This window comes from Capra hircus, chromosome 29 (assembly GCF_001704415.2).
Source record: "Capra hircus breed San Clemente chromosome 29, ASM170441v1, whole genome shotgun sequence".
NCBI classification, from domain to species: domain Eukaryota; kingdom Metazoa; phylum Chordata; class Mammalia; order Artiodactyla; family Bovidae; genus Capra; species Capra hircus.
Window position 1 is genome coordinate 41,047,105 of NC_030836.1, and position 65,057 is coordinate 41,112,161.

At 46.7% G+C, this 65,057-nt stretch overlaps 1 protein-coding gene and 1 long non-coding RNA gene across 2 annotated transcripts; one reads left to right on the forward strand and one right to left on the reverse strand.

Annotated features, from left to right (window-relative positions):
- Positions 6,257 to 23,389, reverse strand: LOC106503745. Its single transcript, XR_001297458.2, has 3 exons — positions 23,187 to 23,389; positions 8,031 to 8,172; positions 6,257 to 6,629 (listed from the first exon to the last, which is right to left on the reverse strand). It is a non-coding gene; the product is annotated as an uncharacterized LOC106503745 (long non-coding RNA).
- Positions 33,216 to 56,008, forward strand: ASRGL1 (asparaginase like 1). Its single transcript, XM_018043481.1, has 7 exons — positions 33,216 to 33,466; positions 34,045 to 34,248; positions 42,938 to 43,080; positions 43,755 to 43,912; positions 53,199 to 53,317; positions 54,246 to 54,356; positions 54,705 to 56,008. The coding sequence occupies exons 2-7, from the start codon at positions 34,056 to 34,058 to the stop codon at positions 54,908 to 54,910; spliced, it is 930 nt and encodes a 309-aa protein (XP_017898970.1). The 5' UTR covers positions 33,216 to 33,466; positions 34,045 to 34,055; the 3' UTR covers positions 54,911 to 56,008.

Sequence of the window (65,057 nt, forward strand, 5' to 3'; positions counted from 1 at the left end):
GTGCAGGGCTGGGAACAGAGCCACAGAGAGAGATGATTCAGGCAAAGCCAGGGTGAATCCTGTCCTGATTTTAAAATCTGATATATGGCACTAATCTTAACTTTTAACATTAGTTCACAAAAATATTATTTACTCTAATTCCTGAGATGTTTGAGTGAGTGTAAGCCTCTCAGTCCTGACCGACTCTTTGCAATCCAGTGGACTGTAGCCCGCCAGGCTCCTCTGTCCATGGAATCCTCCAGGCAAGAATACTAGAGTGGGTAGCCACTCCGTTCAGAGAAGGCAACGGCACCCCACTCCAGTACTCTTGCCTGGAAAATCCCATGGACGGAGGAGCCTGGTAGGCTGCAGTCCATGGGGTTGTTAGGAGTCGGACACGACTGAGCGACTTCACTTTCACTTTTCACTTTCATGCATTGGCGAAGGAAATGGCAACCCACTCCAGTGTTCTTGCCTGGAGAATCCCAGGGACGAGGGAGCCTGGTGAGCTGCCGTCTCTGGGTTCGCACAAGAGTCGCACACGACTGAAGCGACTTAGCAGCAGCAGCAGCAGCCACTCCATTCTCCAGGGGAATCTTCCCAACCCACGGGTCCACCCCGGGTCTCCTGCATTACAAGGAGATTCTTCACTGTCTGAGCCACCGGATGTTTGATGCTGCCTAATAGAACTGTAGGACTCTCCCCAAATGTGTCCCTCGAGTGGCAGCGTAACTCATCCCCTCATTCACACAACGACCTACGCAGTCAGGAAGATCAGGGGGAAATGTGCACTACATTGGAACAAAGCAAAACAAGAAATTTTAAAATCGAACCCTAGCTCCCCTTACTTCTACCAGTCCCCACAATCCTCTCACCAAAGATAAGTTACTGCCCCTCTGCTCACACCTCCCAGAGTCCTGTTTCCTTCTGGGACCATCCTTTCTACCAGGAAGACCTCTGGCCCTTTCTTGGGACAATTCAGCTCCCCGAAGTTTTGACTCTTCCCTCCTGTATAATGTGTACAGGAAAGAGGCACAAGACGGGGGTCCTGCGATGGGGAGCCATTCTCTGGTCAGACCGGTCTCAGCCTCGAAGGGAGGAGGTCTCAGGATTGCAAGTAAGGGCAGCTCCTAGCTGCAAGCAATTCTCTCCTCAGCCCCAGTCTCAGCACTCAGACAGCTTTGGCCTCCATCTGCCCCAGGACATCATAGAGCTGTCCCAGCGGAGTGAAGGTTCCCTTTCAACACAGTCACGCGTTTGCCAGGCACACCACCCAGCCGAGGATATAACCAAAGAATGTCTGCTGGAGGGGCTAATGCCTGCAAAGCCATGCAGAGCCCAAGAGGATTACGGAGGACCTTGCTGGCAACACCAGCAACTGCCAGACATCCAGCAGATGGGAGTGTTGGAAGAAACACCGAAGTTTGGAACAAACGGAAGCAGCTTTCTGGAATGTCCATGTCAGCACGTCACTCAACTGACTTTGGCCACAGCAAAAGACACAGTATGCTTTCTGACCACCGTGGAATCAAAATGAAAACCGAGAACAGAATGATCATAGGAAAACCTCTAACCACTTGGCTAAAAGAAACACACAAACACACACACTCCTTTAAAAATCAAGAAATCATCAAATACTTCCTAAATATTTTTTTAAAGTGTCTGTCCCCAGCACTGGCCTGTCACTCTCTGGTGGAAAAGGGTGGTCTTGTGCAAACCGCAGTCTTCATTACCTAACATGTAGCATCAGCACTAAGGGGATAAGGAACGGGGAGCAGATGGTAGGTACACAAGAGCTAAATTCCTGCGGAAAATGCACTGCTAACAAACTCTGGTGGAAACAGGAATCCTGGAGACCAGTGAGGAGGCTGGAATCATGAGTGTCATGGTCAAGATTTATGGCAAGGTAAACATACAGAAGGCAATGGGATCCACTCCAGTACTCTTGCCTGGAGAATCCCATGGATGGAGGAGCCTGGTAGGCTGCAGTCCATGGGGTCGCTAAGAGTCGGACATGACTAAGCAACCTCACTTTGACTTTTCACTTTCATGCACTGGAGAAGGAAATGGCAACCCACTCCAGTATTCTTGCCTAGAGAATCCCAGGGATGGGGGAGCCTGGTGGGCTGCCGTCTATGGGGTCGCACAGAGTCGGACACAACTGAAGCGACTTAGCAGCAGCAGCAGCAGCAAACATACAGAAAACACCTTGTAGAACTGTTTCTCCTATTTTTCCTTCTAGCTACACTCTGTAGGACTCTTACTACCTAGAGTTGGAGACAGGACAGTGACATCTATCCAGGCAGAAATGCATCATTCTTGCTATACTTCTAACACATGTCTTGGACTTAAGCAAATATTACATCTCTTGGAAGTTAACACTCGAGTTAAACCACTTCTCACAAAATGCATGAACAGCATCAAAAATCATCTGAGATAGATAGATACAGATCTGAGTCACTTTTCTGTACACCTGAAACAAACACAACATTATAAATCAACTATATTTCAGTAAAAAAAAAAAATACACAAACCAGATGGCAATTGCCTGGGAATGGTAATAAAAATAAATGTGCTTTATGAGTTTCTGCCTAAAAGGGCTCAGTGAAGTCTAAGATCGATGGAAAAGACTCACAGCTGAATAAATCCTAGTTTCCATGAATAAAATTCAGGGTTGAAAAGAGAAACCTACATGTTTCCCACAAAATAAGTAAAACTCACACCAGGCTTTTCAACAGCAGCGTGAAAAGAGAATGGAAACAGAAAGCTGAGTGTGTGCGTGTGTGCTCTGGTGCTCATTCGTGCCTGACTCTTTGAGACCCCATGACTGTAGCCTGCCAGGCTCCCCTGTCCATGGGATTTTCCAAGCAAGAATACTGGAGCAGGTTGCCATTTCCTTTTCCAGGGGATCTTCCCGACCCAAGGACTGAACCCACATCTCCTGTGTCTCCTGCATTGGTAGGCAGATTCCTTACCACTGAGTCACCTGGGAAGCCCAAAAAGTTGATTACTTACTGCCTAAGGCTGAAGGGGTCATGGGAATGTGGAATGACTGCTGTCTGGAAGGTTCTTTTTGGGGGGTGATGAAAATGTTCTACAATGGACTGTGGGGATGATTGCACAACTCTGAATATATTTTAAAACCACTGAAGGGTACCCTTTAAGTGCACGCATTCTGTGATGTGTGAGTTACATCTCAATAAAGCCGTTGAAAAAAAAATGTGCTTTTGGTAACAGGTCTTCCTGAGGGTGATGGGATTAGAAATGAAACATAGGGATTTTCATGGTGGTCCCGTCATTAAGACTCATCTTCTGGAGGGGATGTGCGTTCCATCCCTGATCAGGGAACTAGGATCTCTCATGCGGCGGGGCATGGTCAACAAATTTTAAACATAATAATAATTTTTAAAGTTATTTTTCTAAAAAGGAATAAAGAAATTAAATACAGTGTTTGCCTACCAGGATCAACGACTTACAAAATAGTTTATGGTCTTCTGTTGTTGCTCAGCCACTCAGTCTTGTCCAACTCTTTGCGACCCCATGGACTGCAATGCATCAGGCTTCCCCGTCCATCACTATCTCCCAGAGCTTGCTCAAATTCATGTCCATTGAGTCGGTGATGCTGTCTCATCCTCTGTCGCCCCCTTCTCCTCCTGCCCTCAGTCTTGCCCAGCATCAGGGTCTTTTTCCAACGAGTCAGCTCTTCACATCAGGTGGCCAAAGTATTGGAGCTTCAGCCTCAGCATCAGTACCTCCAATGAATATTTAGGACTGATTTCCCTTAGGATGGACTGGTTGGATCTCCTTGCAGTCCAAGCGACTCTCAAGAGTCTTATCCAACACCACAGTTCAAAAGCATCAATTCTTTGCTGCTCAGACTTCTTTACGGTCCAGCTCTCACATCCATACATGACCACTGAAAAAACCATAGCTTTGACTATCAACAATTTACAAACTAGTTTATGCTCTAAATAGTAAGGATATTAAAAACAGATATTGGAGAGCTATTTACCAAGCCATTCTCCTCTGGAGCAAGGACACATGGCTGATCTTCTTTTCCCAAGATGGCGCTATGTCACTGAGTTCAGGCCAGTGGAACGTGGGGCTCATGAGAAACATCTCCTGCAGGCCTGTCCCAGGAAGCTCCCCTCCTTATTCCCTCATCTGCCACCAAGATCCAGGAGAGTCCTAAGGCTCTATCAGATGCTCCAGTGGTAAAACCTGGGTGCCTGAATGACTGCATGAAGTTGGGAGAGTTTCAAGGACAGGGTGCTAGGAGTGATCTGCTCCAGGGCAAAGGAACATTGAACAAGTATTGAACCTACACCTATAGCTCTTCAGGGAGGTGTACTGTATGTGATTTAGAAAAGTAGGTTCCAGGGTGGTTCACTTCTACCCATCACTTTCAAATGCTCCACAGGCACAGCATCTCTGTATGCCCACACACCCAGGGCAAATACATCCACTGCCCAACCTCAGCACCCACTGGGTTCTGAGGAGCATCCATTTGTCTGTTAGTGTCCAATCAAGAAACAGAAAACCTTCTAGGTATATTGAGCAGAGCAAATTTCATACAGGAGTTGATAATGAAGGTGAAAGGCTGGAATACGGATACGGGAGCATAAAGGATCCATAAGGATTGATAATTACAGAAGATAATACTGCCTCTCAAACTGGAGTTGAAAACTAAAAGGTCTTGCCCCTCCCATGGGTGCAGGTGAAGATGAAGTTGCTGTTGTCGAAACAGAGCTACCTGAGCAAGAACCAAAGGACCAAGGACCAAGACATGAAGCCACCACTGGAAACACTGCCACAGCTGGGCTGCTGGCCTACTGTACCCACTGCTGCCACAACCGCTGCAAGAGGCGACGTCAGAAGCTCAGAACACACGACTGCTGTCCCCCACCCCCTTCCGATCTTCATCAGTGCCCTTCCCTGGAGAGCCTATTGAGAAGGCATCTGGCAAGAGAGCCTGGGATGTGTCGCACACGAGTCTTCAGTTCCGGTAGATGAGAGATGGGTAGGAAAAAGGAACTAACTCAGCAACTAAATAAACAGAGACCCTACCAGGCACACAGTGATTGCAATCTACAGTCTTGGCCTTATCTTTGATACAGTGAAGGCGAACATCTGACCTATAACAAAATTAACAGCTTGTAAGTTTTTGCCCATGACATGACAAAAAGGCTTAATTAGCATAGTAAGTGTATCAACTAACCAACATATATGCTCAAAATTCCTGTAAGATCTTTTTTAAATTTTTAATTCTTTATTCACTTAGTTTCCTTTGCACTGGTCTTCACTGCTGCACACAGGCTTGCTCTGGTTTGGTGAGCGGGGCTACTCTTCATCGTGGTGCGTGGTTCTCATTGCAGTGGCTCCTGTTTTGCAGAGCGCAGGCTCTAGGGCACTCGGGTTTCGGTAGTCGCAGCACTTGGGCTCAGTGGTTGTGGCACACGAGCTCAGTTGCTCCACAGCGTGCGGAATCTTCCTGGACCAGGCCCTTAACTTGTGTCCCCTGCGTTCACAGGTGGATTCTTATCCATTGAGCCACCAGGGAAGACCCTGTAAGATCTTATGTCTTTTGTCTTACACCCAAAGAGTAGCCCTGGAGAAGGCAATGGCACCCCACTCCAGTACTCTTGCCTGGAAAATCCCATGGACGGAGGAGCCTGGTGGGCTGCAGTCCATGGGGTCACGAAGAGTCAGACACGACTGCTCGACTCCACTTTCACTTTTCTCTTTCATGCATTGGAGAAGGAAATGGCAACCCACTCCAGCATTCTTGCCTGGAGAATCCCAGGGACAGAGGAGCCTGGTGGGCTGCCGTCTATGGGGTTGCACAGAGTTGGCCACGACTGAAGCAACTAGGCAGCAGCAGCAGCAAAAAGTAGCAAATCTACAACGAGAAGGATTTGGGGAAGGACGCGAAGGCTACACGTATGTAATTGTTAGATGATAATGGAGATGAATGAGGGCCAAGAAACAAGAAACAAAAAACTTTCAATACCCCCTCTACTACAAAAGACTGCTGGGAACAGAAAGTCCTGCCAGCGATCAAAGCCAACAGCCTTGGGGCTCCTACGGTGACTGTGGGCTCAACAGTTCCCTGGTCCTGAGGTTGTTTGGCTTCCTTCTCCACACTGTTCTTTCAGAATTCATTAAAAAAAAAAAACTTTCAACATGTCATGAATGCCGTAGCATTATTCTTTTTTTTCCTCAAGGGGCAAGATGGGAAAAAAATGCTAATTTCATCATCATAAATGGCGCCTGTGTTTACAGAGGACTCAGACTCCCCTATTTGGAAGGGACCTGTGATGGGATTGGGATTTGCTGTCCCCAGAGGCCTCCTGCACCTGTAGGGCTGACCTACAATGACGAGCATGCACCTCGAGGACCCGGCAGCTCACCTTATCAACTGTGGAAGGGGCAGGAAGAGTCTTTAGCACCTGGCGCCACTCCTGCAAGGAAGCTTGCCCTCTGGAATTGCTTCAGGTGACATCCGATCCCCAGGAAGAACAGACATATTTGAACAGTGCCTCACCTTGGTCTGGTAATCCTGACTTCTGCAGAAAACAGCTTAGAATGGAGGGAGAGTCCTTGACATTCAAGTGTCCTCTACTTGGTAGAGGAAACTTCTGGAACTCTGCCTGGAAATGAAGAGCCCTTGATAGTTTCAATATGCACCACTCCTCAGATCTTTCTAAATGCAGCCTACATATTCTTGATAGCTGGGAGGGTTCACAGCTACACAAGATCTGCTTATTGTAGTTTCTTTAGCCCTTACTTTGTCCCTGGTTTTATGTATGTACAGCCCTGCTACAGCTCTGGGGTAGATGGAATATATGGTTATAATTTCATATTTGAAGCTGGGCATGTCTGTTGGCATTTTCAGCCCATGTATTGAAAGCTTAGGACTGTGTCTTTGTGAGAAGTCTCCAAAAGAATAAAGTAAATCAAGTCGTACATCAACAGTAAGTGCATCTGGTATATATCTATATAGTGGAATTATACTCAGCCATAGAAAAGAAGGAACTTTTGCCATCTGCAGCTCCATGTATGGACTTGGAGGGCATTATGCTAAGTGAAAGGTCAGACAGAGAAATTCAAATACTGTATGATACCACTTATATGTGGAATCTAAAAAATACAAAGAAACAAATTAGTGAATATAACAAAAAAGAAATATTCACAGGTATAGAAAACAGGCTAGTGTTTACCAGTGAGGAGGGGGAGAGCAGGAGGGGCAATGTAGGGGTAGGGGATTAAAAGGCACAAAGGTATAAAATAAGCTACAAGGGATATATTGTACAACACAGTGAATATAGCCAAAGTATTATAATAACTATAAATGGGATAAAACCTTTAAAAATTGCAAATCACTATATCATATACTTGCAACTTAAAAAATAGTGCACATCAACCATATTTCATTTTTTTAAAAAATGCGTCTGGGTAATGGTATGCCAGTATTCTACTATACATATCATTACAATGTTTGTGCATGTTTGAAGCTAATTCCAAATACAAAATGTACTGTGATAAACACAGCCTCTGCCTTCTCAGGAAAGGAGGTCTTACGGCATCCGAAGAGTGTACCTGATATCCCTGGGTCATGGGGGTACCCCACTGATGCTTCACGGTGTATGATGTCAATTCACAAGTGGACAAATGTTCCCCAAAGTCTAGGCAGTGTCTCAACTGACACCTGGCTGGATACCCAGCACTGTGAACAGCACAGTAGCTCGGGGCACACGATGAGTAGGTGTTCCAGGGAATTCAGGAGCAAATCAAGCATTTCTAATATTTTCCCATCTCCTTCTGCCAAGGGTATGACACAGACGAGAGATTTAGACATCACAGGACCATCACTTTCATGGCAGGAGTTGATGAACAAGGAGACGGCAACAACCTCTGATGCTCCACTGCCCTTCCCACGTCACATACCTCTGCAGCTCACAGCCGTGGCCCTAACTCTGAGCTGCTTTAGGCGTAGGAGAGCGGTCGACAGGTGGTCTGCGGGAGTAGTAAGGAGTGACTACATCACTCACCTGTTTCCCTGGGGAACCTCAGGATATACATCTCATAATTTCCACAGTGCAGAAGCGCAAGGGAAGCAGGAATCAAATGGCTTCGAGGAGTTTGTAAGACAAGGTGCACTGGTGATTTGGGGACCAGCCAAGATGTTTGCAGCTTTGGACAAAGACCAGATATTTATTTCAATTGTTGATACTTTTTAAATGTATGAAGTGAAATGTTATTGATAAATATATCTCTTCATGAGCTGAATGAGGACTCTTTTTGATTTTATATATGCATAGATATTGTGAAAAAAGAAAGCAAAATGGAGTCGCTCAGTCACGTGCGACTCTTTGCGACCCCAAGGACTGTAGCCCTGACAGGTTCCTCTGTCCATGGAATTTTCCAGGCAAGAATACTGGAGTAGGTTGCCATTTCCTTCCCCAAGGGGATCTTCCCATCCCAGGAATTGAACCTGGGTCTCTGACATTGCAGGCAGACTCTTTGCTGTCTAAGCCACCAGGGAATTATTGCTAAAGTGAGGCACTTTCTTTCATGTATTTCATCTTCATGGATATAAACTCTGAAAACACTTGTCGCATGATTTGCAGTTATAGAATAAATGATTTTTGTGATAGCAATGCTGTTTACATCTTTCAGTCATTCTGAGCTACAGTCTAAAAATGGTGTGGTAATTTATCACTCAAAATGATTTTTAATAATTTTATCAGTCACAGCTAAATTAAGTCCTCTTTGGATTTTATTAAGGCAAAGAAGTAGAAATCACTTGATAGAGACAATTTTTCCTTGGAGAAGGAAATAGCAACCCACTCCAGTATTTTTGCCTGGGAAATCCCATGGATGGAGGAGCCTGGCAGGCTACAGCCCAAAGGGTTACAAAGAGTCCAACACTACTTAGCCAGTAAATTACAACAGCAGCACTTTGTTATGTTGTAATGTATTTCATTTTTGTTTCCCTACTGTAGTATAGCGTCAGGAATATTAAATGTTATTATTGTTATTTTGGCAAGTGATATTTGAGTTGGAGATCTAGAGATCTGGACTTCTAGAATCCTGACTTATGTTATCAGCACTTTTACTAGCAAAAGGTCCAGTGAATAGTTTTGAAGTTTCTCTCTCTCCTCTCTCTATAGCATTTATTCAGCCAAATTCCAACACAATTATTCAAATCATCCAATAAAAATATATATTGGCATTTAAAAAAATTTTTTGTTCTATATCACCAAATAAGACTTTATACTGTTTATTTGAGGTCTAGGAATTTCTAAAGGCAGGGTCAAGGCTCCGTGTTAAGATTCTGGTGGATGATGCAGAGACCTACTGTCTTTGGTAAGTTGGAACAAGAGGGATTGTGAAAGGGGAGATGGGAGGTATATTCATCAGTTTCAAAATGTGGAATTAAAAAAAAGCACAATGTGAGAGTTGTGAGTTAAGTTTTATTTGGGGCAAAATGAGCACTGTAACCCGGGAGACAGCACCTCAGAGAGCTCTGAGACATTGCTCCAAAAAGGCAGGTGGGGGAAGGTCAGCATACATGTAATTTTGGTGAAGGAGGAATACATGCGATCAAGCACATACTTTTTCAGAAGGTTTCTACTAGTCATAAGGAGCAGTCGTCACCATGAAGGATTTTGGTGCCTTTCTAGATATGCAAAGATACAAGAATTGGGCTCACAAAATCCTGAAAGCATCTAACTATCTGAAGATTGCCAGGTCCCCCCTCCCCCCAACCCCAAGCACAGAATGCCTCGTTTCTGCTCTCCACCCTAAACTCTTTTTGGGGGGTGTTGAAAATCATAAGCTGCGCAGCATGCCACTCAATCCTTATAGAGGCAGATGGCAAGTGCCAATTTGTAGCTGACACCTACAGAATCCCTGGGATTTCAACCTCAGCCAAAAGGATGTGAGTGCCCAGAACATTCTGTTGAGGACTTGAGTCCCAGAGTCCCTGTGTGTCTTGGGATAAGTAATCTTTCTCCACCTACCACTTCCTATAACCTTCCTTCCCATAGTCAGTATTAAGGATATTAAAACCACAGTGACAGATACTTAGAACTGGCCATAAAACAGTAAATAAAAGTGATTGAAAAGTAATGGCCTTTTCTTTACTGAGAGAAATCCCAGTGGAACCAGAGACAAATTCTGAAGCACACTTTGTTAGCAATTAGGATAAATAAACATTTTTCATTGGCAGAGTCAGGTAAACTCGCCTTGACACTGGACTTTGGAAATGCAGTGATTTGTTTTGTTTGACTTAGTAGTTAGATTCTTTTCCCCCTTTGTTATGGAAATGTCATAGCTGACATTTACCACCAGATACTGTGCTGGACATTTCACCCCTATTAATTTATTTATCTTAAAATAAATCCCATGAGGCAGGCAATATTTTATTGCCTTATTTTACAGATGGGGAAACTGAGGCTGGGAGGGTGAGCACCTTTGCTGGCGTCCCCACAAGTAGAAAGTGCCAGAGCTGGACTTGAACCCAGGGAGTCTGGGACCAAAATCAGGCCCTCCTCTCAACTTAGCAAGTGAGTCCATGCTAATTTTGAGACATTCAAACAGCACTTTAGAACTCAAAACCTACCCACAGCTATCCTATGAAGATTCTAATGGGGGCTACATTGAATTTGTGGAGCAATTGGAAAGCAGTTGACATCATTAGATGTTTTCTCATTTCCTTGAAAACAAGGTGGGTATTTATTAGGTCCTTTTTGGGCCACAACTAGAAACAAAATTATGAAATGGAAAAGCTCACCAGTAAAGACAAACATACATTAGAAGTGGGAAACCATCCACATACAAAGCTAGGAGAGAGGGTAAAAGACAAAAGTAGTCAACTCATCTGTATCCACAGTAAGTAGGTAGGGGATACACAAACAGTTAGATGCAAAATATGATGTCAAAAACAGTAATTACAGGGAATTCCCTGGTGGTCCAGGGTTCAGGACTCCGTTCTTTTCACTGCTGTGGGCCCAGGTTCAATTCCAGGTCAGGGAACTAAGATCCCACATGCTGTGTGCAACCAAAAAAAACCAAAAACAAAACAGTCATTGCAATGGGAGGGGAATACAAATGCAGGGCTTTTAAAAGAACAGCTACTTAAAATAGCCATATATAAATATGTATAATACACACACATATATAAAAATATCTGTTTAGACTACTGCACAAAACCTCAAGGCAGACCCCTTTTTAATCCAGAAGTAGAGTTTCATGACGTTATCTTTAAAGGTCTGCTCATTTCCGATTAAATGTATTTCAGCACATTTTTGCTGTTGCTATCGTTACCTTTGTCCATTTATCATTATTTCCACTGTGTTATTTGCCCATAGCAGTTGGTTTATCAATTGTGCTTGATGTTTGTATGCTGATCTTGATCTTGTATTCAGCTAATCTGATGAATTCTCATGAGTTCTAATAGTGTTTTCAATAGGAAGTCTTTAATTCCCTGGTAGTTTTGATCAGCTGTCTGTAAGGGGCAACAGATTCCTTGATTTTTCTTTTCTCATGGATTTTTTCTACCCCCCCTTGTTTGAAGAGAGTATTTTAACAACACATGTCCCTCTTTTTCTTTTTTAAAAGTAGGCGTTATTTATTGGAGCAATTTTAGGTCCACAGCAAAACTGAGTAGCAAGTTTCAATATAGTCCCTGCCCCCACACAGGCACAGCCTCTCCCACTATCAACAGATCTCATCAGACGGTTCAACTGTTCCAATGATGAATCTACATTTGTAACTTGTGTGTGTGTGTGTGTGTGCACGCGTGTGCGGCGCTCAGTCACATCTGACTCTGTGCAACCCCTTGGACTGTAGCCCACCAGGCTCCTCTGTCCATGGAATTTTCCAGACAAGAATACTGCAGTGGGTTGCCATTTGCTATAGGAAAGATTAAATCTGACTCCACATTGGACCTGCTTCTTTTACTTTAAACTTTGTATTCTGTTGCTTTTGTTCCAGGTTGTCACAAAGGGATATTGCCTACAAGCTTGAATTATACATAACGGTCCATCTCTGGGAACACAGCCTCCCATGTCATGAGAATTAAGCTAAAATACCTTTCATTGTTAGAGGAGGACTGACGTATATACACTGTCAAGTGTAAAATAGAGAGTTAGTGGGAAGCGGCTATGTAGCATAGAGAGCTCACCTCCATGCTCTGTGATGACCTAGAGGGCTGGGATGGCACCCCACTCCAGTACTCTTGCCTGGAAGATCCCATGGACGGAGGGTCCTGGTAGGCTACCGTCCATGGAGTCACAAAGAGCTGGACACAACTGAGAGACTCCACTTTCCCTTTTCACTTTCAGAGGGCGGGGATGGGGGTAGGTGGGAGGGAGGCTTTAGAGGGAGGGGATGTATGCATACATACAGCTGATTCACCTGGTTGTACAGCAAAAACTAACGCAACACGGTGAAGCAATTATCCTTCAGTAAAGAAAAATAAAAGCTAAAATACCTTTGTTTAGCTCCCAAGAAACCTCCTGAGAAAGCCCACCCGTGAACGGCTACAGGAAGGAAGAAATTAACCCGTCCCCTTCGGAGTCTGACTGGAGCCGGGGAATGCTTGCCTTTTCCACCCCTCTCTCCGCCTTAGCGTAAAGGAAGCCTGTATTCTAACTCAGGGAAGATGGTTCTTTGAGACAGGAGCTCACCATCTTCTCAATCTGCTGGTTTGCCAAGTAAAGTCACTATGCTTTGTCCCAACAACTCCTCTCTCAATGTATTGGCCTGTCGTACAGCGAGCAGTATTGGTAGTCAATTCCAAAAGGATGGGAAAACTGATAAAGGAAAACAACCGCGAATATTCACTGGAAGTACTGATGCTGAAGCTCCGATACTTTGGCTACCTAATGCAAAGAGCCGACTCATTGGAAAAGACCCTGATGCTGGGAAAAATTGAAAGCAAAAAGAGAAGAGGGTGGCAGAGGATGAGATGGTTAGATAGCATCACCAACTCAGTGGACATGAATCTGAGCAAACTCCAGGAGACACTGGAGGACAGAGAAGCCTGGCGTGAGGCAGTCCATGGGCTCTCAAGTCAGCTAAGCAGAGAGGAAGACAGACATGAAAAATACATAAACTATGCACTTTAAAAATAAAAAGTCCTTAGCAAGTGGCAGGAGCTTGTGGAGTAATAAAGCGTATGTGTCAACAATCTTCTCTGAGAGCTACCCACCCTCGTGATGGAATACACCTGTGCCTGCACTAGCCCTGTTCTTGGATACAGAGATTTCCTCACAGCTCCACGGGCTATAAGAGAGCTGCCTAGATGTCCATTGGCAGATGAATGATAAGAAAGCGGTGGTACATACACACAATGGAATATTATTCAGCTATTTAAAAGAATGCGTTTGAATCAGTTCTAATGAGGTGGATGAAACTGGAGCCTATTATGCAGAGTGAAGTAAGCCAGAAAGAAAAACACCAATACAGTATACTAATGCATATATATGGACTTTAGAAAGATGGTAACGATAACCCTGTATGCGAGACAGCAAGAGACACAGATGTAAAGAATAGTCTTTTGGACTCTGTGGGAGAGGGCGAGGGTGGGATGATTTGCGAGAATAGCATTGAAACATGTATATTACCATATGTGAAACAGATCGCCAGTGCAGGTTTGATGCATGAGACAGGGTGCTCAGGGCTGGTGCACTGGGATGACCCTGAGGGATGGGATGGGCAGGGAGGTGGGAGGGGGGTTCAGGATGGGGAACACAGGTACACCCATGGCTGGTTCATGTCAGTGTATGGCAAAAACCACTACAATATTGTAAAGTAATTAGCCTTCGATTAAAATAAATAAATAAATTTTTAAAAAAGAGGACAGGAAACAAGAATATGCTTTTTGAACAAAACACAAAAAAGGAATAAAAAATTTTGCTTGATTAGCACATGTTAATGAAAAAATTCAGTGTTATCTCACAGAAGATATCTCAAATGAGATTGCATATATATCTCCAAAATAAAACATTAAAAATTTGCAACTTATATTTTTTATCAAAACAACGTATGACACATAATGATAGCCTCCTTCTATTTTGGAAATGAAGAATGGGATCTGTAACTCCATTTATATCCATATACTTCTTGTTTTCCTTAATAGCTTTAAAAAGTCCAAACAATTTGTTCTTTGCTATGTTTCCATAATAAAGGGAAACAGTTCTTGGAAAAAAAAAAGAGAGAGAGAGCTCTGACTACCTACCTGGGACCCTGGATCTACAGACTCAGAGACCATGAGGTGGGTTTCCTTCTCCATCTATTTTAGACACAGGAAGTGAATCTAGGCTTCCTTTCTAGTTCTAAAAATTGGTGATTATATGGTTTTCACTGGTGCTCTAAACCAGGAACTGTTGACAACCTATGACTCATTTGACAGAGAGGACAGGAAAATAGTGGTCAGTGTTTATTGAGAGTTTAGTTTGTGTCAGACCCTGGTAAATGTTACACACACACACGTGTATACACCCATACATTTATTCATCATATAAAACCTATGATGTGGCAGTTTTATTAGCCGCCTTTTACAAATGAGAAAATTGCATTAAATTATATGAACAGAGTAATCATCCTAAGATCTGAGACCCTAAGATCTGAGAGTGCAAACTATCTGAACCCCAGACTCCGTGATCCTCACCACGGTGCCCCCGGCTCCTTGGGGACGGAAGCAGAGCTAGTTAAAGGATCACCTCAACCATCCTGCGGGAGTAAGGGAGTACCACGGTTGCCTCCAATTGGGATTTATCCAAACCCTGCTAATGTGCTCACTGATAACACAGCTCATAAATGTGCCCCTCATTAGTTAAGGATTTTTGTGTTGGTTCTCAGCCCTGCTGCCCCCATAGAGTCACTGGTGGGGTTTAAATATTAATAAATGGAATTTATCTGGAATTTATCTCAAATTTACTGAGCCAAAATCTCCAGAGAGGGGAGCATGGGGAATTTTTTAAAAGCTCCCACCTGATTTGATTGCACGAGCAAGTGGGCAAACCTCTGGCCAGAACTCTCAAATAGACGTTCATTTCAGGGGATCAATTGTGATTCTAAAAAAGTGTCTCACTCACACAGAGCAGTGTTAACAAAGACAGACAAAGAGTGTTGCTCACCACCCAGTCTCACAAGGATTAAGTTGTAACCCGGTTCATTGCGGCGTTATTCACAGTAGCCAAGATATGCAAACAACCTAACTTTCCACCAGTGGACGACTGGATAAAGAAGATGAGGTGTGTGTGTGTGTGTGTGTGTGTGTGTGTGTGTGTGTGTGTATGTATATATATATGAAGTGAAGTGAAAGTCGCTCAGTCGTGTCCGACTCTGCAACCCCACAGACTGTACAGTCCATGGGATTCTCCAGGCCAGAATACTGGAGTGGGGAGCCTATTTCTCCAGGGGATCTTCCTGACCCAGGACTCGAACCGGTGTCTCCTGCATTGCAGGCGGATTCTTTACCATCTGAGCTATCAGGGAAGTCCTATATATATAAAACACAGAATATTACCCTCCCATGAGAAAGGACATCCTGTCATTGTGACAATATAGATGACGACCTTGGGGACACTACGCTAAGTGAGGTAAGTCAGACAGAGAAAGACAAATGCTGTATGATATCCTCATATGTTAAATCTAAAAAAGCCAAACTTGTAGAATCAGAAAGTAAATGGTGGCTAGCAGGGGATGGTGCTGAACGGTATAACACGATGTTGTTTACAGATACAAACCTGCGGCAAATAGTAAATAAGTCCTGGTGAACTGAGGCACCGTGTAGGGAAGATAGACCACAGTGTTCTGTGATAATATTGCTAAGAGGCTGGAGACGAGAACGCACCCATTCCAGCCACTAAGAAGAAATGATAAGGGCTTCCCTGGTGGCTCAGTGGGAAAGAACCTGCCAGCCAATGCAGGAGACACAGATTCATCCTTGATTCAGGAAGATCCCACACGCCTGCCGGGCAGTTAAGCCCGGGCACCACAACTACTGCGCCTGCGCTCCAGAGCCCAGGAGCCGCACCTGCCGAGCCCGTGCTTTCTGGAACCCGCGCTCCACGAGAGGGACCACAGCAACGAGCAGCTTGCGCCCTGCAGCTAGACCGTGGCCCTGCTGGCTGCAACTAGAGAAAAGCCCATGCAAGACAAAGACCCCACACAGCCACAGCTATATCAATAAATAAAAATAAATATTAAAAAATGATAATTATGTGATGTGACGGACGTGCTAATTCTTACTATCCTGGCCATCATACTACAACCTATAAATGGATCAAATCAGCCTGTTGTACACCTTAACTTTACATAAGGTCAGGAAGATCCCCTGGAGGAGGGCATGGCAAACCACTCCAGTATTCCCTCTGAGGAAATTTCATGGACAGAGGAGGCTGGGGGGCTGTGGTACACAGGGGCGCAAAGAGTCCAACGTGACTGAAGCAGCTGAGCATGCACACACAAACATATGTCAACGTGCTACATTTTTTTCAATAAAAACAATGTTTCTAAGATAAAAATAAATAATAATATTCTTCCTTTGATCTTGTTCAATAATATAAAAGCATAAAATCCATTCTTAGCTTTCAAGCCATGCAAAAACAGGTAGAGGGCCAGATTTGACCCATGGGCCATAGTTTCCTGACCCCTGACCTAACTCACAAAAAGCCCCCAGCCCAAATGGATTTACTAAATGATTTTCACTAACCTGCAAGAATCAGATAATGTCTATGACATTTAAACTGTTTTTGAGCATAGGTCAAACTAATGAACATTTACAGAGCATTCAATGTGTCAAGAAATGTATCAAGCTCACTATACCCACTATTTAAACAGCTCCAATTAGTATGCTTCCCATGATCTAGATGAGTAAACTGAGGTTCAGAGAGGGTAACTTGCCAAAGATCACAAAGCTAGGGAATGAAAGGATTGGTTTTTGAGCCTGGATCTCCTGTCTCCGGACTCCATACTGTTGTTTGTGAGAGTGTTGAATAATTACATCCCTTTGTGATTCATTCCGAGCTCTGAATCAAATGAAAAATATCCACAGGCGTAAAATATCAATAGCCGTCAAAAGATCAGCTCCAGAAAGCTGAATTCTAGGGCAGAATGAACTTTCCCAAGCATAACTGAGTAGCTACTGTCTTCTGGCTCCATCGCCTGGCCTGCCCCAGTGAGCTTAAACACAAGGTGGGAGCAGAAAGAAAAAAGAAAACAATCGAAAAAAGAGAAAAGAAAGAAAAAATAAAACAAACGAACAAAAAAGATGGCAGAAGCAGAGCAGCAATGAACGAACAAGGAGAATGATTAACACCTACATTCCAGAGCGTTGTAAGAACTGCAGACAATTATACCCCAGAATAATACCCCACCTTCCCTGGTGGTTCAGACGGTAAAGAATCTGCCTGCAATGTGGGAGACCCAGGTTCCGTCCCTGTATGGAGAAGGTCCCCTGGAGAAGGAAATGGCAACCCACTTCGATATTCTTGTCTGGAGAATTCCATGGACGCGAGAGCCTGGTGGTTTATATTCCGACTCTCGCAAAGAGTTGGACAAGACTGAGCAGCTAACACACACACACACACACACACACACACACACACACACACACACACACACAGCCCAGAATAACCTCCAAGCGAAGGAACGAGTAGAGGTGAGAAAAGAGCCTGCAGCCAGGCTGGATCCTAAAGGAGCCAAGGAGGGGTGTGGCTCACAAACTCAACAATCCATTGCCCAATTTCACAGCCAGTTCTTGCAGGGACTTCCCTGGTGGCTCAGACGGTAAAGCGTCTGCCTACAATGAGAGAGACCCGGGTTCGATCCCTAAGATGTGGAGAAGGAAATGGCAACCCACTCCAGTACTCTGGCCTGGAAAATCCCATGGACGGAGGAGTGTGGTAGGCTACAGTCCATGGGGTCCCAAAGAGACGGACACGACTGAGCGACTTCACTTTCACTTTCTCCTTGCGGGAGGATGAAGACCTCCCTCCTACAGGTAGACAAAGAGTGGGGTTATAAGCAGCTCTACTCCAAACAATGTATGGACCATAAGGATCATGGAAATTATGTTTACAGTTGCCAAGAGCTATAAACAATGTAAATAACCACCGACTGCTATCCAAACGCTGATACAGAATAGGGTCCAAGATGCAGTACTGAGTGAGAAGAGGAAGCTAGGAAACTCTACGCAGGGCATGATTTTATCCGCTAGCAGAGTGGCTGCAGATGGAGGAGGCGCCCTCCAGTTGCCAGCATTATAATCACAAGTCTTCCACCAGCCGACTCTTAAGGGAATACTGCCGCCTTGTGGTCCGCGCGCTGTAACTGCGTCCCGTGCCTCTGGTCTGAAGCGGATGACTGAGGCGGGGCCTGGAGGACACCGGCTTAATTTCATCCACGCCTGGGAAGGGCAGTAAGAAATGACGCCGTTCTGAAAGAAGTCCCTTTAGCCTAGTTTAAATTTCCAAAAGACTGTCTCGTTTATCCCTTTAGAAAAAGGCTGAGATTCAAACCCTGCTATCACCAGGCTTCTCATCCTCATCTATCAGTCACAGCAAAAAAATTATTAATAACTTGCTTGGCAAAAAGCTCTTGCCAAAGAGACCAGGGAGTGCCAGACACAACCTCTGCCCCAGGAGACCTACAGTCTAGGATGAGAAGATGATAGATGGAAAGATATTGATATTGGCAAATGCAAAGCAGGGGGTTAGTAATACATTAATAGAACAAACAGGATTTTACTTATTTATGATTTACAGATCAGTTCTTTCCAAAAACTATTTAAGTGAGTTACAGTATTAGAAGGGAAGGAGGTGCTGAATCATTTAAGACAGAGAGATCCCAAGACTTGAAGATGGAAGAACAGTCATTAATGCAAACATGAGTTATTGATCTTCAACTTTCAGAGTCAATCTGTAGTCAAAGCACTTAATTTATGACAAAGGAGGCAAGACTATACAATAGAGGGAAGACAGTCTCTCCAATAAATGGTGCTGGGGAAACTGGACAACTGCATGTAAAAAATGAAATTAGCACAAACTTTAACACCATGCTGTTGTTCAGTAGCTAAGTCATTTCTGAGTCTTCGTGACCCCGCGGACTACAGCGTGCCAGACTCCTCTTTTCTCCACTATCTCCTGGAGTTTGCTCCAATTTATGTCCACTGAATCAGTGATGCTATCTAACCATCTCATTCTCTGATACCCCCTTCTCCTTTTGCCCCAGTCTTTTCCAACTTCAAGGTCTCTTCCAAAGAGGATGCTCTTCGCATCAGGTGGCCAAAGTATTGGAACTTCAGGATCAGTCCTTCCAATGAATATTTAGGGTTGATTTCCTTTAGGATTGACTGGTTTGATCTCCTTGCTGTCCAAGAGAATCTCAAGAGTCTTCTCCAGCACCACAATTCAAAAATTATCTAAGACATACACAAAAATAAACTCAAAATGGATTAAAGACCTAAATGTAAGATTGGACACTATAAAACTCTTAGAGGAAAACAAAGAACATGCTCTGACATAAATCGCAGCAGTATCTTTTTTGAGTCTTCTCCCAGAGTAATGGAAATAAAAACAAAAATAAACAAATGGGACCTAGTTAACTCAAAAGGTTTTGCACAGCAAAGCAAGTGGTAAACAAACCAAAAAGACAACCCAAAGAATGGGAGAAAATATTTGCAAATGATGCAACTGACAAGGGATTAATCTCCAAATTTACAGTTCATGCAGCTTAATATTATAGGAGCAAGCAATCCAATCAGTGGATGGGCAGAAGATCTAAATAGACATTTCTCAAAAGACATTCAGATGGCCAAGAGGCACATGAAAAGATGTTCAGCATCGCTGGTTGTTAGAGAAATGCAAGTCAAACTATAATGAGCCATTCAGTCAGAATGGCTATCATCAAAAAAAATCTACAAACAATAAATGCTAGAGTGTGGAGAGAAGGGAGCTCTCCTCCACTGTTCGTGGGACTGTAAATTGGTACAACCACTGTGGAGAAGAGTATGGAGGTTCCTTCAAAGACTGAAACTAGAGTTACCATATGATCCTGCAACCCCACTCCTGGGCATATGTCTGGGTAAAAACACTGCAGCACTGTTTATAATAGTCAAAGCTTGGAAGCAACCGAAATGTCCATCAGCAGAGGAGTGATTCAAGGGGATGTGGTGTATTTACATTTACAATGAAGTATTACTCAGTCACAAAAAAGCATGAAACTGTGCCATTTGCAACAATGTAGATGGACCTAGAGATTATCTTGTTAAGTCAGAGAAAGACAAATATCAGATGATATCACTAATATGTGATATCTACAGCATGATACAAGTGAGTGAAAGCCACTCAGTTGTGTCCAACTCTTTGTGACCCCATGGACTATACAGTCCATGGAATTCTCCAGGCCAGAATATTGGAGTGGGTAGCCACTCCCTTCTCCAGAGGATCTTCCCAACTCAGGTATCAAACCCTGGTCTCCTGCATTGCAGGCAGATTCTTTACCAGCTGAACCTCCAGGGAAGCCCTGATACAAGTGAACTTATTTACAAAATGGAAACAGACTCACAGACATGGAAAACAATTCATGGTTCAAATTTATGGTTACCAAAGGTGGAAGGGAGGAGAAGGATAAATTAGGAGTAAGGGGTTAACAACCCTAATGGCAGAAAGTGAAGAGGAACTAAAGGTGAAAGAGGAGAGTGAAAAAGGTGGCTTAAAACTCAGCATTCAGAAAACTAAGATCATGGCATCTCGTCCCATCACTTCATGGCAAATAGATGGGGAATCAGTGGAAACAGTAACAGACTTTATTTTCTTGGGTTCCAAAATCACTGTGGATGGTGACTGCAGCCATGAAATTAAAAGATGTTTGCTACTTGTAAGAAAAGTTATGACAAACCTAGACAACATATTAAAAAGCAGAGACATCACTTTGCTGACAAAGGTCCAATTAGTCAAAGCTATGGTTTTTCCAGTAGTCAGGTACGGATGTGAGAGTTGGACCCTAAAGAAGGCTGAACGCTGAAGAACTGATTGTTTCAAATATGTGCTGCTGGATAAGACCCTTGAGAGTCCTTTGGACAGCAAGGAAATCAAACCAGTCAATCCTAAAGGAAATCAATGCTGAATGTTCATTGGAAGGACTGGTGCTGAAGCTGAAGCTCCAATACTTTGGTCACCCATAGAGAAAAGCCAATTCATTGGAAAAGACCCTGATGCTGGGAAAGATTGAGGGCAGGAGGAGAAGGGAGTGACAGAGGATGAGATGGTTGAATGACATCAGCAACTCAATGCACATGAGTTTGAACAAACTCCAGGAGATAGTGAAGGACAGAGAAGTTTGGCATGCTGCAGTCCATGGGGTTGCAAAGAGTTGGACACAACCAAGAGACTGAACAGCAACAAATGGGATTAACAGATACAAAACAGATGTCAAATAAACAACAGGGAACTATATTCAATATCTTGTAATAATGGAAAAGAATCTGGAAAAGAGTTTATATATATGGGCTTCCCTGGTGGCTAAGCCAGTAAAGAATCTGCCTGCAATGCAGGAGACCCAAGTTTGATCCCTGGGTCAGGAAGATCCCCTGGAGAAGTGAATGGCTACCCACTTCAGTATTCTTGCCTGAAGAATCCCATGGACAGAGGAGCCTAGCAGGCTGCAGTCCATGGGGTCGCAAGGAGTTGGACATGACTGAGCAACTAAGCACACACGTATGTGTAAATATATGAATCAGTTTACTATACGCCTGAAACTAGCACAATATTTTAAATCAACTATAGTGCAATAAAATAATAAAGAAATTTTAAGAGTGGCCTCTAGGCAGTAATGCCAGGGACTGGGGAAGTGGGGCGGAGTAGGGAGGCTTAGACAGAAGACTGTTACTTTTCACTTTGAATTCTTTCATATCATTTGGGTTTTTTAAAACTGTACAGTAGGCAATAAAATTATGCACTTTCTTTTCCCTTCCCGTATTTCTCTATATATCATGATTCCACCACCAATGAGATTTCCAAACCTCAACCACAGTCCAGATATAAATAAAGACTATTTCTAGGAATTGGACCACAAGCAGAATCTATTTGTACTCACACATTTCCTACCCTGATTAAAAATTCTCTGGTCAGTAGGAAGGAGGAGAAAGCTGGACCTCTCCAAGATCTTCTAAGAACAGTCATGGGAAATGCTTACATGGGCGTCCTAAAAAACACCTTGAGACTTGTTTCTCAACAAATTCTTCTCCTGGAGGCAGGGCTACTAGAACTCTTAAATGAACTTGGAGATCTCAGAATAGAGGGGTCTGGGTTCCAGTTCTTGTCCTGGGGAGGGATGGGTAGCAAGCTCCAAGACTTTTGCACACCCTAGAAGGGCTGGAAGGAACTCGCAGATCCCCACTGTGGCCCTGGTGGCAGCTGCTGAACACCTGTTCTCCCTATGGCTGAGAGGGACGGGGTTGGGAGGTTGCTAGGCTGTGGCCCTGGGAGCCCCTAAAGACTTAGACAAGATGATGAAGCAGACGCACTCTGGCCACTGTGGTCAAAGGGCAGGGGCCTTGGGTTGTCCACAGGGTGGTTGAGGTTAAAAGAGATGAAGGTTATGCTGCGTCGCTGGCAGCTCCTCCTCGAGAGCCTCCTTTCCATCTCTTGCTCCTTCCCTCCCGCCCCCTCGCTCTCTTGCTCTGTCCCTGGCCCCCGTCTGCCCCTCCCACTCTCTCCTGCTCTGGTCCCCCTCCTCACTCTGCCCTGGCAACCCTCCCACGTCTTCCCCTAGACAGCCCAGGGCCACTGTATTTAAAATCACCTCTTTGGAGCTTTAACCAACCTCTGATTTTAAATGGTGTATCAATCCTTCGAAATCTCACTGAAATGATGTTGTTGAAAGTGAAAGTCACTCAGTCATGATCCGGGTCTGATCCTGATCCCTGATCCCTGATCCGAGTCTCCTGCGTTGCAGGCAGATTCTTTACCATCTGAGCCACCAGGGTAGCCCATGCGAAGGGCTACAGGGTGTCCTGCTGAAAATAAAAAGGTAAAGAATCTGCTTGCAATGCCGGGTTCAATCCCTAGGTCAGGAAGATCCTCTGGAGGAGGAAATGGCACCCCACTCCCGTATTCTTGCCTGGACAGAGGAGCCTGGCGGGCTACAGTCCAGGGGATTGCACAGTCGTTCACGACTCACTTACTTACCTCCCAGACTCTCTTGCCACGAGAGGTAGCCATGGAACCCTGTTTTGGCCAATGTAAAGTCCACTTGGGGACTTCCAAGGACACTTTCTTGAATTAAGGAGGCAAAGTAAGCAGGCATGAGCTTCCCGCTTTGCCCTTCCCCATTCCTCCTGCCCAGCAGTGATCTAAGGGCCCAGAAGGACGCCAGAACACGAAAGCCACGGGGTGAGCATGCAGGAAAGACAGGGAAACGGGGCGTCAGCGTCTACCATAGACCATTCCCACTGGATTTCTTGTTACACTTTAAAGAAAAATCAATACCTCCCCGGTTAAACCACTTGATCAGGTTTTGTCAGGGGCCTTTGAACCCAATCTGTAATCCATGCAGTTGCTGTTGGTTGAATATTATATACGGAGTTAAACAGCTACATCCCTTCCCCCATCCCACAGTCAGACACAGAGACCTTTCCCCTTCAGAGGCCAGAGTTTTATCTTTACAAGAAAAGAAATGAGCATAAGACTTTGGACTGGAGCTGGGGATGTGAGGCCCATCAGAAAGCTAAGTAAATGCAGGGGTGGGGGCTAAGATGAGACGAGCAAATAGAAACCACACACCAACCCCTGGGACCATCAGCCGCCTTCCCCAGTTCTCCGCCAGACTGCTAAGTCAGGGAGAGCGGTGCTTGGTTGGGTTTGAGTTAGGGTCAGGGACAGAGTGGAACTCAGCTCACTACCTCTAGCCGAACCCAAACAATCGTAAGCTGCGTTCTGATGGAAACAGGCACACGGCCAACGTGAGTACAAAACAGTCATATATTCAAAGCGTGCGTTTGAGAGACAGAGATATGGACTTTAAGAAGGAGAGATTACCCTGGATTGTCCAAGAGGGGCCAGTTTAATCACAAGGGACTTCACAAGAAGGAGACAGGAGGGTCAGAGTCTAGCAGGCAATGAGATGATGGCAGGAAAGAGAAAAGGTGAAGTAACAACAGAAGCAGAAGTGAGAGAGGGGGAGAGAGATTCAAAGATGCGAGGCTGTCAGCTTTGAAAATGGAGGGATGGGGCTTCCCAGGTGGTCTCCAGCGCCGAAAACTTCACACTCCCAGTGCAGGGGGCACGAGTTCGATCCCTGATCAGGAAACTAAGATCCCACATGTAGCAAAGACTTCACATGCCGCAACTAAGATCCAGCCCAGCCAAAATAAATAAATGTTTTTAAAAAGGAAAAATATGGAGGGAGAGGCCATGAGTCAGGAATAAAGTGTTAAGTGTTAGTTGCTCAGTCATGTCTGACTCTCTGCAACCCCGTTGGACTGTAGCCTGCCAGGTTCCTCTGTCTGTGGAATTCCCCAGGCAAGAATACTGGAGTGGGTTGCCATTCCCTTCTCCAGGGGATCCTCCCGACCCAGGGGTCAGCCTCCTCCTGCATTGCAGACAGATTCTTTACCATCTGAGCCACCTGGCCTCTAGACACTAGATAAGACAAGAAAATGGATTTTTTTCTAGACCCTCCATATAGGACACAATCCTCCAGCCCATTTTGGACTTCTGACCTCGAGAATTATAAGATAATAAATTTGTCTTGTTTTAAGCCACCAAATTTGTGATAATTTGTTACGGCAGCAATATGAAACTCATACAGTTGGGGAGTGATTTATGCTGTGCAGTGGGGTGGGGGATCAGAGGGGAAGTCTTCACAGAGGGTTTTATTTAAACTGGGTTTTAAAGTAAAGAAAGGAGGGGACTTCCCTGGGGATCCCGTGGTTAAGTCTCTGAGTTCCCCATGCAGGGGGCACAGGTTCGATCCCTGGTCGGGGAACTAAGATCCCACATGCCACATGGTATGGCAAAATAATAATAATAATTTGAATTGGGAGAGGAGAAGGAAACAGAGAAGGACATTTTGGGCAGGAGACCCAGCCTGGAGGAGGAGAGGGTTGGATAATATGCTGTCCAGACCAGCCCGCTTGAGGGCGGAAATGTAACCAGGCAGAACCCTGTGGAGCCTTCCCAGGACAGATCCCCACGTGTTCTGTGCTGGCTCTTGTCCTGCAATTTAACTCCGTTCCATCTGCCTGGAGATAGTGTCAGATCCCAGAGGTTAAGGGTTCAGTCCCACAACGGCTCCCAATCCACTTTCAATACCAATTGTAGCTATAGGTCCCGGATTACTCACAACTGTCCAGCTTGAGGGCAAATCAGCGGCTCCCATGATCTCTGCCTCAGGGTCTATTAATTTGTTAGAGCAGCTCCCAGAACTCAGGGAAACGCTTATGTTCACCAGTTTATTACAGGATATGATAAAAGATACGGATGAAGAACCAGATGAAGGGTTCATGGGGTGAGGTTTGGGGGGCCCTGAGTGCAGGAGCTTCAGTCCTCATGGAGTTGGGGTGAGCCACCGTCCTGGAATGTGGATGTACGCACCAACCTGAAAGCTTAACCTGAACCGCATCCTATTGGGGTTTTACGGAGGCTTCCTATCGTGTTTGACTCTTTTGCAGCCCCATGGGCTGTAGCCCAGCAGGCTCCTCTGTCCGTGGGATTTCCCCAGGCAAGAATACTGGAGTGAGTTGCCACTTCCTACTCCAGGGGATCTTCCCAACCCAGGGATCAAAACCTGCAACCCCTGCATCGGCAGGCGGGTTCTTTACCACTAAGCCAACCAGGGAAGCCCTTCCTCTCCCAGGCACGATCAATTATTATCTCCATTTCCAGCCCCTCTCCCCTCTCTGAAGGAATAGATGGGGCTGAAAAGTCTACACTTCAACTCAGAGCCTGGTCTTCCTGGTGACACCCAGGAGCCCACTCAGAGTCACTTGACTAGAACAAAACATTCTCCTAGTGTTCTTATCACTTAGGGATCTACACCTCTTTTAGAAGCTTTGAGTCAGGAATCAGGGACAGAGACCAATATTTATATAGACTACCTTTTATATCACAACTTGCATCTAGGCAGATGGGTACCATTGTTTGCAACCAGAAACTGTGACTAACACAAGTGGTCTGGTCTCTACAGCTAGTTACTAATTTCCCTACAGTCAGTGTGGATCTTTGAGAGCTTTGATATCCCGCTAAGCACAGACCATGAAGACCACGCTGTATCAGGTTTGTGCCCAGCGGAATTAGGGAAACACAGTCAGGGGAGGGTCCTGAAGCCTAAAGTGTGGTGTTGTAGCTCCTTGCCAAGCCCAGCGACAAACAGTGAACAAACAGCCCAAAGACAGAAGCCCAACAGACCCCAGCTGAATTCCAACGAGGCACCAAAGCTTTTGGCTGCTTGCCGCCTATGTGCTTTCTCCACTTCTCCCCAAATGGGGGCCAAGCAGGGTCCCTTACTGTCCCTAGGAAAACAATTTAGCAGCTTGTCATCTTGAGAATTTACCCAGCCTGCCTTGCAGAGTTGCCTAATGCCAGCAAGTAGTGTGAGGTGTGCTTGGTTCCTTAAAGGGTTTTACATTTCAGAAGCATATTTATTTGCTGTGTCCTTCCTGGACTTGGCAATTTGGATGCTATGTGCATTTGACACAGGGAAACATTCCAAAGAGACCAATGACTGGATTCTTATCCAAGGCAGTAACACAGCTATAAAGTCCATTTAAAATCTATGGCTCCCCAAAACTATTTAGAAACAATTCTCATAAATTTTTGTGAACTCTTGGTGGAAAGAAAGTCATAATTCATGGATACTCCTGCAACATAACTTATTTCCTGCTTCACCTCCCATATGTATCATAACCTTTGACCCCAAAAACCTACTTTATGGATTTTTCTTAGAGGATTAATCAAAATGCACCTGAGGATTTAGGAATAAAAATGTTCACTGAGTATTATTGCTAATAGCACAACATAGAAAACATTTAATAGCATGGAAATGCTCACAAATAATGCTACCTGGGTGAAAAAAAGTGTGAAATATAGCATTCTAATAGAGAGAGAATACACCAAAAAATTTAACTGTGAGTAGCTCCAGGGGTCGGAGAAGGCAATGACACCCCACTCCAGCACTCTTGCCTGGAAAATCCCATGGATGGAGGAGCCTGGTGGGCCGCAGTCCATGGGGTCGCTGAGAGTTGGACACGACTGAGTGACTGCACTTTCACTTTTCACTTTCATGCATTGGAGAAAGAAATGGCAGCCCACTGCAGTGTTCTTGCCTGGAGAATCCCAGGGATGGGGGAGCCTGGTGGGCTGCCATCTATGGGGTTGCACAGAGTCGGACACGACTGAAGTGACTTAGCAGCAGCAGCAGCAGCAGCAGCTCCAGGGGTCAGAATTATAGCCATTTTCATTTGGTTCTTTTTACTTTATCATTCTCTGTCTATAATAAATACACCCCTTACCTGAAAATGTATTTTTGCATCCAATGTAGTATTCCCATGGTTGATTAGTCTAAAGAAGAATCTTCCGTTATGCAAGTAAAATAAGTATGTTTTTTTATTCAAATGTTGAGTTTAAATTATAATTACCATCTATCAGAATCCTCAGGACTCCAAATCTCAGCCCAACCGCTGTCCAATGCTGAAGAACCCCTCATCTGAATGAAGTTGGCCCATTTTTTATTCAATAAACATTTGAGCAGTTACCGTGTGCCAGGCTCTGTGCCAGGCCCACGGAGGTGCTGGGAATTGCTCCAAGGAATATAAAAGTTCTCAAAGATCCACACTGACTGTAGGGAAATTATGACCTAGCTGTAGAGACCAGATCGATTACATTATTCAAAGTTTCTGGTTGTGTACGATGATATCCATCTGCCTAGAGGAAGGCTATGATATGAAAATTTATATCTATATATATATATAAAGCACTGAATACAGCAACCCAGATGTTGCCCGTTATGGAGCTGTCACTACCTCTAGGACACAGCCCCCAAGTAGGCACCGATGTGACTCTGCCCAGAAAGTGGATTCCGGCCACCTCCATCTGAAGCCCAGTGTTTTTCTCCCATGGCAATAAGTCATGCTCACTGACCAGTTCACAAATACCCAGACCATGCCAGTTTCATTCTCCCCAAGACCTGTTGTCTCAGACTTCTGGGAATTTGCTCTTTTGAGTTTCTGAACCAGTTGTTTTTTTATCCAACAAATGTTCTTGAAGACCTTCAGAGAGCAAGGCACTCTTCTGGCCTCATTTAACAAATGTAACTATTCATAAGATGTCCATAGCTTAGTCTGTGGCAGAAAAGTCCACCAAGGACTATACTCAGTGCTGGGAACTTCCGTGGAAAAGTGGCAATGCCACGGCAGGAAGCTTAACAGATAGACCCCTCTTCAGATAGCTGCCTGTTCACTGGGAACTGCTATGAGAGCTGCAGATTTATTTGGGGGGCCTGATTTTAATCATTCCCAACCGATTTCAATTCCCCCCAGCCTACCCACCCGGATGAACTGAACTGAGCACTCTGACTCTGGGCTCTTAAGAAACAAAGGCTCATTCATCATTCATGGAACGCTTGAAGAAAAAGGAAAACCAAAAATGGCACAAATTTCCCAGGCTCCTAATTCCCCACTCTAGATCCCATGAAGAAGACTGTCACCAATCCCAGTCTGGATGAGTTTACAAAGGACAAGATCTCAATGGCTCCTTCCAGACAGTGGTAATGCCCAGGTCAGCAACAGCAGCATCACCTAAGAACTCATTAGAAATGCAAATTACTGTCTTCCACCCACCCACCCCCCTCCCCCATCTCCCTACCTTACCCCTCACCCCCCACTCCACACTCCACTCCCCGAAAGACCTACTGAGTCAGAAGCATTGGAGTGGGGGCCAGCAATCTATATTTCACCTCCAAGTGACTGTGATGGTCAGTAAGATGAGGCCATGGCTCAGCCATATGACTCGCACCCTTTCCATCATGGGGAGCGGCCCAGGGTCAGGGTCTGGGATTAGGGGCACCATCCTCCAAGATAGATCTAACATTGACTTTCACGAAATTCCTCCCACCCTGTTTATCAGAGCAGAAGCGATTGCTTATTGCTTTCAAGGCTGACACAGCAGAAAACAAGGGACCTGTATTCAGTGCCCTGTTTCTTTCTCAGACCTCTTGAGACTATCGTTGACACAGCCAGCTTGTCTTCTTGGAGAGGCCAGTATAAAAAATCATTACATGGGGACTTCCCTGGTGGTCTGGTGGCTAAGACTCTGAGCTCCCAATGCTGGGTGCCCAAGTTCAATCCCTGGTCAGGGAACTAGATCCCACAAGCCACAACTAAGAGTTTGAATGTTGTCACTAAAGATTCCACATGCCACAATGAAGATGGAAGATCCCACGTGCTACAACTGAGACCCAGCACAGCCGAATGAATAATCTTTAGGTTGGTAAAAAAGTAATTGTGGATTCAGATCATGAATGTTAAATCATTATAACTAGGCTCAAACACATCTTTATTAATCAAATTAGGAACCATTACAATCAACACATTTTTGCCAATGAGAAACGTTTGTTTATTCCTGTAACGTAAAAATCCATGCTTCATACTTACAGGGCAGCAATGGAGAAACAGACATAGAGAATAGACTTACGGACACGGAGAGAGAGGAGGAGAGGGTGAGATGTATGAAAGAGTAATGTGGAAACTTACATTCCCATATGTAAAATAGATAGCCAAGGGGAATTTGCTGTGTGGCTCAGGAAACTCAAACAGGGGCTCTGTATCAACCTGGAGGGGTGGGATGGGGAGGGAGATGGGAGGGAGTTGCAAGAGGGAGGAGATATATGTATACCTATGGCTGGTTCATATTGAGGTTTGACAGAAAACAAAATTCAGTAAAGAAATTATCCTTCAATAGAAAAATTAATTCAAAAAATAAAAATCCATGCTTCAGGATTTGACGAGCTCTTGGAAAGCATTTTTTTTTTTTTTTTTTGCCTCCTGCTGCTTGTGGAAGCATTTTCCCTGCAAAAAGTCTCGAGGCGCTTGAAGAAGTGGTAATCAGTTGGCAAGAGGTCGGGTGAATATGGCGGTTGAGGCAAAACTTCATGGCCCAATTCATCCAACTTTTGAAGCACTGGTTGTGCAACACGCAGTTGGAAACTGTCGTGAAGAAGAACTGGGTCATTCTGTCCATCAGTGCTGGCTGCAGGCCTTGAGGTTTGCGGTGCATCTCATCGATCTGCTGAACATACTTCTCAGATGTAATGGTTTCCCCGGCATTCAGAAAGCTGTAGTGGATCGGACAGGCAGCAAACCACCAAATAGTGATCACGACCTTTTTCTGATGCAACTTTGGTTTTGGAAAGTGCTTTGGAGCTTCTTCTCAGTTCAACCACTGAGCTAGTCATCACCGGTTGCATAAAATCCACTTTTCAGCACATATCACAATTCGATTGAGAAATAGTTCGCTGTTGTTGCATACAATAAGAGAAGATGATACTTCAAAACGATGATTTATTTGATTTTCAGTCAGCTCATGAGGCACCCACTTATCAAGCTTTTTCACCTTTCCAATTTTCTTCAAATGCTGAGCAACAGTAGAATGGTTGACACTGAGTTCTTTAGCAAGTTCTTGGGCAGCTGTAAGAAAATCAGCTTTGACGATCCTGTCGATTGGTCATTGGCAGCTTCTGACAGCCGGCCCGTGCACTCCGCATCTTCAAGGCTCTCGTCTCCTTTACAAAACTTCTTGAACCACCACTGTACTGTATGCTTGTTAGCAGTTCCTGGGCCAAATGCCTTGTTGATGTTGCAAGTTATCTCTGCTGCTTTATAACCCATTTTGAATTTGAATAAGAAAATTGCCCAAATTTGCTTTTTGTCTAACATCATTTCCCTAGTCTAAAACAAATAGATATAAACAGCAAGTGATATCATTAGCAAAAAACTAAGTGAGAAATCACATTAAAATGGTGTATAATACAACCATATTTATTTAAGACTGTAGTCCAATATCAAACAACAAAGTTCAACAATGCAAAACTGTGATGACTTTTGCACCAACCTTTTCAATAAATACATAGTTTTTTAAAAAGAAAGAAATTATTATATGTATGACTGGGTCTTGCTGACCCACATGCTTTGATTCACACTGCATTTTCAGCCAAAATGCATTCACTATTTGAACAATCTATCCTCCATGGATGAAGAAGGCGATGGCACCCCACTCCAGAACTCTTGCCTGGAAAATCCCATGGACGGAGGAGCCTTGTAGGCTGCAGTCCATGGGGTCGAGAAGAGTCGGACAGGACTGAGCGATTTCACTTTCGTGCATTGGAGAAGGAAATGGCAACCCACTCCAGTGTTCTTGCCTGGAGAATCCCAAGGACGGTGGAGGCTGGTGGGCTGCCGTCTATGGGATCGCACAGAGTCAGACACGACTGAAGCGACTTAGCAGCAGTAGCATCCTCCATGGAAGGGGAAAAAAAGCAACTATAGAGTTAGGTTGTTCTATCATACTGAAGCCTTAACTTCTTTTCTCAAGAAGTGAAGTTAGGCAAATTACAATTGCAGCAGGAAGAACTTAAGGTTTCCTGGTCAAGGTTATAGCATAGCACATTTATGGCTGAAACAGGCTTCCTTTCCACATCCTTGGCCTTTATCTGATATTGAATTCATCCCCTGGCTTGTGCTGGCAAACTGGATCCCCAAGAGGTACCCCAGTGATAGAGCGACGTAGGCTGGGATTCAACATAGCTGTAGATAAGACACAGTTGAGTATGACACAGATTCTACTACCCGGAGACGAGACGGGAAGATGCTTCTAGAGTGCCTAGTGTGTAAAACAGCAGGGTAGTGAGAGAACTCTCAGCTTAATAGCTGCCTAGGGGGAACTACATAAATAACAATTGCCAGATGTGGGGATGAGTTAGCCACAGTGGTCAGAAAGTCAATAACATAACTTTGGTTGTTGACACCTTCTGGCCTGGATCTCTGCAGACTCCCGAGAAAAACCAGGACTTAGACAAGAACTGAGTTCTCTCTGCACAATGTCCCCCACCCCGTCATAGTTCTTCTTCTAATTCAAAGCTTCAGGCCCTGTGAGCTTTTGCCACTATTTTAAACAATAACATAGTGGTTCATGGCACTAATCTATCAGTATCTTGCAGTTGTTTTGCTGGATAGAAACCTAAACTTTTTTTTTTGAAGGTCACTATTGTTGTTCATTGTTCAGTCCAGTCCGCTCTTTGCACCAGATGGCCAAAGTATTGGAGCTTCAGCATCAGTCCTTCCAATGAATATTCGGGGTTGATTTCCTTTAGGACTGACTGGTTTGATCTCCTTGCTTTCCAAGGAACTCTCAAGAGTCTTCTTCAGCACCACAACTCAAAAGCATCTAATTTTCAGAGCTCAGCCTTCTTTATTGCTCCACTTTCACATTCATACTCGACTATTGGGAAAACCATAGCTTTGACTATACAGATCTTTGTAGGCAAAGTAGGTTTGTCATAGCTTTTCTTCCCAGGAGCAAGCATCTCTTAATTTCATGGCTGCAGTCACCTTCCGCAGTGATTTTGGAGCCCAAGAAAATAAAATCTGTTACTGTTTCCACTTTTTCCCCTTTTATTGCCGTAAAGTGATGGGACCGGATGCCATGATCTCAATTTCTATTTGGATAAAATGTAAACTTCTATTTGAATGTGGCTATGCTAACAGTAATCTAGGGAGGCTGGGTAGTGGGGAATACAGGTGATTGGTTCAATCATCTGGATGGAGGTGGGGGTGTCAGAAACTTTAAGGCTCTGGGACAAAGAGGAGTATAAATGTGAAACACACACACAAATTTGTACTTAGGGTTGAAGGAATTTAAGAGCTGGGATCCTAAGGCTCATAGGAAGGGTTTCAGACTAGTGAACCGCAGGCAGAGAACCAGACCAATTACAGAGATTATCTTTCTGATCTCTATCAAATGTTAAAGGGTCAGACAATTAAAGGGAAGAAAATAACTAGCAAGTCTGCGAAACATCCCAGGCAGAGGAAGGACTTCAGTACGTGCACTGGGGCTTTTCAATTTTCAGTTACAAAATCTCGGCACATCACTTCTCGCCACCCACTCCACCAGCGGGCCTCACACCGAGGAGAAGGAATTCCCCGCATCCCAAGAGGAAGCTCGGGCGGCGGGAGCCGAGCGCGCGGTGGCAACGAGGGCAGGAGTGCTTGCTCCCCCGCCGCGCGTTGAGGCTTTACGGTAATTCCGCGGGGCTCGCTGCCCCGCCCTCGTGCGCAGGCGCAGAGCCGTTGCCCGCCGAGCGGTTGCCGGCGGAGCGGTTTCCAGAGCGGCTTTGCAGTGAAACCGCTTGTGCAGGACCCGCCAGGGCGGCTCGGCCGAGCCTGAATCCCCGGCGTCCGCCTCCTGCGGCGTCCTCGGTAAGTCGACGGGCCCTGCGGGAAGCCGCCTCCCCAGACCCGAGAAGGCACCCTCGCGGGAGCCGCGGCCGATAGCGGGAGAGCGCTGGCGAGTTCTAGCCCCCAGGCCTCCCCCTGGCCCCGCGGCGCGGGTGGGAGCGCGGACAGGCCCCCGGGAAACCGAGGCTCGACGTGGGGCCCGGGAGGAAGGCTGGAGCTGCGGCCCCGGGGCGGGGTAGGTCGGGGTGGGTGGAAGGGGCGCCATCTCCGCCCCTTCCCGACTCGGGCCTTGAGCCGGGGTTCCTCGGGGAAACTGAGGCCGGATGTCAGCGGGCAAGGAGGGGGCGCGGAGCATCGCATCGCTGCTGCGAGGCGGGCAGGTGCCCCGGCCGGGCAGGGAAGGGCACCCTGGGCTTTTCGTGCAAAGTTCGCTCCCAGCTGTCACACCCAGTTCACAGCTCTGCTCGCCGGACTCCCTGGGTCTCGGGAATTCGCCTGAGGCTGTAAAAACTGCCCCGGTTCAGCAATGGAAACTGGACTTGTCCCCAGCGGTTCTCTTGGACCCGCCTGAAAGGACGTTTTCGTCTTCTAACCCCTAGGATCCTTCGCCATGAACCCCATAGTCGTCGTGGTCCACGGTGGCGGAGCCAGCAGTATCTCCAAGGACCGGAAAGAGCGGGTGCGCCAGGGCATCCTTAGAGCCGCCACCGTGGGTTACAACATCCTCAAGCAGGGAGGGAGCGCCGTTGACGCGGTGGAAGGAGCCGTGACAGTGCTGGAAGACGATCCCGACTTCAACGCAGGTAAATGTGCGCTGCGGCTAGTGACCAGCGCCACACCAGGTTCAGCTTCCCCCGCCAGATAAACAGAACCTTTCTAAAGTGTCGCTGGGTCTCTTACCTAATATGCTGAAAAGGCTTAGTTTTTCTACCTGTTGACCCAGGTTGCTTTGGGGCTTGCCTGGCACAGGGGTAAGGAATCCACCTGCCAATGCAAAAGTCGCCGGTTCCATCCCTGGGTGGGGAAGATCCCCTGAAGAAGGAAATGGCAACCCTCTCCAGTACTCTCCCCTCGAAAGTCCCACGGACAGAGGAGCCTGCTGGGCTCCTCTGGGAAGTCCATGGGGTCACAAGAGAGTCAGACAAGACTTAGTGACTGAACAAGTTGCTTTAAAAGAATTTTAAAATTCGTTATTCACCCTTTCTTCTTTAATCTGCTTTCTGGAATTCACATACCAAGAGGCTGTTTTATTACATCATTTTATGGGGTAAGGGAATAGACTGCTTACCCCACAAAACATGGCAACCTTGGAGCTTCAGGGGGTCATTTGAATGGAGGGAGTGAGGGCACAGAGAGACTGCAGGAAAAGGCAGATCACTCCAGATTGGTAGGTGGCAGATGTAATAAGCATGGGAACGTACACTAGAGGCTTGCCTTGCTGGATAAGTAGCCCTCTGTTCGTGCCCATCAGAATCTGAAAAGTTTATTTAGAGGCCTTATCTAGGTTCAGCCATGCATACCACCCAGATGATCTCAATACCACATCTCAAGGCTATGTCTTTGGGCAGCTGCTGATGCAGGAAGGCAATGGAGGGCGCCTTCCAAGGAAAGAGGAAGGGGTAAGGGCCTCTGGTTGCCTCATCACTCCACCCGTCGTGACCAGCTCTTACAGTCCCACACACTGTCTCTTCTGCAATGTCCCCTGAGCAATTGTTTGGGTGGCTTTTTTGGCGGCTGTCTGCCTGCGTTGGAGGCAGATGCCACAGCAACAGGCACATACAAAAGAAAACACAGGTTAAGACAGTTTATCAGATCCCGGATACCTTTCTCCACCAAGAGTCTCATGCTTCAAACCATTGTTCCTAAGTCTTATAGGCTGGGAGCCAAACCACTCAGAGCATTCACCTGTGTCCTGTGATTTAATAAAAGTGACGTGTTAACAGACTTATCAGGTATGAGCACACAGCATTCTGTCTGGATAACGGCAGAGCTGCCTCCTTGCAAGGCAGTAATAATGGCCAAGGCTATTCTGTTTTGGAGGAGAGCTTGTCTCACTGGAGACTTTTCAATGTGCAGGAAGGACAGGCTTTGTTGACCATCATTCCGGGCTTGATGAGGGAAGCCCTGCGTGTGCCGTCGTGTCTTCCAGCCCAGGGCACAGAGATGGCAGCTGAATGATCTTTCCAGTGGGAAACAGAACATGCCCACCTGGCCTTGAGGAGAGGGAGGTCGGCAGCCTTAGAAACTTGATCTGGTTGTAAATACCATATGCATTAGCCAGGGGACGGGGTGCTGTCAGGCTTGAGGAGACGGCCTGGGGGCAGGATGCCCCAGACCAGAGCCCTCCCCTTCTTTTTCAGTTCGGCACCTTGCGTTGCAGGTTTGATGCATCTCAACAAGCCCAGCTTGCAGCAGGACAGCAGGAGTGGAGATTGAGTGGTCCCTCCTCCCCCATCCGGGTAGAATGTTCAGTTGCAAATCCCAGCAGCTGATCCCCTCACCCAGGTGTGACGGGGCTTGGTATCCTCAGAACCATAGCATGTTGATCCATGGTGAGAGGGCAGTGGCTGTTTCCCGAAGCCCCGTTTTGGTATCAGGCGCTTCCTTGGGGGTCCCCAGTCTGGCATATGAGACAGCAGTTCTCCTGGTTGGTCATTCAGATGTATTAAAACCTTGGACAGTACTTGTGTCGACCCAGCTACGGTGGTTTTATCTGTTAGTAATTTAAGGCACTGCCTTACTGTTCCGTTTTTCCTTTCTCTCATCCCTGCTGCTTGTGGGGGTTATAGAGGAGATAGAACCTCCATTCGGAGCCACATTCTTTTGTCCAGTTTTGCATATCACAATCCACAGCCTTTGAAATGTGACCCCAGTCATTGTCTGTTTGATGAAGGTACTCCTGCTTGGTACTCAACTTCTCTGATCTCCTAACAGTGGTACCTGGTTTGCATGGGGACAAGGGAGAGTTTGAGTTACGCCAGATGCGGAGTCCACACAAACCAGGATATGTTAGAACCCTCTCTCAGAGGACAGAGGCCAGTGTAATCCGTTTGCCTGTCCCTCATCAGTTAGGAGCTCTTGTGGGTGGCCTCAGACCCCTTTGGCAGTTGCCATGGGCATTGTTGAGAACACACAGGACATGCCATTACTGCATTAACCAAGTCACTGTGTTTGGAGGACAATCCGGCATCCGCAATATAGTGGCCATTCTTTCCATCCCTCACATTCTTGCAGGCAAGCCCAGATGACCCCTCCACACATCCTGACCCCACAGAGGCCCGCTTCTGTTGTTTCACATAAATGCATTCACAAAGAGTGATTCTTTTGTGTTTGGCTTCTTTCAGATCAATCCTTTTTTAGAGTAATAATCATCATAACTACTATGAGTGTCTACTGTGTACCAAACTATAGTCTAAGAAACTTGCCTGATGAACTCACTTAATCTGCGCTTCTGTCCTGTGGTTCAGTTCAGTTCAGTCGCTCAGTCGTGTCCGACTCTTTGCGACCCCATGGATCGCAACACACCAGGCCTCCCTGTCCATCACCAACTCCCGGAGTTCACTCAGACTCACGTCCATCGAGTCAGTGATGCCATCCAGCCATCTCATCCTCGGTCGTCCCCTTCTCCTCCTGCCCCCAATCCCTCCCAGCATCAGAGTCTTTTCCAATGAGTCAACTGTTCACATGAGGTGGCCAAAGTACTGAAATTTCAGCTTTAGCATCATTCCTTCCAAAGAAATCCCATGGCTGATCTCCTTCAGAATGGACTGGTTGGATCTCCTTGCAGTCCAAGGGACTCTCAAGAGTCTTCTCCAACACCACAGTTCAAAAGCAGCAATTCTTCGGTGCTCAGCCTTTTTTCAGATGAGGAAGCTAAGGCACAAAGAGATTAAGTAACTTGCTAGAGATTAAGTAATTTGTCAGATTAAGTAATTTTCTAGAGATTAAGTAACTTGTCAGATTAAGTAATTTGCTAGAGATTAAGGAACTTGCTAGAGATTAAGGAACTTGTCAGTGTCTTCTACTGAAATAGAAAACCTAAAATCTCGGGATTGAAATACTTCTTAGAATTGTACCACCCATCCACCTGACATCTGTCACAGAAAGGAATTTCAGGAAATCTAACCAGTCATCAGATACTGAGTAATGGTCTGTCCCCTAGCCTCTGCCCTGTACTCTTTAACCCATAGAATGAGACATAACTGCATTCTGTGGCTGTTTGTTGAGCCAGAGTTTACTAGATGCCCTTCCATCCCTTGCCAGCAGCAGCCCGTGGGGGACTCATTAAGCTCTATGCCTGTTAGCAGTCAGGACCCTGTTGGCTGACAGTCCCCACTTCTTCACAGGAGACCTTCATTTGGAGCAAGGCATTCTGGTCTCCCACCCTATCTAAACCAATGGGGGTGCATTGGCGAGCTAGGGACTAGGGAGCTGCATCTGTTGGTTCTCATTTCTCTGCTCTGAATCCAGAGCCTGCATTCTGAGTGGCTCCCTTCTCATTTCCCAGTTGTCCACTCTGCACATTGAGGAAAAAGAGAGCTGGCTGAAAAGAAGGAAATTAAAAATCTGGGGGTAAAGGTGGAACTTTTAATAGCATACTCTCCACCTCGAGCTCTGTTTTCTGTTTGTCTTTCCCAGCTCTTTTCAGCAACCTCTACTATAATCCTCTAGAGGAACTATTTGGGAACTGCATACAAAAAGCTGAGCCCTGGCAGTTACTGAGTTTAGTTCAGTTCAGTCGCTCTTTGCAACCCCATGAATCACAGCACGCCAGCCCTCCCTGTCCATCACCAACTCCTGGAGTTCACTCAGACTCACATCCATCGAGTCAGTGATGCCATCCAGCCATCTCATCCTCTGTCGTCCCCTTCTCCTGCCCCCAATCCCTCCCAGCATCAGAGTCTTTTCCAGTGAGTCAGCTCTTCGCATGAGGTGGCCAAAGTACTGGACTTTCAGCTTTAGCATCATTCCTTCCAAAGAAATCCCAGGGCTGATCTTCAGAATGGACTGGTTGGATCTCCTTGCAGTCCAAGGGACCCTCAAGAGTCTTCTCCAACACCACAGTTCAAAAGCATCAATTCTTCAGCGCTCAGCCTTCTTCACAGTCCAACTCTCACATCCATACATGACCACAGGAAAAACCATAGTTACTGAGTTAGGTGGCAATAATTTGCATTCATGACAAGTTTATCTGAATGTCTGTTAAAGCATTGTTTACATTGTATTGATCTTTCAATATAGGTTTCATTTTATGTTTGAAGCTTTTTTCATAACTTTGTTTATTAAAAAGTAGTTTATCTATTAGACACCACCAGTTTAAATTTGAATGCTAGGAATATTCTTTAGAGACTCAGATTGGCACCCAAACAGGGATGCTTTGCTTTCACTGGAATTGAGCAGCATTTACACAAAACTTGAGTTAATTTATTTTCCCTACAGTCTTCTCTACAGACTTCCCTACAAACTCTGTCTAGTTGCCACGAGTAGGGGCTACTCTTCACCTCGGTGTGCAGGCTTCTCGTCTCTGGGGCTTCTTTTATTGCAGAGTACACTCTGTAGGCGCGGGGGCTTCAGTAGTTGCAGCCCATGGGCTCAGTAGTTGCAGCCCATGGGCTTAGTTGCTCTGAAGCATGTGGGATCTTCCCAGACTAGGGATCAAACCCGTGTCCCTTTCATTGCAAGGTGGATTCTTAACCACTGGACCACCAGGGAAGTCCCACCTTATTCTTAGTTTTTTGAGATTTTTAATCATGTATGGATGTTGGATTTTACCCAGTCCTTTTTCTGCATCTGTTGAGATGATCATATGGTTTTGTTTTGTCTATTGATATGGTGAAGATTGATTGATTTTTGAATGTTGAACCAGGTTTTCTTCTCTGGGATTAACACCACTTTGTTGTGATATATGTACATATATATATATGTGTGTGTGTGTATGTATATATATCTCACATTACATATATACATAAGATGCTGGGTTCGATTTGGTGGTGTTTTCTTAAGATTTGCATCTATGTTCATGAGACATACTGGTCTATAGTTTGATTTTCTTATAACATCTGTCTGGTTTTGAAATGAGGATGATGCTGGCTCCATATGATGAATTGAGAAGTGTTCCCTTCTCAACTGTTTTTCTCGAAGAATTTGTAGAAAGTTGGCATTATTTCTTTGTAATATTTTGTAGATTGGTTTTTGGTGGATTGGTAGATTGATTTTTGTTTGTTTTGATGGAAAGTTTTTATCTAAGAAATCAAATTCTTTAATAGGCACGACACTGTTCAGGTTATCTATTTCTTCTTTGAGAGAGTTTTGTCAGTTGTCTTTCAAGAAATGTTTATATTTCATGTAAGTTGCTGAATTTGCAACATTTCTGTGTTATGCTTTTGATACCTGTATGGTCTGTAGAGAGGTTCCTTCTTTCATTCCTAATATCTGTAATTATATCTTTTTTTTCCTTTGTCAGTCTAGAGTTTATCAAGTTTATTGTTCTTTTCAAAGAACTAGCTTTTGTTTTGGGATGGATTTTGTGAATTTTTCTGTTGTTTTTTTTGTTTTGTCTTGCTCTTTTTCTGTTCTGAATTTCATTGATTTATCTTTTTATTTCTTCTATTCATTCAGTTTGCATTGGAAATAATTTTCTTTTTCCTGTTAGATCATTAATTTGAGACTATTCTTTGCTGATATAAGCATTTAATGTTTTAAATTTTACCCTAGCACTGCTTTGATTTTTTTTTTTACCTGTTTTTTAACCTGTCTTGATTTTCATCCCACTCAAAATGTGTTCTAATTTTCCTTGTGACTTCCTCATTATATCATGAATTATTTAGAAATATAATACTTAATTTCTAAATACTTGTGGATTTTCCAAATATCTGTTACTGATTTTTAGTTTAATTCTGTTACAGTCAGAGGATATGCTTTGTGTGATTTGCATTCTTATTAAACTTCCTAAGGTTTGGTTTTTGGCTCAGAATGTGTTCGACGGCGCCCATTTGCACTTGAAAAGAATGTACTCTGCTGCTGTTGTATAGAGCAATAAGGTCAAGTTCATTGGTAATGTTGTTCTTACCTTCTGTATCTTGATTGTTTCTTTCTACCGATTACTGAGACAGGAGTATTGAAGTCTTTGATTGTAATGGTGGGTTTGTCGTCTTCTCCTTTGAGTTCAATCAGTGTTCACTTCACGTGTTTTGAAACTGTTAGCTGGTGTATAGATGGTTGTCTTCTCAGTGAACTGACCCCCTGTATCATTGCTTGGTGTCCTTATTCTTATTTAATGCTCCTTATTGTGAAGTATGCTTTGCCTGATGTTAGTATAGTTGCTCCAATTTTCATTTGATTCATTTTGGCATGGTATATGATTTGTCCATTCTTTTACTTTTAAACTATTAACATCTTTATATTTAAAGTAGACTTTTCATTGGCAGCATATAATTATGTCCTATCTTTTCATACAATTTGACAATCTCTGCTTTTTACTGGGGCTTCCTTGGTGGCTCAGATGGTAAAGAATTCACCTGCAAAGCGGGAGACCTGGGTTCGATCCCTGGGTTGGGAAGATCCCCTGGAGAAGGGCATAGCAACCCAGTCCATTATTCTTGCCTGGACATTCCCCGTGGACAGAGGAGCCTGGCAGGCTTTTAATAGAGATGTTTAGACCATTTCCATTTAATGTGATCACTGATATGGTTAGGCACAAATCTGTCATCTTGCTATTTGTCTGCTCTTTATCCAGTCTATTCATTGTTACCCGTTTCCTCTTTTTCTACTTTTTTCTGCCTCCTTTGGAATAATGGAATGTTTATAATTCCATGTTACCTCCTTTGTTGGCCTAGTAACTAAACTTCTTTTTTAAAGGTTGGTTTAGAGTTTATAGTATACATCTCTCACTTATCACAGTCTACCTTCAGTGATATCAAACTTCATGCATAACAGAGCTTTATGCAGCATACGCCTGTTTCTCCTTTCCTAGCCTTTGTGCTAATGCTTTCATATGTTTCATAAGTGATAAGTTACCCAATGGCATCGTTATTATTTTTACTTTAAACAGTTATATTTTAAAAATAGTACAGAAGTAAAGGGAAGAGAGATTTCTGCTTATCCACCTGTTGGCCGTTTGCAGTGTTCTTCATTCTTTGGGGGAATCCTGATTGCTGCCTGCGGTCATTTTGCTTCTGCTTGAAAGACTTCCCTTAAACATGTCTTGTGTTGCACAACTGCTGTTGATGACTTTTTTTTGTTGTTAGCTTTTGTATGTCTATAAAAGTTTTTGTTTGGGGTTTTTTAAAGATACTGTCCCTGTGTGTAGAATTCCAACTTGACTTTTTTTTTTTTCCTTTCAGAGCTTTAAAGATGTTGCTCCTCTGTCTTCTGGTTTGCATTGTTTCTGGCAAGAACTAGACTATCATTTTTCCTTTTCCTTCTGTGCCTAACGTGTCTTTCTCTGGCTGCGTTTAACATTTTCTCTGCTCGTTAGCACTCAGCTGTTTGATCATGGTGTGCCTGTGTGTAGTTCCCTTCAAGTTTCTCTTCCTTGGACTTTGTTGAGCTTCTCTGATCTGTGAATTTATAGTGTTCACCAAGTTTGAAAATTCACCATTTCCTTAAAACAGTTTTTGTCCCTCTGTCTCACCTCTCCTTTGGGGATTCCAATTACACACGTGCTGGACTGCTTGAAACTGTCCCTGAGCTCAGTGATAAACTCTGTCCAGGTTTTTTTTTCAATCTTTTGCTGTGTCTTAAGTTCATTGGTCTTTTCTGTAGTGTCTAATTTGGTATTGATCCTATCCGGTGTATTTTTCATTGCAAACTTCTTCATTTTTAGAAGTTCTCTTTGGGTCCTTTTCATATTTTCTCCCGCATTCTGGTACATATGGAATAGTTACAACAGCTGTTTTAATGGTCTTGTCTAATAATGCCCTGATTTATGCCATTTCCGAGTCTGTTGTTATTGATTGATTTTGTTGTTGCTGTTCCTCATTATGAGTCTTAATTTCCTGTTTCTTTTTGTGCCTGGTGATTTCTTATCGGATACCAAACACTTCTTAGGTGCTGGATATTTTTGTACTCCTTTAAATATTCTTGAGCTTTGTTCTTATCCCTCTGAGGAAACAGAGCCACATAGAGGTTAAGAACAACTACCCTTACAGGTGTTATCTAGGTAGAGAACGTTGGAGAAAAGCTGCTAGTGGTAAAGAACACAGCGTAACGAGACCTGATGGTTTTAATACGTTCAAGGAAACCTGATGTTGCAGTAAAATGTTGCCATGGAGAGGAGATGAAGCTGGAAAAGTAAGTCAAGAGGCCAGATCAGGAAGGGCTTCATACCTTTTATTTTGTAGGTCATGGGGGTACCAAGTCAGATTTGGGTTTTTAGAAATGTTCCTTTGACAGAGCAGTTGAGGATGAATTAAAGTAGGCAGCTTAGAGAGCAAGCCCGGAAGCTGTTTCTAAATTCTTAACGCTTGCTTTTCGGCTTCTCTTTGGTTTTAGGTTGTGGATCTGTCTTGAACGAAAACGGGGAGGTTGAAATGGATGCCAGTATCATGAATGGGAAAGACCTGTCTGCAGGGGCGGTGTCTGCAGTCCGCTGTATCGCAAATCCCATTAAACTCGCACGACTTGTTATGGACAAGGTATGTGGGACCCAACCACCCTTTCCTAAGGAATTGTCACTGCTACACTTCAGCAGCCAAAAGGGGTCTGACTGTGGGGAAACACTTGAGGTCACTGTTCTCCTGAAGTTGTATGAAAGAACAAAAGCAATGTTACTATTTAAGTGTCTCAAGGAGACCAAGGTTCTGACTCAGGATCACTTGACCAGGTATTGCATGTTATCTTCCTGTATGTTCTTCAGCCTGTTCTCAACACATGGTAACATAACATATTCAGACTGAAGAGACCAGCTATGTAAATAGCATGTATGGGAGAATTCCCTGGTGGTCCAGTGGTTAGGACGCTGCATTGCCACCACCAGGAGCTGGGGTCAGTCCTTGGTCAGGGAACTAAGACCTCAGAAACTGTGCAGCATAGTAAATAAATAAATAGCATACATAAAATAAAAATGGATTAAAGTTTAAAATCATATGTAAGTTGAATTCCTGATATTCCATCATTTGGTGGTTTTTGAAAATACAAAAACTCAGAGAGAGAGGCTTTTTTCAACATTCAGAAAATTATGCCAGTGGAATTTGCATTCCTGAAGCTTTTACCCAAAGAAAACAATTATTTCCACACAGTTGAAACAATTAAAAAAGAGTTTAACTTTTTCAAGAAACTTAACTATTTTCCCATTTCTTTCTGGCTCAAGACACCTCACTGCTTTCTGACTGACCAAGGCGCAGCAAAATTTGCAGCAGCCAGTGGGATTCCAACGATTCCTGGGCAACAGCTGGTAACAGAAAGAAACAGGAAGCGCCTGGAAAAAGAGAAGCTTGAGAAAGATGCTCAGAAGGCGGACTGTCAGAAGTAAGTGTCAGCTGTGGCCCACATTTGGGAGAGTTACCCAGATGTGGAAGTTGGACACGTCTGATTATCCACGTTTCTTAGAAAAGTCCAATATCACAAGGTAGTTTCAGTTTTTGTATAGAATAGTTCACACTAAAAAATGAAAAAGCTGCTCTTTTGATTCTGAAATTTAACCTCATTTTTTACTCCTATGAATAGTTTATTCATAGTCAGCTGCTGCTGCTGCTGCTGCTGCTAAGTCGCTTCAGTCGTGTCCGACTCTGTGCGACCCCAGAGACGGCAGCCCACCAGGCTCCCCCGTTCCTGGGATTCTCCAGGCAAGAACACTGGAGTGGGTTGCCATTTCCTTCTCCATAGTCAGCTGAGAGTTCCTTTTCCAACATGATTTGACAGATGAATGCTGGGTGTCGCTGTATTCGTTACGTGCAAGCTTCCTGAGCGGTTTGTCGTGTTCAGTACACTGCACAGGTCCGCTGTGATCTACACCACCCTGTGAACTGAGGCACCTTCCACAGGGCAGAGAAGCCCTGGAAAGTGAATTAATCATGTGTTCTGAATTAATGTTTTCCGTGTTACCCATTCAAAAGTGCCAAATAAAAGCCCCCCTGTTTAAAGCAAAACTTGAAAAATACAATTTGAATGTGGCCCAGAATAAGGAATATAATGGAATATAATCTATTAATTCTACACACCCTTTTAGATTTGTAATGTTTAATCAGAGGTATACTTTAGTATCATCTTAAGAGCTTTTTCAAAACATCCATGTCTGAGCTCCTTTCCTACAGGATCTGATTTAGTGGAGCTGAGGTGGAGAGGCCACACAGGTCCATTAGAAAAAAAGCTTTCCAGGTGATTACGACATGTCCCCAGGTTAAGCATCTGCTTCACAAGATTGGCCATATGTTGGTAGCTGTTGATAGCCTTGACCAAAGGTGCTGTTGTGTCTGGGGCTGCTTTATCAGCGGCTCATGTCCATTTTAATAGAGATTGCCGCATTGTTTCCAAAAATTCTGCAACACCACCATCTCTGCCAGCCTGCAGTGTCCTTCCATATAAGCAAGAGGGGCTCCTGCCCTGGGCCCTGCACTTAGAAGACCCTCACATCACAAATGGGCTTCCCTGATGGCTCAGTGGGTAAAGAAACCACCTACCACCTACACAGTGCAAGAGACACGGAGATGCAGGTTTGATCCCTGGGTTGGGAAGATCCCCTGGAGGAGGGAAATGGCAGCCCACTCCAGTATTCTTGCCTGGAGAATCCCATGGACAGAGAAGCCTGGTGGGCCACAGGAGTTGCAAGTTGCAAGTCCATAGAGTTGCAAAGAGTCGGACACAATTAAGCAACTTAGCACACAAGCAACAGCGTAACACAAATACACAAAACAGCTGGTTTATTGCAGGCCCATGGGGCACTTCTGTCACTCAGCTGTGCCACGTTGTTGCCCGTCGCCCTCAACATCCACTCTTGGGACTGATAGCATTCAGCCCCCAGGGAAGTGCTTCTCTGCATCTCTTGCTCTGTGTCTTGGAAGTAAAGGCCACCTGAGTCTAAAAGCTTGTGGATTATGCCACTGCTGATATCAGAAATAGACCCTGCTTTGGAGTGTGGGAGAAGAACTGAACAGCAGAAGGACTTAGGTAAGAAAAAAAGACAATGTGTTTTGAAACAAATTCTTGTATAACGAAGTGTTGTTTCCCAGGAGTGCCAAGTGTCCTCTTCCTTTCTACATGGTTCACTTTGCAATTCTGGAGTTATCCACGAATTAGTATAGTATCTGCAAGATTTGCACTGAGGGCTGATTCCCACTACACTTAGATTTGTGAATATAGGTCTAAACCCTCAGTGTCCAATAGAAAAAATGAGAGCCATATATGTAATTTAACCTTTTCTAACAGCCACATTAAAAGGGCAAAAAAAAAGAAAGTAAAATTAATCATATTTGTATCATGGAAAAAGCAAGAGAATTCCAGAAAAACATCTATTTCTGCTTTATTGACTATGCCAAAGCCTTGGACTGTGTGGATCACAATAAACTGTGGAAAATTCTGAAAGAGATGGGAATACCAAACCACCTGACCTGCCTCTTGAGAAACCTCCATGCAGGTCAGGAAGCAACAGTTAGAACTGGACATGGAACAACAGACTGGTTCCAGTAGGAAAAGGAGTACGTCAAGGCTGTATATTGTCACCCTGCTTATTTAACTTATATGCAGAGTACATCATGAGAAACGCTGGGCTGGATGAAGCACAAGCTGGAATCAAGATTGCCAGGAGAAATATCAATAACCTCAGATATGCAGATGACACCACCCTTATGGCAGAAAGTGAAGAGGAACTAAAAAGCCTCTTGATGAAAGTGAAAGAGGAGAGTGAAGAAGTTGGCTTAAAGCTCAACATTCAGAAAACAAAGATCATGGCATCTGGTCCCATCACTTCATGGCAAACAGATGGGGAAACAGGGGAAACAGTGTCAGACTTTATTTTGGGGAGCTCCAAAATCACTGCAGATGGTGATTGCAGCCATGAAATTAAAAGACACCTACTCCTTGGAAGGAAAGTTATAACCAACCTAGATAACATATTCAAAAGCAGAGACATTACTCTGCCAACAAAGGTCTGTCTAGTCAAGGCTATGGTTTTTCCCGTGGTCATGTATGGATGTGAGAATTGGACTGAAGAAAGCTGAGTGCCGAAGAATTGATGCTTTTGAACTGTGGTGTTGGAGAAGACTCTTGAGAGTCCCTTGGACTGCAAGGAGATCCAGCCAGTCCATTCTAAAGGAGATCCATCCTGGGTGTTCTTTGGAAGGACTGAAGCTAAAGCTGAAACTCCAGTACTTTGGCCACCTCATGCAAAGAGTTGACTCATTGGAAAAGACTCTGATGCTGGGAGGAGAAGGGGACGACAGAGGATGAGATGGCTGGATGGCATCACTGATTCGATGGACATGAGTCTGAGTGAACTCCAGGAGTTGGTGATGGACCGGGAGGCCTGGCATGCTGCAATTCATGGGGTCGCAAACAGTCGGGCACGACTGAGTGACTGAACTGAACTGATAGTTAACTCATTATACCCCAAATATTATCATTTCAACATGTAATCTAAACCAATATTGTAAAGCAATTATCCTTCAATTAAAGATAAATGAGTTTTTTAAAAAACATGCAATCAACGTGAGAAATTATCTGTGAGACATTCTATATGCTTCCGTGCCAAATCTTTCAGATCTGCCGTGCTTGTCTTACCGGGGACCGCCCGCATCTCTGGTGCTCCGCAGCCAGCGGTGCTGTGTGGGGCATTGCAGGTCTAGACAGAACCTGCACGAGGAACCAGCTCTTCATGCTGGCAGCTAAATGGATACTGAATATTAGAACTATGAATGGTTTTATTCTCATAAAGATACTTAAGGTTGAGGGACTTCCTTGGTGGCCCAGTGGTTGAGACTCTGTGCTCCCAATGCATGGGGCCTGGGTATAATCCCTGATCATGGAACTAGATCCCACACACAGCAAATAAGACCCAGGGCAGCACCCTCCACCAAAAAAACAATAATACTTAAGGTTGAATTAAATTTTTTAAAATGTTCAACTTTTAGATAATTTTTATTTTAAATGGTTCTATTCATTAATTATAATAAATGTTTGCTGCTACTAAGTCGCTTCAGTCTTGTCCGACTCTGTGCGACCCCATAAAGGGCAGCCCACCAGGCTCCGCCGTCCCTGGGATTCTCCAGGCAAGAACACTGGAGTGGGTTGCCATTTCCTTCTCCAATGCATGAAAGTGAAAAGCGAAAGTGAAGTCGCTCAGTCCTGTCCGACTCTTCGCAACCCCATGGACTGCAGCCTACCAGGCTCCATCCATGGAAGTTTCCAGGCAAGAGTGCTGGAGTGGGTTGCCATTACCTTCTCTGATAATAAATGTTTAGACCTTAATAATTTTGTGATTTTTAGAAAAAACTAACTTTTGAAATTATATCTACAAATTATTTATTCTCTTTTTTTGGATTTGCCCTTAATTTTGATGAAAATATATGCTGATGTTGTACACTGTCAGTATAGTTACATTTCATTTTCTAATTCCTAGATTATTGAAAACATGTACAAGTCAAGATTTTGATAGAAAAAGAATACTAAAATGGAGCTCATGAAAGAAAACTAAAAGGAAAAAAGGAATAAAAAAAATCTTTAAAGAAATGGTCTGCTTTAAAAGTAAGCAGTCTTCTTCCAGGATGACCCACGTAAAATTCACAGAGAACATTACAGATTCTTTGTTCAATGAAGATTTAATTAAATGTATCAAAACAATGAAAATTAGAAATATTCTCACCAAATCCACAACTTGAACAGTTCAGATAAATCCTGACAACTTCATGTTCTTTACTAAAGGAAGATTTAATTGCTAATCACAAAGAATAACACCAGAAGATGTATGCAGTTATTAGAATTGGAGGGGGAAAGGCCGAATAAACAGTAGACAGTTGTTAACCAGAGAAGGCAGAGATAAAAAACATAGATGTAATGTTCTTGAAAGAATAATATAATATTTGGGACTTCTCTGGTGGTCCAGTGGTTTAGACTTCACCTTCCAATGCCAAAGCGTAAAACAGAAGCAGTGTTATAATAAATTCAATAAAAACTTTAAAAACGGTCCACATCAGAAAAATCTTTAGAAAACTAATAATATTTGGCCAAGTATAATGGTGCTTTTTATGACCTCATCACATAGTGTTTATAAAAAACAGCGGGAGGGCTTCCCTGGTGGCTCAGCGGTAATGAATCCGCCTGCCCACGCAGGAGACATGAGTTCGATCCCTGATCTGGGACAGTCACACATACCATGGAACAACTTAGACCGGGCCCCACAGCTATCGAGCCTGTGCTCTAGAACCTGGGAGCCACAGCTGCTGAAGGCTGTGTGCCCTGAAGGCCATGCTCCGCAACAGAAGTCAGCGCAGTGAGAAGCCCGCGCAGCGCAGGAAAGAGCACCGCCCCCGGCCCCGCCCCCGCCCCACCCGGCCCCGCCCCCGCCCCTCCGCAACCGGAGAAGAGCCTGTGCAGCAACACAGACCCCGCACAGCCAAAATAAATACATACAATTTCTTAATGGGACATTTCTAGGCTTAGTAAACAGTATTTCAAAATTTGATAAAATGCCAAACATAATTCGGGGGAAAAAACTAATGATGAGTATCTAGGAGAGAGAATTTAGATAGGTTCGTTTAATGGGTAATAAAGCGAGAGATGAAACCATGTATGAAGTTTAAAAAAACTCAGTTCCACCAGAATGTACCATGATCAGAAGACATGTTGAAAAAACAAGGCAAGCCTGTAATAACGGAGCTAATAGGGTAGGTACATAAAAGGTGTGTACGCGCGAAGTTTGGCCGAGAGTCCAGAAGTGTTCTGTGTGGCACGTCCAGCTCACAGTGAATTTGCTTCTAAGAGAGGAGCCCTCAGCTGCTCCAGTACTGAAAGTGATGTGGGACAGTAGAGGGTCCACTGCGAGATATTCTAGATGCGGCCAAAGCTGGAATGGCTTGATTAGACTCACGTCTGACCTTACAACAGCCTTTTATACCAACTAAATGCTGTTAAAGTAGTTAAATTAAGTAAGAAGAGTTCAGCAAAAATTACAGAAGTTCCTCAAAGAACAAATCATGGACTTTAACAGAATATGAAATGAATTTTGAATTTTCATGATCTAGTTATTTAGTCCAAACTGTTCCTCTCTGTTGATAAGCTTAACAGAAGCTTAAAAATTTTTTGTTTGACTTTTACAGTCATTAAAGGGTTGGAAATCTTTTTTAAAGTTTAGAGAAACGAAGCCAAAAGTGCATGTGAGATATGCAAGGAAAATGACATCCTCATAAAATATAACGAAATTGAAATATGAGAAAATATTTGCCTAACTTGAAGAAAATGCATGTACAAATGATCCTGAAACCAGTTTCTATGGAGACTGTTCCTCTGTTTATTGTAAATTGAAGTGTAAGCATCACTTGAAGAGAGAGTTGAAGAAAATTAAGCAACGTACTGCAATTTTCAATTTTCTTTTCAATACCAGCATTGAAATTTGAAAGAAGAATTTAAGATAGTCTGCATGGATTGAGACACTGCTTAAGAGATGAAAAAAGTGACTGTAATAAAGTGATTATGATTTAAATGTTCAAATTAAAATATTTAGTGACATCTTGTTAACAGCGTATCATTCGCAGCCTCATAGAGCATTTGAGTACAGTAATGTAAAACTCAGGATTCATTTCCAAAGCTAAGTATTGCCTTAAGAGTTTTGTATATAATTTCAGTGCTACTGCCTCAGCAGAGTGAAGCTTCTCCAAGTTAAAATTAATTAAAAGCTTGTTAAAGAGTTATTAATGCATTGAGTCAAGAGAAGTTGTGTTATTTGGGGCTTTGTCAACAGAATACATGTTACGTGAAAATGTTGATCATAGGAACATGGTCCATGCCCCCTGAGATGAAAGCAAGGAAAATCAATTTTATGGAATAAATGCATTATAATTTATGATTGCATATGTGCCTGTGGGGCGTTTTCCCCACTCGTCCTGCCATCTCAGCTGATCAGCAGAGGGTGCACGACCGTAGTTAAGCTGTCATCATCGGTAGTTTGTCAGCTTTCAGTCAAATGAAAACCGTAGCTTTACAGTATTTCTCAGGATACATTTATCATGGTAAGAGGATAGAACATACTTATTATTTCTAAGTATTAAACGTGTGTGGGCGTCCATTTGCCTTTGCATTTTTGCCTCGACCCCTTGCACGTGTTGGGGGGCTGCCACCAGCCGTGACAGGTCCAGCCTCCTTCCCACCCTCTCCTCCTGAAGCTCCCCGACAGAAACCGCTCCCTCTACGCCTCCCAAGCAGTCTGTTTCCTCTCTGGGCTCCCTCAGTCCACACACGGTAGCCAGAGCAGTTCTCCTAAGATGACTTTTATAGAAGAATAGCACAGAGTCTTGAGCGCATAGATCGTCTACAGAGCTCTGGACGAGTTTTCACAGGGTGGACAGTGTGATCAGCGCCCAGAGCCAGACATGACCTGCAGCCCAGTGGTCCCCCTCCATCACCGCCCCCTCGGCTCCCAACTGCAGGGGCTCCTGGTGCCAGTGTCTGAACTTTATCTGATAGAGCGTGTGGTTTGGTCTTCTGCTGGGCGCCTTCTCTCCTTAAGTTCCCAAGACCCGTCCCTTTGTCGCGTGCAGCAGGGTCCACCCTCGCTGTGGCCGTGTGCCCTCTCTTGTCTGTGTCACAAGTTATTTACTAGGGCGGGCACTTGTGTAATTTACAATTTGCTGATATTACAAATGGTGCTGCTGTGGACCTTCTGTCTGCTTTCCTGGTGAACTTAACTCCGCGTTTCTGTTGGATAGAAATGTAGGGATAGAATGACTGAGGCAGGGACTTCCCTGGAGGTCCAGTGGTTAAGACTCGGTGCTTACACTGCAGGGGTTGTGGGTTCAATTCCTGCTTGGGGAATTAAGATCCCACATGCCGTGAGGCGCGGTCAGAACATAGGGGAAAAAAGGAAGGGCTCAGTCTCCTTTCCTCCCAGAGTGCCGTGTCAGTCCATGTCCTTGGCAGCGGTGATTGAGGTCCCCAGTCCCTGCAGTCTGTGCCCAGACTTGATGCCGCATCTCCTTTCATTTTAGCCATGCCAGTGTATAGGTTGGGGTTCCCTCATAGTTCAGTTGGTAAAGAATCCGCCTGCAATGCAGGAGACCTTGGTTCGGTTCCTGGGTCAGAAGATCCGCTGGAGAAGGGATAGGCTACCCACTCCAGTATTCCTGGGCTTCCCCTGTGGCTCAGCTGGTAAAGAATCCGCCTGCAGTGTGGGAGACCTGGGTTTGATCCCTGGGTTGGGAAGATCCCCTGGAGAAGGGAAAGGCTACCCACTCCAGTATTCTGGCCTGGAGAATTCCATGGACTGTGTAGTCCATGGGGTTGCAAAGAGTCGGACACGACTGAGCCACTTTCACTTTCAGTGGAAAACTTAATGGGTGAGGTGGTAAGAGCACTTATTGTTAAACCTTAACCTGTATCATGACACCTCTCAGCTCAAACTCTCCAGCGTCTTCTCACCTCGCTCAAACTGAAAGCCCTTCCTGTGGCCGGTAAACAGGATGACCATGTGATTCAGTGTTCAACCTGGCACTTAGTTGTGAGAGTGAAAGGGAGGGGCAGTATTGATTAAGGCAGGACAACTGGCATAAACAGGACGGACCTGGGAAACCCGGATGTACCGTCACCCCCCATCAGAGCCTCACGGTCTGCCTGCTGGCCGTCCCTTTGACCCTGCCGCGCGCTCCTCGCTTTGTTGGCTCCAGCCACAGGGGCCTCCTCGAATTTCCATGAGCTTGGAAAGCATGTCCTGCTTCAGGAATGTTCTTCACGAGCAATCAGCATGACCTACCCTCACTTCCTTGAGAGAGGCCTTTAAACCACCTCTCCACCGTCATGTGCCCCATGGGCTGCTCTAGGCTATTGTTTATTTCTGTTGAGTAAAACCTGACATATTTCACTGCTGTCGCCCTGTGCCCCGAAGGGAGAAGGGACTTTGTCCACTTGTGTGTCCCAGCACTTAGAATGTCGCCTCCAGTATAGTTCACGATAGAATCAGGGTGGTGGGTTTGTGGTGGTTAGTGTATAATTTCCTTTAACTTTTGTACTTCAAGATTTATGATGAAATGTTAGAGTATACGGCTGATTCATGTGGATGTATGGCAGAAACCAATACAATGTTGCAAAGCAATTATCTTCCAATTAAAAATAAATATAAATTAAAAAAAAGAAATGTGAGAGTAAAACTGGCTTATTTCATCTTCATAGCAAACCCCATGACACAGGCGGAGTGAGGTGTGTGGACAGTTAGCATCAGTGTCACCTGGGCGGTTGTCCCATCTCACACCTGCAAACTCAGGGCCTCTGGACTGGGATGGGGAGCTGAGGATCCAAAGGGTGCTGGTGTCTAAGTAGTGCTCAATTATTTGTGTCCCCATTTTATAGGTGGGGAAAATGAGACTCGGTCACCCAGCTAGAAAGTGATGGTGCCAGGACTGCACGGACCCTTTAAAGTTGAGGTCTAAAGGTGCGTCCAGCAGTCTGACTGGTGTGTGGAATGTAAACCAAACAGGCTTTCTTCGCTGTCACCATGAGTGGGGGATGCTGGAATCAAAGCATGTCGCGTGTGCCATTAACACAGAAGTGTATTAAGCCGTGTTGTCACCTGTGGGAGTGTCTCACGTCCAGCCTGTTACTCTCTGTTTTTTGGCAGCAACTTGGGGACTGTGGGTGCTGTTGCCGTGGACTGCCAGGGAAACCTAGCTTACGCAACCTCCACGGGGGGCATCGTCAACAAGATGCCAGGCCGAGTCGGGGACACGCCGTGTATAGGTGAGCTGGACGGGTGACCCCTGCCCCTGCCCTCCTCCTGTCGTCTTGTCCACATTCTCCGGTCTCTGTCCCCCGCCCCATTTCTTTCTTCCTTCATCTCTTCCTCGTCCTGTGGCAGCTGTAGAATTTCTGGGGGTGGCCTGAGTTGGGGACGGTTGACCAGGGACGTGGAGAAGATGGCCTGTCCAGCAGGTACCTGATTCCTAGATGCTGTGTTTTGGGAATAACTTTGGAGACAGGGTGCTGAAGTCACCCCAGCACCCCCACTGCCTCTTTCTTCCCTGTAACCCGCTTCACAATCTACAGACTTAATTATGCCCAAAGGGTTACGTACGTGAAACCTCTTCCCAGGAATGGGCTCAAATGAGCAGACTAGGAAAGCTGACAGTTTGAGTCTGCGGTTATCAGACCGGAGTGGCTTAAGAGCAGCGCAGCACCACTCAATATGACAGGGACTTCCCCGGTGGCCTGGGGGTAAGGCTACCCACGCCCAGTGCAGGGGGCACAGGTTTGATCCCTGGTCAGGGAGGATTCTGTATGCTGCACAGCCAAAAAAAAAGATGTTACACATCGAAGTGTTCTTTGCATTAACCCTGGAGCACATTATCTAATTCCCAGGAGTGTGTGTGTTTGGGAGAGGGTGCATGGAAGGTGTGTATATGTTTCATCCTGTGAGGGCTGTGTAGATATGCCCCAGGGCAAAGGGGGAGCTGCCCTGGCGCAGCTGCTCCAGGAAAGGTCAGGCCTGCCTCCCTGAGGCTCCCCCTGCCCCAATTTCAGGGTATTCGCATGGTGGTCCCTAGAGCACCTTGGCATGACGCCCTGGCACTCTTTGGATTTAATTTTCATGTAGCTTTAGACCTGTAATATGTGTTTGACTTTCCTGACTGTTGCTGCTCAGTTAGAACCAATCCCCTTCCTTGAGCAGGATCTGGAGGTTACGCTGACAATGACATCGGAGCCGTCTCGACGACGGGGCACGGTGAGAGCATCCTGAAGGTGAATCTGGCCAGACTCGCGCTCTTCCACGTTGAGCAGGGTATGTGGAACCGGGAAGCTGCTTATAAATAGAGGGAGAAGGATGGGAAACCCTTGCTTTGCTTTCAGGTTGGTTGAGTCCCTATCTGTTAGGGTGCAGAAAGAGAATTTGGAATACCATTCGCCTTCCGCCTCCAGGGGGCAGAAGAGAGACTCAGCCTGGGTTCCTCCCAGTGGAGCGGAGGGGCCTTGTAGAGAGAATTAAGGGTCCTTGTTTGAGACATTAAGTAGAAATCACTTACCAATAATCTTTGTTAACACGCTTTGCTTTTTTCATAGTGTAAATAATTTCCCCATCAGATTCCTTTCAATAACTTGTGCTGTTCTCAACCTCTCATTGATTTTTCAGGAAAATCACTAGAAGAAGCTGCCAACGCATCTTTGGGTCTTATGAAGTCAAAGGTCAAAGGCGTAGGTGGTATCATCATGGTCAACAAAGCAGGAGAGTGGGCGGTGAAGTGGACCTCCACATCCATGCCCTGGGCAGCTGCAAAGGACGGCAAGCTGCACTCGGGAATTGACTTCGGCGACACGAGCATCATCAACCTGTCCTAAGCCCCCAGAAGCTGTATTCTAGAAGCTAGCTTGGAGGCGACGCACGGTCTCCTGGTGTGGAGACCTAGCTTCATCAATTAGATCTAGAAATAGAAAAATGCTGCAGTCTGTCACTCGTTTTGTTGCCTTGATAAGTGTCTGGTTGGGGGCGGATTCCAAAGTGTACGAGAAATGCCCATGTTAAGGTAAAAATAAGACCAGTGAAGATGGCAAACTCCAGGGAGCCCTCCTCATGAATAGTCCCCGTTGTCTGAGGCTAGAAAGAAGAAACAGCAAGATCTTTACAGAAAGGGCCTCGATGTAGGGAACGGCTTCTGGAGTTGGGGGACCTACAGCAGTGACAGAGGCTATAGGTTCAAGGGTGCGGGGGGTTCGGAGGAGAGGGCTCTGGGGCAGGACCCAGTGCAGGGCGAGGCGGGCAGGAAGGAGCCAGTGGAAGCAGTGAAGGGGAGACGGCCACAGAGTTAATGGAACGCTGAATGTTGCAGAGCTCATTCGGAGTCAGAAGAACATTAGGCAAAAGAAACAGAAAAACTGGTTTTGTTAAGAAAGTGCAGATCTCTGACTTACCAATACAGACGTGTTTCCAGATGCTGTAAAAGGACCCTCTGCTGACCCCTGGCTCTCAGCTGCAGGTGAAAAGTCGTCATGGGCACCCTGGAGCCCCTCCCAAGATTAAGAGCTTTCTCGGGCTCACTCCCGAGCCTGCTCACCTTGTTTCCCCGCCCCCAGCCAGCTTCCGCCTCCCAGAGCCTGGTTCTTCACAGTAAACCGTGGGGCTATTGACCTCTCTGCCTCTCCTACAACAGGAAGAGCCAGTCAGTGTCCAGATGACCCCGACTTAACAGCGTCCGTGACTGTCCAGTGCTGTGGGTTCCCCCAGCTGAACTGGGTGTCCACTGTGGTCAGCATGGTAGAGAAAGGCATTTCCCTGGTGGAGAGTATTCCTATTAGCCTCTTTACACTGGAGACAGTATTTTTGCTATGACATATCTGCTCATTTTTTTATAACCTGTCAGGGCTTGCTTTCTCTCTGGAAAGAAATTGCTTCACTTTAAATTCCATATGCCACTAATAAAATGCATTTTGAAAGAATAACAGTGTGGTCAGGAGTCACTGTTGACGAAGACCAGAATGTATATGACCTCCCTTGGTCTGTCAGTTCAGACAGGTGAACTTAGACCTCTCAGCCTAAGGGTGGTGTGTGGATATGATAAGACCACCTGCCTTGAGATTATTTGAGAGTTTCCAGAAGAATGGAGTTTCGGGGGGATGGGCTGAGGAAGAGGCCCAGCCACCACTGCAGTAATCAGCAGGGCTTACGGATCCGTCTTCTTGCCAGTTGCTGACCTTCAAGCCAGATCGTCTCACAGGCCAAGCCCCTGTCCCCTGACCTTCCCGGCACCCGTGTCCTCTGCTCTGAGCCTGAGAGAGAGAGAGATGGAGGCCGGCCGAGTTTGAGTCTTGCTTCTCCCCACGACCTGGGTGACCCTGGGCAGGATAACTTCTGAGAATGTGGTCATCTATAAAGTAGGTCAGTCTGATGATTAAATGAAAATAGAGGCCAGCTGCTCAGTGTTTTATCTCCAGAGCCTCTAGACAAACAGAACGTGGCCAGGCCCCAGGGGAAGTCCATGTGGTTGTGTCCTTTAAGCCTCAGAGGCAACCTCCGCCCTTTAGAGATGGCACTCTGTCAGCAGGCGTGTTCACTCACTGGGGCTGCCAGCATCCAAACACTGCAGGCGAAGGCTCATGACAGACATTCCAGAGGCGGGAAGGCCCAGGTCCAGGCATCAGCAGGGTGGCTGCTCTAGAGGCCCAGTCCTTGGCCTTCTCTCTTCCTCGTCCAAGGACACCAGTCAGGTGGGATCAGGGCCACCTAACGGCCTGCTTTCCACCTCTTCACAGACCCTGTCTCCAAAACCCTGAGTGGCAGGGCTTCAGCACAAGGATTCTGAGCATCCCGGTTCAGCCCCAACAGGAGGCAGAGCAGGACCATTCAGGAGCTGGGAAGGGAGAGACTTCTGCAGAAGCAACCATCACTGAGTAGAGAAGGAAGGAGCAGGGAGCGAGGCCTGGTTTCACACATCTCGTTTCTGTTCACAAGGGACGCGGCTCTGGTCACAGGGTTTCCTGGGGCCTCAGGTCTGGCCGCCCAGTGAGGGAAGGGTCCCCCAGCTCCTCTGTAGCGGCCAAGGTGTGTGATGTTGGCCTCAGACCTCGCTTCTGCAAACAGTCACTGGACTAGTCAGAATCTTGTATGCAGAGACGAGGGGGGAGGTCTCCTGGCCCACGGGCTGCCCAGCGGCAGCTCCCCAACTGTCCCAACACATGGGGGCTGGAGGCCACGTCTGGAGGGAATGCCAGCCCCGGATCCCTTCTCTGCCACAAGAGGGCAGCAAACCACACGGTCCACAGTCTTCAGCCCTAAAGGAAGATAACTCACCTCCACTCAGCAAAACAATATACTCAGAAATTTTGGGACCAAAAGAGGTTTTCCTGTTCCTGACCTTCATCTAAATACTACAATTTGTTTTAGAGCACAGTTGTGGGGGAAAAAATTGGTAGCAAATGCCCCACAAAATCAAAATCAGCCACGTCCCTGTCTTTTAAGTCACTGAAGCCTGCTCCGCACTGACTGCCACAGCCCAGGGGTGAGCTCGGCCAGGCAGCCACTTCCAGCCAGGAAGAGGCTCACACCACATTTGGCCCAAATGTGGGGACCCAGAGCCCAGTGGGTACGGGTGTCTGCCGGGTGCGGCTCAACCCACCTGCTGATCTGGACAAACAGTCCCAGGAAGGAAGGGCCGTAACCTTGTAGCTGTTGGACAATAAGTTTCTCCCCGCCCCAAAATAATGTCCTTTTTAGACATGTTCCTCTCTTGCAGGAGAAATTACAGACTCTGAGGGCAAAAGGAGGAGGGAATGGTTTCCCTACTCATCAGAAGTGGAAGTGTGGGGAAGCCCGGGGGAACACTGTGCGCCCCACCGCACCTCCGCTTTCAGCCGCCCACACCCGGGAATCAGGGAGTGTGCCCAAAGAGTGTCTGGCTCCTCCTGGGCAGTGTAGGAGAGACCCAGGAAGGAATGGGGCTGGGCAGAAGGTCAGAGGCAGAGCCAGGTCCAGGAATGGGGCCGGGAGGGGGCCAGGCCGGTGGTGGGTGTGGGTGCCCAGGGGTGGCTCCATCCAGAGCACAGGTGCCATTAGATGGGCAGACCACCCGTCCACTCACCTGTCCCGCACACAAGACCTGGAGCAGCTGAGCCACAGCCTTGTGAGAGACGAGCTTGCCAGGGGAGGCCCAGGATGATACGGCCCTTCTGAAGGATGAAATAAGGCCCAGAGAAATGGGTTTTCCAGGGCACTCATTGCATTCCAGTTAAACTGAGGTTTATCTCGGCCTCCCTAGTCCCAAACCCTCTATCTCTGAGTGATGGTCTTATCACGTCATGCATGGTACCCAGGCTGGCATCACTACTGGTGCCCAGACATACCTGGGACAGTCCCACAAGTGCTGCCGGTGACTAGCGGGAAAGGATAGCACACTTAGCAACTTTATCCTTCAAATCCTGCTTTTTGATTTCCTCAACCCACTATTAAAATACAGTTGGATTTTCATACAAAGAGAAGTTTGGGACAGCCCTGGCCTGAGTTGGTTGAGGAGGCCAGGCTGAGATTTATTATTATTTTTTTTTAATCACTCACTAATCACTCGTCATCTCAGAGTCAAGTCTGTTTTTCGCTCTGCAATAATTAGCTCTGTCTGGACCTTGTGCCAAACTCAGGGCTTCCCAGATGGCACTAGTGGTAAAGATACTGCCTGCCAATGCAGGAGACATAAGCGATGTAGGTTCAATTCCGGGGTCAGGAACATCCCCTGGGGGAGGAAATGGCAACCCACCGCAGTACTCTTGCCTGGGAAATCCCATGGACAGCGGAGCCTGGTGGGCTACAGTGCATAGGGTCACAGAGAGTTGGACACAACTGAAGCAACTCAGCACGGGTCAAACTCAGGTGGAGTTTGCGATCTAAGCTGTGGCTGGGAGCAAAGGAGCAGAGAGGTTAGTTCTTCCTGTCCCATAGGACCATGGTTCCATCCACGACTCAAGCTGCTCTCTTGCAGAGGAGCAATTTTTAGCAAATGTTTTTTAGTTAGAAACAACCTTTTAATATAACGAAAGAGGTGTATGTTCATTGTAGCAGTTGAAGACAATGACCAAAAAAACTTAAGTGAGAAAACATAGAGCCACAAAAATAAGAAAAAATAAGGGGAAAAGATTTTTAGCACCCGATCGATATCACTATTAACACCTATGGTACGTATTCGTTATTATTTTGTCCAAAATGAGATCACACCATATATGCCTTTTTAAACTATTTTTCAGTTAACACTCCAGCTTTCCAGGTCAGGCAAGTTTCACCTGTTGTAACACTCAGTCGGCATTCAGATTTCTCCAGTGTTCTCAAAAAAAACGTCACCAGTAGCAGGTTTGTGCAGATCCTCGGCCTTGCGGGGATGGGTGGGTGCATCTCAGTGCCCCCTCTCGGTTCCTGCCCTGCTTTACCGGCTCTGACCTGTTGGGTGGTCAGGCCAGGGGCCCCACAGCACCGTGCCTGCCCGGCCACTCAGGCTGCCTCCTCTGGTTCCACAGCGCAAGCCTGCCGAGCTGGGCTGTGGGAACAGCACCGGGCTTAAGGTTTGGAAAGGGAAACATGGGTTGTGCCAGAGCACACGGCCTCACCCAGAAGCTTGGCAAGGCTCGAGCTAGAGTGGGACGAGCAGGTGGGGAGCGGGTTCGCCTCGTGCACCGTCCAGGAAAGGCCTCGAACCGCCCTTCCTGCTGGGGCCTCCTCGCCGCCTCTCCCCGGGGTCACTCACTGCCTTCCCAGCTCCGCTCACCTTCAACCTCTCCTACGGCCGGCTGGCCACACAGTAAGCAAGAGGTTTCGCCAAGCGCCTCCTGGGCAAAGGGCATTTCCAGAAGTATTTACAAATTGGCATAGGCGGATGCCAATCTCACCAAATCCAGGACTGTTTCTGTGGGATGAGAACAAAGGCTGGGCTTCTCTCCCCTTCTAGAACAACATTCCCTTGTCCACGGGCGCCAGATCCCCGGGGCTTTGAACTCCTGAACTCTCTCCCCCAGTGCTCTATTCAGACACCAAGTATTTAAATCTTTCAAAAAGAAAGTCCAAGGCGAGTTCCTCCCTCCCTCCCACCTCTCCCCTGCCTTCCCCTAGGCCCCCTCAGCCCCCCACCTCTCCCCTGCCTTCCCCTGGGCCCCCTCAGCCCCCCACCTCTCCCCTGCCTTCCCCTGGGCCCCCTCAGCCCCCCACCTCTCCCCTGCCTTCCCCTGGGCCCCCTCAGCCCCCCACCTCTCCCCTGCCTTCCCCTGGGCCCCCTCAGCCCCCCACCTCTCCCCTGCCTTCCCCTGGGCCCCCTCAGCCCCCCACCTCTCCCCTGCCTTCCCCTGGGCCCCCTCAGCCCCCCACCTCTCCCCTGCCTTCCCCTGGGCCCCCTCAGCCCCCCACCTCTCCCCTGCCTTCCCCTAGGCCCCCTCAGCCCCCCACCTCTCCCCTGCCTTCCCCTAGGCCCCCTCAGCCCCCTACCTCTCCCCTGCCTTCCCCTAGGCCCCCTCAGCCCCCCACCTCTCCCCTGCCTTCCCCTAGGCCCCCTCAGCCCCCCACCTCTCCCCTGCCTTCCCCTGGGCTCCCTCAGCCCCCCTGTGCTGCGTGGCTCCCTGCAGCCCCTGCTTCTCCAGTGACCTCACCCCAGATCCGGCCTGTCTGCCTCGTGCTTCCCAATCGCCCCAGGCATCTCTGCGCATCTTATCTCTGGCTCTTGCACAGACATCACACCCTGGATGCCTCATGACTCAAAACTCCACCACTCCCCCCGCAGGCCCTTTTCCTACCCCATCCCTGTCTTTGTTGGAAATTCCTGCCTGTTTGTCAATGGTGATGGAGGCTCAAGCAGACTGTCAGGACGCAGGGCGGGTCACCCTGCACAGCCAATGCCCCCGCACACTCCCCAGTCCCAGCCCCAAGGCCTTGCTCAGCAGTGAACCACTGCTGTCCTGGGAGGGGACGTGCCTGCCTGCTTGCGCGCCAGGTCTCAGACCAGGGCCCGCACCGTGGTGGGGTGGCCTCCCTGGGAAAGGGTTTCATTGTCTTTGAGAGGAAAGTGTCCAGGGTGGTTTCCTCTCTCTGGTCGCTGGGGCCATAGCGTGATCACTCCTTCCCCAGCTGGGCCAGTGCCCTGATCGGGCTGCACCAGCAGGATGGCCCAGAGCGGGAAGAATGTCCCTGGCTGCTCTAAAACTCGGCAGGCGGGCTGCCCTGCCCTTCCGGGAGTCCGCTTCCCAGGATGGGGTGCGGCCTGGCGCCCACGGTCCCCTTGGCCCCCACGCTAGCCCACCCAGCTCTGAGACCTCAGCCCTCTGCACCGACACCGCCCAGCTCCTCGGCGCTTCTCGGAGTCGAGGATTCCCGGAGGGCCGCCTGGGTGGCAGCTGGGCCTGTGCTCAAGTTTGAAGACAGAAGAATGAGGAAGCCCAACGGCCAGTCCTCCCAGGAGCCCACCCTCAAGGTTAGGTCCCCCAAGAACCTCCGAGGGCTCTCGCTGCTGCTGTGTGAGACCCCCAGCTCCTCCCACTGCACCCCAAAGCGAGGGGCTCCCCAGGCCTCTGCACACCCCATGCCCTCTCCCGTAATGCCTTTCCACCCTTGAAGGGTTGGCAGGGGGAGTAATGGGAACCTCTCTCAGAAGGGAGTAGTGAGGATCAATCACAGAAAATTCCTAAAAGTGTGTCGGGCACATAGTGAGCGCGGACGAAGCGTTAGCTCTCATTAGTGTGTTGTTTTGTCCCCAGGCCACACCAACCAGAGCGAACTCTTCCTTTTCTGAGCCCCTGCCATTCTCAGGGTCCCCAGCCAGGCCCTCTAAAACAGGCTTCCATCCCATGGACCCCGAAGTTGCTTTACCCATATGGACATGCAGACCTCAGGGCTCGGCCAACAGGCCTGGCTACCCCATGTGGGGCAAGGTCCTTGGGCAGGACCCCATCCACGATGATGCCAGCACAAAGGGGAAGTGTCTTCTTTTTGCAGGTTACAAAGCACGTTCCCATCTTTCTCTACTTTAGGGAACAGACAGGGCAGAAATCATTATTCCCATTTTCCGAATGGGGCCCTTGATACCGAGGGGCAGTGAACACCTCGCTCACCCTGACTACGCTCCAGTGAGTGGCCCAGTTAGGCCCTGGATCCAGCTCTGTTTGCTGGAAGCCCAGCGCTTCCTCAGCACCGCGCTGGGTCACAATCATTTAAGTGCATCTTCCTCCTTCTGAAAAGCAGCTCAGATGCCAAAGGAATTAGAGATGGCTGCCAATGAGAACCAGACGCCCTGCCCCCATCTCTGGGCCAGCTCCCAGGAAAGGGAGGACAGCGGACGTGTGGCCCCCGAGGCCCGGCCCACCCTGTGAGCTCAGCTCCTGGCAGAGGAAGCCTCCCTAAGAAAGGCCAGGAGCCCTCCGAGCCTGGAAAAGCCTCTCCCCAGAGCTGGACCAGACCACCAGCCTGCTCATCTCCAGGGTCAGAACAAGGAGTGTCCAAGGCGAACCGTGCAGTCATTCACCCTCCCTAAACTCAACAACCCAGCTAACCTGGTGCTGTACCCATTTTTCAGATGGAAAAAGTGAGGCCTCGAGAGATGTGACTCCCTGAGCAAGCAAGGAAAGCTGGATGACAGCCCATGCCTCAGCCCTGCTCACAACAGAGCTCAGCGGGGGAAAACCCACCCAAGACCTGGGGCAACACAGCCAGCCCTGCCCAGCACCCCCTGTAACCCCTGCCCAGAGGCTAGGCCCACCAGGAGGCCCCAGGCCCCACTGTCCACTGGGTCACTGGTAGGGGAGCAAAGTCAGCTCCCAGTTGAGGAAGGCTCAATCACCAGAGGTTCCAGCAGGTCAGGGCCTTGGGTGGGGAAGGGAGGCTGGGCTCCCTGAGAACATGAGTGGATCAGGGAACAGGCAGAACTCGAGTCCACAGCCAGGGCGCCCAAGGTCACTGGCCAGGAATCGCTCCCGGGGGCCGTTTCTACTGCCAACTCCCCACCTGGATCCCAGGAGAGCTGGTGGGGCCGAGGACACAGCCAGGCTCAGCCCCAGGCCTGGTGGGTGTGCATGTGTGGGCGGTGTCCCTGTCTGAGTCCAAGTTCAGGAGCCCAGCCAGGGGGATTGTTCACATTCGTTTAACAAACAGAACAGCCTTGACCACAAGGTCAAAATAACAATGAATTCAAACTCCACTCCAGTCCCAGCCCACCCTCCAGCGCGGTGCTGCTAGAGGACTCAGGGAACTGAGCGGTGCCCACCTCCCATCCCCACCCCAGCGAGCCCCTTTGTCCTCCATCCACCAAATGCGTGTCCCCTCCCTTGCCCCTTGCCCCCGCTGCCCCTGCTCCAGCCTGACCTCCACCCCACTTTAGTACCTTTCAAGGGGTCCTGTGACTAAGTTAAAGGCAAACGCCCCTTTATCACTCAAGGCTCTGTGTGGACGGGGCACACGGGCCTCATCCAGCTCGTGGGCCACGGCCACGTCGGCTTCTCACGGGGCCCTGCTCCGTCCGGCTCCAAGCTTCACGCACTCCCTTCTGCCCAGAACCCCCCTCTCCTACCCAGCACTGGACGGCGCCTGCTGATCTCAGAGCCCACCCAAGGGACGCTTCCTCCAACACCCAGGCCCGGTGAGCCCTCTAACACCCCCAAATCTCTTCTTCATGGAAACCATCACCATTGCAATCAGCATGTGTCTCCCACCCTAAACGACATCCCCAGTACCAGCCCCAGGCCTGGCACATGGCAGAACCTGAACTTCTGAGTCCTGAATGACAGAACAGCCAGTGGAGGGGCCAGACATTCCCAGCTCTGACCTCGCTTCCTTCCAGCTTCCTCCCTGCCACCCTCAATTCAGAGACACCTCCTCCAGAAAGTCTTTCTGTCTTTCCCTTCCCTGAGTAGCTCCTCGTAGACAACCCATGAGCCACGGTCCCCTTGTCCGTCTGCCTCCCCATATGCTTGTGAGACCCTCGAGGCAGCACAAAGCCCCAGGCTCCGGCCAACCACAGTCTCTTCCCCACCCACTGCCCTTGCCCCGCTCAAGCCGAGGTCTCTGGAAAGCATGGACTTCCTCCCATCAGTCCCTGAACCCTGACAGCCCCTCTTAGAGGGACAGCCTCCACTTGTCCCAGTTTACAGATGACATCCCTGAGGCTAAGAGGAAAAAGGCTCAACGCTCTGCATTGCTCCGAACATCCGCGTGATGGGTACCATGTCGCCTGTTAGGAAGGCGGCCAGCCTCTGGTCTTGGGCCTTTTCTCGGAGAGCCCCAGCCTTCCAGAGGGGGAGAGACAGACAGACAAAGAGAGAGAGAAAGAGAGGGAGAGAGGGTTTAGTTGCTTCGGTCAGGGTTGTATTTTAAAACTGACTCTTGAGCAGTTTGGACCACATAGAAGTATGTAACTACACAAAAATGTTAGGGCACGATTTACAGTAATTGTCTTTGGTTTGCCAAGTTCTGTCAGGCCCTTCCCAACACATGATCATCTTGTCCTTCAAATTTTTCTATGGAAAAAAAAAATTCTACGGAATTTCTCGACAACAATAAGTTTTTAAAAAGCAGGCACATGGGACGGGGGATGAAAGGCCAGAATTAGGTTCAATCCCTGTCCTCAGCAATGGCCCAGGTTCCAGGCGCAGCAAGGAGGACACAGGGCTGGAGACAGGATGGTCAAAGGGCCCGAGCTCCCTGGGAAGCAGAGACCACAAGGACCAGAGGTGCAAGAGGTGGGGGGCAGTTAGTGGGCCAGGCGGGCTCAGCCTAGGGCCTGTAGCTATAGACCCTATAGATGGACTGTAGATCAGTCGCAGCTGGGTCAGCCTCCCAGGGTTTAGATCCTCCTCCTTCTACTTATTTGGGGGTTTTTTTGGTTTGTTTGTTTATTGTGATTTTTTTCTTTAATTTTATTGGAGCATAGTTGATTTGCCATATTGTGTTAACTTTCAGATGTACAGCAAACTAAGTCAGTTACACGTATATCCACTCTTTTTTAGATTATATTCCCATAGAGGGCATTACAAAGTATTG

Bases quoted from the DNA above. Each gene is read 5' to 3' on its own strand.
- ASRGL1 (XM_018043481.1), top strand. From the start codon at position 34,056: ATGAACCCCATAGTCGTCGTGGTCCACGGTGGCGGAGCCAGCAGTATC. The intron at 43,081-43,754 runs GTATGTGGGACC...TTCTGGCTCAAG, and splicing joins CACGACTTGTTATGGACAAG to ACACCTCACTGCTTTCTGAC. The intron at 54,357-54,704 runs GTATGTGGAACC...TTGATTTTTCAG, and splicing joins GCTCTTCCACGTTGAGCAGG to GAAAATCACTAGAAGAAGCT.